The sequence below is a fragment of the Hordeum vulgare genome, chromosome 2H (genome assembly GCF_904849725.1).
Source record: "Hordeum vulgare subsp. vulgare chromosome 2H, MorexV3_pseudomolecules_assembly, whole genome shotgun sequence".
In the NCBI taxonomy this organism is placed as follows: Eukaryota; Viridiplantae; Streptophyta; class Magnoliopsida; order Poales; family Poaceae; genus Hordeum; species Hordeum vulgare.
Window position 1 is genome coordinate 566,142,493 of NC_058519.1, and position 72,089 is coordinate 566,214,581.

Genomic DNA, 72,089 nt, shown 5'->3' on the forward strand with positions numbered 1-72,089 from the left:
GGAGGGGGGAGGAGGAGGCAGACGGCAAAGAATAAGGGGGAGGCAGACGGCAAAGCCTCCGTTAATCCCTAACGGAGGCAACGCCTGTCGGCTGCTGTCTCGAGCACTTTGCCGACTGCTCCTAAGGAAAGCTGGCGGCAAAGAGCTTTGCCGTCCACTTTGGGGGACAGACGGCAAAGAAGGTCCAATGCCGTCGTAGGCTGACGCAGAAATTTTGCCGGCCGTGAGATTCTTTGCTGTCTGTTGTTTTGTCTTTGTCGTCCGGGATTTAGTCTTTGCCGTCTGTGATGGCAGACGGCAAAGAAGCTGATTCCTGTAGTGGTAGGTAGGTATGGTGGCTGTTTCGAGGAAGGCATATGGTGGGTTTGTGCACCGGCGAGAATTGCGCGGCACTAGAGAGGCTAGCAATGGTGGAAGGTGAAAGTGCATCTATACCATGGACTCACATTAGTCATGAAGAACTCACATACTTGTTGCGAAAGTTTTTATTAGTAATCGAAACAAAGTACTAAACGCATACTCCTAGGGGAAGGGTTGGTAGGTGTTAACCATCGCACGATCCCGACCTCAACACAAAGGATGACAATCAGTAGATCAATTATGCTCTGACTTCCTAACATAGCGGTTCACCATACGTGCATGCTACGGGAATCACTAACTTCAACACAAGTATTTCTAGATTCACAACACCCTACTAACATAGCTTTTAATATTACCAAATCCATGTCTCAAAACTAACTGAGAGGAATCAAAACTTCTCTTTCTACTCAATGCACATGAAGATGGAGGTTTTTGTATCCTCTTTGGGTTCCTATCACCTTTGGGACTACTTTCATAGCATAAGCCAACTAGCAAGTCATGCACCACCGTGCTCCAAAAAAATATAAGTGAAGCACATAGAGCAAAATTATCTAGCTCAAAAGATATAAGTGAAGCACTACGAGCATTCTAGCAAAATCACGATGAGTGCATGTCTCTCTCTCTCTCAAAAAGGTGTGAATCAAGGATGATTGTGACACAACAAAAAGAAAAGAATCCTACGATAAAAGACGCTCCAAGCAAAACACATATCATGTGGTGAATAAAAATATAGCTCCAAGTAATGTTACCGATGGATTGAAGATGAAAGAGGGGATGCCTTCCCGGGGCATCCCCTAGCTTAGGCCTTTTGGTGTCCTTGAATATGGCTTGGGATGCCTTGGGCATCCCCAAGCTTGAGCTCTTTCCACTCGTTATCTCTTTGACCATGACAACATCACCCAAAACTTGAAAACTTCACAACACAAAACTTAAACAGAAACTTGTGATAACATTAGCACAAGAAAACAAACTACCACTTCTTTTGGTACTGTAGCAAACTTGAATTCTATATATATTGGTGTTGGGCTACCATATTCTCACTTTTTCATGGCTAGTACCCCCCGATACTAACCATAGTTTCATCAAAACAAGCAACCAACTCAACAAAAACAGAATCTGTCAAAAACAGACCAGACAATAGCAATCCGTATACTTCGTATACTTCTCGTACCTCAAAAATTCTGAAAACTTACGACTGCCTGGTAAAAAGGCATATAAACCATGAGAAAAAAGAATCAACTCAAAAGCTCTTCCTTAATAAAAATGAAAAATCATCTCGTGAGCGAAAAGTTTCTGTCTTTTTCCAGCAGGATCAAACAACCATCACCAAGACTAGTCATAAAGGTTTTGCTTGGCTCAAACACAAAAAGAAACACAAAAAACACAATAGCAATAGAATTATGATGGTGTGGACGCAACAAAACAGAAAGAAAAAGATAAATTCATTGAGTTGCCTCCCAACAAGCGCTATTGTTTAACGCCCTTAGCTAGGCATAAAAGCGATAGAATCACGTATCGTCGTCTTTGGTGCTCAAACCATAAGTGGCCCTCATCATGGATTCATAAGGCAATCTTATTTTATTTCTAGGAAGGTGTTCCATGCCCTTATTTAAAGGAGATTGAAATCTAATATTCCCTTCCTTCATATCGATGATAGCACCGATAGTCCTTAGGAAAGGTCTACCAAGAATAATAGGGCATGTAGTATTGCAATCAATGTCAAGCACAATGAAATCCACGGGTACATAGTTCCTATTTGCGATAATAAGAACATCATTGATCCTTCCCATGGGTTTCTTGATAGTAGAACCCGCAAGATGCAAATTAAGAGAACACTCTTCAAACTCATTAAAACCGAGAACATCACATAAAGACTATGGAATCGCGGAAACACTAGCACCCAAATCACACAAAGCATTGCATTCATAGTTTTTGATGTTGATTTTGATGGTAGGTTCCCACTCATCATGAAGCTTTCTAGGGATAGAGACTTCCAATTCAAGTTTCTCTTCAAGAGATTTTATCATAGCTTCGACGATATGATCGGTAAAGGCCTTGTTTTGGCTATAAGCGTGTGGAGAGTTTAACATGGATTGCGTCAAGGAAATGCATTCAATCAAGGAGCAACTATCATAATTAAATTCCTTGAAATCCATGGTAGTAATTTCATTACTACTCAAAGTTTTAATATCTTCTACTCCACTTTCAATGCTTTTAGCATCAAGATAGATGGACTCCGAATCATTGGGGCACTTTTCAACCAAAGTGGATTCATATCCAGCCCCATAATCATTAGGTTTGTCACAAGAAAACAAAGATTCAATGGGAGTCACACCAAGCACTTAAAGATCTTCGTGATTCTTATCACGAGAACACGCCTTTTTAAGCCATTCATGTCTAGCACGAATTTGGGCGGTTCTTTCTTGGATCTCAATCATGGAAACACGCATAGCTTTCAAAGTTTCATCCATATTGATCTTGGGAGGAGAACATCTAACTTTCAAAGCATCAACATCACTAGACATTCTATCAACGCTCTTAGCCAAATCGTCAATTTTGAGTAGCTTTTCCTCTATGGACGCATTGAAAATCTTTTGTGAGTTGATGAACTCTTTGATATTACTCTCTAGATCAGAGGGTAATCTATTGTAATTTCCATGAGTATTGTTGTAGGAGTTGCCAAAGTTATTAGAGGAGTTACTAGGAAAAGGCCTAGGAACATAGTTTCCTCTAAAAGCATTGTTGTTGCCAAAATTATTCCTACCAACAAAATTAACGTCAAAGCTAGCGTTGCTACTCTCAATCAAAGAAGACAAGGGCATATCAATAGGATCTAAAGGAGCACTTCTACTAGCAAACAAATTCATTAACTCATCCATCTTAGCACTCAATGAGTTAATTTCTTCTATAGCGTGTACCTTCTTACTAGTAGGTGACCTTTCAGTGTGCCACTGAGAGTAGTTCGTCATGATGTTGTCTAGGAGCTTTGTGGCTTCCCCTAACGTGATTTCCATGAACGTTCCACCTGAGGCGGAGTCCATGATATTTCTAGAAGCGAAATTCAAGCCAGCTTAGAAGATTTGAACAGGGCAATTTCTAATCATCAATTTCATTCTCTCCCAAGATTGTGCAACATGTTCATGATCAAGTTGCTTGAAATTCATGATATCATTACGGAGAGAGATAATCTTAGCCGGCGGAAAATACTTGAATATATAAGCATCTTTGCACTTATCCCAAGAATCGATACTATTTTTGGGCAAAGACGAAAACCAAGTTTTTGCGCGATCTCGCGACGATAAAGGAAAAAAGCTTCAATTTAATCACATCATTATCCACATCTCTCTTCTTTTTCATATCGCAAAGCTCAATGAAGGTATTGAGATGGGATGCGGCATCTTCACTAGGAAGGCCGGAGAATTGCTCTTTCATAACAAGATTCAGCAAAGCGGCATTGATTTCGTATGACTCCACACTAGTGGCGGGAGCAATCGGAGTACTAATAAAATCATTATTATTAGTATTCGAGAAGTCACAAAGTTTGGTGTTTTCATTCATGGTGACTTCGGCAAGCAAGCAAACACACAAGCGAACAAAGAGCACGCGAGAAAAAGGGCGAACAAAAAGGCGAACGAAAAAGGCAAATTGTGAAGTGGGAGAGAGGAAAACGAGAGGCAACTCGCTAACAAAGTAAATGCAAGAGATGAGTCCGTGACACTTACTTGGATGAGTTCTTGACTTGATCCTCCCCGACAACGGTGCCAGAAATTCTTCTGCTACTTCTCAAACAACAGCGCCAGAAATTGACACGTTGACGGAGACTTGCTTGCGTTCGTTTTTCCCTTGAAGAGGAAAGGGTGATGCAGCACAGGAGCATTAAGTATTTTCCTCAGTTTGAGAACCAAGGTATCAATCCAGTAGGAGAATCTCGTCAAGTCCAGAGTACCTGCGCAAACACAAACGAGCTTGCACCCAATGCTATAAAGGGGTTGTCAATCCCTTCAAGATTGTTTGCAAAGTGAGATCTAAAGGCGGAAAGTGCAACGAAGTAAAAGAGTAAGGCTGAAAATATGGTATGGAGTAGACCCGGGGGCCATAGTGTTCACTAGAGGCTTCTCTCAAAATAGCAAGTATTACGGTGGGTGAACAAATTACTGTCGAGCAATTGATAGAACCGCGCAAAGTCATGACGATATCTAAGGCAATGATCATACATATAGGCATCACGTCCGAGACAAGTAGACCGATACTTTTTGCATCTACTACTATTACTCCATACATCGACCGCTATCCAGCATGCATCTAGTGTATTAAGTTCATGACGAACAGAGTAACGCCTTAAGCAAGATGACATGATGTAGAGGGATAATCTTAAACCAATGATGAAAACCCCATCATTTTACCCTTGATGGCAACAACATGATGTGTGCCTCGCTACCCCTTCTGTCACTGGGTGAGGTCACCGCACGGTATGAACCCAAAACCAAGCACTTCTCCCATTGCAAGAATCATAGATCTAGTTGCCCAAACAAAACCCACAACTCGAAGAGAATTACAAGGATATGAAATCATGCATAAGAGAGATCAGAAGAAACTCAAATAAGATTCATAGATAATCTGATCATAAATCCACAATTCATCGGATCTCGACAAACACACCACAAAAGAAGATTACATCGGATAGATCTCCATGAAGATCATGGAGAACTTTGTATTAAAGATCCAAGAGAGAGAAGAAGCCATCTAGTTACTAGCTATGGACCCGTAGGTCTATGGTGAACTACTCACGCATCATCGGAGAGGTCATGGTGTTGATGAAGAAGCCCTTCGTATCCGAATCCCCCGTCCGGCAGGGCACCAGAATGTGCCCCAGATGGGATCTTGTGGCGACAGAAGCTTGCGGCGGCGGAAAAGTACTTTCGATGATCTCCTGGTTTTTTGTGGAATTTTTGGGAATATATAGGCGCAAAACCTAGGGCAAAGGAGGCTCAGGGAGTCCACAAGCCAGGGGGCGCGGGCCCCCCTGGCCACGCCATGAGGGCTTGTGGGGTCCCTGTTGGCCTCCTGCCCTAATTCTCTGGCTTCCCGATCGGCTTCCCGATCTTTTTCTGTTCCGGAAAAAATCTTTTTGGCAGTTTTATTCCGTTTGGACTCCGTTCAAAATCCTCCTCTGAAAGGGGTCAAAAACATGGAAAAACAGGAACTGGCACTTGGCACTGAGTTAATAAGTTAGTCCCAAAAAATATATAAAAGGCATGCAAAACATGCAAAGTTTGACAAGATAATAGCATGAAACCATCAAAAATTATAGATACGTTGGAGACGTATCAGTTCGCCATGACTTTCTTGATAGAGATATAAATAGAAGGATGATTTATAACCTGGTATTTAGTCAGGGTACTCGTGAGACTATTACTTTGCCTGCTCCTTCTTTGTTCAATCTTCATGCAGGCAGGTACATTATTATGCCCTCGGACATCTATGCGTATTGGGGCATAGACCAACCACACGCACCCGTGCCCGAGCTACCAGTCGAGTACCAGACACCAGTTTATCAATGGGAGCCAGAGGAGCTCACATAGCAGTGGCATCCTCAGTCCACTCCGGAGTACCCCGGAGCTGGTTATTTCCCTCCTTGGGAGTAGACCAACTTAGGCCAAAAGCTTAAGCTTGGGGGAATACGTGTTTCTCACCGACTTTATATTCATGCTCACACTTTCACTTTGTTAGTCGGTGTTCACACTTTGCCACTGTATCATCCATGCTAGTTTATTTATTTTTCTCGCTTTCTTCTCGTGTGTTTGTCTAGTTTGAGAAAACCCAAAAAGATTTTATTGTTCTTATTTTGCTTGTTGGGAGCTTTCCCGTGTAGATAGTTTTATTTTTCTTTGGGTCAAGGTAGAAGACCATGGTTACAATGTTTAGTGGCTCTCGCATGCATAGTTGTTTATCTGTTAAAGAGCCATATTACTTTGTCTTCTCCTTTGTGTTTGCTTGCAGATTCCAGGTTAGTCCAATGCACGAGCACTCTTATTATTGTTCACATCATTCGGTCGTGCAAGTGAAAGGCAATAATGACGATATATGATGAAGTGACTGAGCCTGGAAAAGCTGGTATGAACTCGATCTATTTTGTTTTTGTAAATATGACTAGCTCATCGTTCCTACTTCAGCTTTGTTGTGAGAGAAACATGTTTGCAATGACAACTTAAAGATCATAGTTTTTGATGCCATGCTTAATTAGCTAGGAGCTTATAATGGTTTGTCTTGGATGCCAACATGAATCTCGAGATGCTTATGATGTAGTATGATAGGATGGTATCCTCCTTTGAATGATTCAAGTGGCTTGACTTGGCACATGTTTACGCATGTAGTTGAAACAAAATCAACATAGCCTCTATGATATTCATGTTCATGGTGATTTATGTCCTACTCATGCTTTGCACTCAATGTTGGTTAATCTCAATGCATTTTTATGACTTTTGTCGCTCTCTAGTTGGTCGCTTCCTAGTCTTTTGCTAGCCTTCACCTGTACTAAGCGGGAATATTGCTTGTGCATCCACTTCCATAAACCCAAAGTTGTTCCATATGAGTCCACCATACCTACCTATATGCGGTATCTACCTGTCGTTCCAAGTAAATTTGCATGTGCCACTCTCTAAACCTTCAAGAAATAATCTGTTTTGCATGCCCGAACCACTCATGTGGTGACAGGGGGCTATCAGTATCTTCCATGCTAGGCGTGTTATCCTCGATATGTGTTTATTCACTATCATTCACGAGAAAGGGGCCGGTAATTGGAATGCCTGGTTCCATGCTCAAATCGAAAAGATAATTGCAAACAAAACTCCCCATGGATTGATGTTGGTATGGATGGCACCCGAGTATTCGGCTAGTCGTGGAGTGTGATTGATCGGTGGTGGGGGAGTCAAAACTTTACTTTTCTGTTTGCGAACCGCCTATACTATGTGTAGCATGGAAGATGATGAAAAACTCTTGGTCATTGCGTTGACAATGAAAGCATGCCACCCAAAATTATTATCTCTGTTTTCAAAGCTTGAGCTCTGGCACCTCTGCAAATCAATGCTTCCCTTTGCGAAGGGCCTATCTATTTATGTTTCTGTTGAGTCATCCTCTTCGTATAAAATCACCAATTAGAGAGCACCTCTGTCATTTTTATGCTTTGCTTTTAACTGTGATTGAGTATGACTGTGACTGGATCTTCTTTGCCATGAATTACAATGTTTAGTCAGCCCTTGGTCTTTGAAGGTGATGTGCATTTATGTTTTGCGGTATCAGAAAGAGCTAGCGAGATACCATCTGTTTGTACTGCTTCGTGATTGTTTTGATTGAACTGTTGACGTTTGAAACTTATTATTATTGCTCGCTAGTTGATTATGCCATTGATATGAGTTTACTGTGAGACCTAGATGTCATTTGCTTATGTGGTTAGCTTGTGATCTTGCTGAAATTCTGGTTATGAGTTAGACATAGTTGCAACAACAAAATCAAACAGAGTTCGTAAAAGTTTTTCTTTTGTCTCTTTCAGTTTGTCAACTGAATTGCTTGAGGACAAGCAAGGCTTTAAGCTTGGTGAGTTGATACGTCTCCGTCGTATATACTTTTCCAAACTCTTTTGCCCTTGTTTTGGACTCTAATTTGCATGATTTGAATGGAACTAACCCGGACTAACGCGGTTTTCAACAGAATTGCCATGGTGTTGTTTTTGCGCAGAAATAAAAGTTCTCAGAATGACCTAGAATTTTACGGGGATTTTTTGTGGAATATATAAAAAATACTGGCGCAAGAATCAACCGGAGGGGTGGAGCTGAGAGCCCACAAGCCCACCAGGCGCGGGCCCACCTGGCCGCGCCTGGCAGGCTTGTGGGGCCCATGTTGCTCCACCGCCTCCAGATCCAGCTCTATTTAGTCCCTTTCGTCCGGAAAAAAATCAAGGAGAAGAATTCATCGCGTTTTACGATACGGAGACGCTGCCACCTCCTGTTCTTCCTCTGGAGGGGAGATCTGGAGTCTGTTCTCGGCTCCGGAGAGGGGAGATCGTCACCATCGTCATCACCAACCTTCCTTCCTCGCCAATTCCATGATGCTCTTCATCGTTCATGAGTAATCTCATTGTAGGCTTGCTGGACGGTGATGGGTTGGATGAGATCTATCATGTAATCGAGTTAGTTTTGACGGGGATTGATCCCTAGTATCCACTATGTTCTGAGATTGATGTTGCTACTACTTTGCCATGCTTAATGCTTGTCGCTAGGGCCCGAGTGCCATGATTTCAGATCTGAACCTATTATGTTGTCATCAACATATGTGTGTTCTTGATCCTATCTTGCAAGTTGTAGTCACCTACTATGTGTTATGACCCGGCAACCCCGGAGTGACAATAGCCGGAACCACTCCCGGAGATGACCATGGTATGAGGAGTTCATGTATTCACCAAGTGTTAATGCATTGGCCCGGTTCTTTATTAAAAGGAGAACCTTAATATCTCGTAGTTTCCATTAGGACCCCGCTGCCACGGGAGGGATGGACAATAGATGTCATACAAGTTCTTTTCCCTAAGCACGTATGACTATATACGGATTACATGCCTACATTACATTGACGAACTGGAGCTAGTTACATATCTCTCCGTGTTATAACTGTTGCATGATGAATAACATCCGGCATAATCATCCATCACCGATCCAATGCCTACGAGTCTTTTCCTACTGGTCCTTGCTACGTTACTTTGGTGTTGCTACTACTGTTACTCTGTCGCTACTTCTGTCACTGCTGCTACTGTTACTCTGCTGCTACTGCTGTTACTATTGCTACTGGTTACTGTTGCTACTGTTGCTATCACACAACTCTGCTACTGATACTCTGTTGCAGATACTAAATCTTTCAGGTGTGGTTGAATTTACAACTCAACTGCTAATACTTGAGAATATTCTTTGGCTTCCCCTTGTGTCGAATCAATAAATTTGGGTTGAACACTCTACCCTCGAAAACTGTTGCGATCCCCTATACTTGTGGGTTATCAGTCATCTTGAAGCTTTCCCTTTCCTTTGTGGTCTTGTGGTAGAAGGTCATCTTGTGAGCTTGTTCCTTCGGAAGGAGTGGACTTATACTCTTGGGTAACAAACTTGGGAGTGGGATATGGACCTTCTTCCCAAATATCTTCGTTGACGTTGAAGTAGCCTACACCTTGTTTCTTTCGATGTCCTCCTTGCTTGCGCACAATTTCCTCAGATTGCTTACTTCCGGCAAGACTCTTGAAGACACCTCTCTCTATAACCCCTTTCAATAGATCATTTTCTTTCTCAAGTGTAACTTGGCTAAGAGAAACGTAATTGGAATCAATAGAGTTACTAGCAACAACATTAAGTTAGCTTTAGCATTGTTGTTACTGGATGAAGAAACCTTCTTGCCTTTGTTACTAGTGTTCCTAGGCTTAACTTGTGGAACAAAGTTAGACAAGAGTAATCATTTGGCTAGATAAGAAGAACTCTTCTTTATAAGATCATTATTGATTGCTTTTAAGAGCTCATGCTCTTGCTCCAAGTTGAGGTTCTTGAAGCGTAGCTTCTCATTGGTTCTTGCAAGATCTCTATGATCTTCTAGAGTAGTCTCATCAGCTAACTTGAGAGTTTTTAATTCTTGAGTTAGTTGTTCAATCTATTTCTTCTCGTCATCATTCGATTTCTCTTGACTAGCATGATAAATAGCAAGTTCATCTTTAGTGCAATCACTAGTTTTATCTAGAAGCAAGTCATCTTCTCCTAACAAGTCATCCTCATCACTTTTGAAATCAACATACTCAGGATGTGATACCTTGGGGCCTTTAGCCATGAAGCAGTTTCTGACTCTCTCATTGGGTGAATCAAATAAGTCGTAGGAGTTTGTGGGAACAAGCGCAATCCCGACAACACCTTCATCTTGACTATAGTCAGAGTTGGAGTGATAGCTTCTCTCAGAGTGCTGATCAGATTCGTAGCCAGAAACCCATTCACCAACATGAGCTTTATGTCTTCTAATTGAACTGCTCTTGGTGTATTTGTCCTTCTTCTTTGATTCCTTGCCTCTCCGTGAGTGTCTTCGTTCATAGTGATCTTCTCTACTCCTTCTCTCTCTACGAGGCGACTCATCTATTGAGCTTCATCTTCAAGGTGAATCTTCTCTTCTTTTGTAGGGAGCCGAGCACTCATTTGAGTAGTGTCTCGGCTTCCCACAATTGTAGCAGTTTTGGTCACGACTGGACGAATGCTTCTCATCATGTCTTGAAATTGAGCTTCTATCTTTGCCTCTACTCTTGTAGAACTTGTTGATTTTTCTGACCATGAGGCTTATCTCTTCATCAGTGACAAGATTGTCTTTTGAAGTAGCAGGAGCATCACATGAAGCTTTATAAGCACTGCTTGACTTGTTGTGCATCTCATCTTTGTCTTTGAGTGACATCTCATGAGCAACAATCCTACCAATGACTTCAGTTGGCTTGAGATCTTTGTAATTTGGCATCGTTTGGATCAATGTGCACACTGTGTCATACTTGCCATCAAGATCTCTAAGTATCTTCTTGGTGATGAATTTGTTGGTCATCTCTTCGCTTCCTAAGCCGGCAATCTCATTGGTTATGAGAGCTAGCCTAGAGTACATTTCAGCGACTCCTTCACCATTCTTCATCTTGAACTTGTCAAATTAACTTTGAAGCACATCCAACTTAGATTCTATGACAAAATCAGTACCTTCGTGCATATCAACCAAAGTATCCCAAATCTCTTTTGCATTCTCAAGGCGACTGATTTTGTTCAATTCTTCGGGGCAAAGACAGTTGAAGATGATATCGCAGGCTTGAGCATTATGTTGTAGCACCTTGAGTTCATCAGCTATCGCATCTCGATCTGGTTCATGCCCTTCTCTAAAGAAATTACCGTGCACACCAACGTGAATAATAGCCCAAACATGAGGATTAAAGCCAAGTATGTGCATCTTCATTTTATGCTTCCAACTAGCAAAATTAGTGCCATCAAAGTAAGGACATCTACGATGATAATTTCCCTCACTAGATGCCATACTCTCCTAGGTTGCTAAACCATTGAAATGGAGACCAAAGCTCTGATACCACTTGCAGGATCGAAAGTATGTCTAGAGGGGGTGATTATACTACTTGACAAGTTTTTTTTTCCTTTTCCCAATTTTACTTGAGAGGCAACTACGATAGTTATAACAAGTCAAGTACACCCTACGCATGCAGTTCTAATAGTATAGCAGCGGAAAGTAAACATGCAAGTGTAAATAGAGGAGTAAGGAAGGGAGATAAAATGCATGAGGTTGACACGACAATTTTTGGCATGGTTTCGATAGGTGGCGCTATCGTACGTCCATGTTAGTGGAGACTTCAACCCACAGAGGGTAACCGCTCTGAGGGTCCACGGAGGGCTCCACCCATGGAGGGTCCACAAAGAAGCGGCCTTGTCTATTCCACCATGGCTTCCGTCCATGCAGGAATAGCCTTACTCACGGTAGATCTTCACGAAGTAGGCGATCTCCTTGCCCTTACGAACAACTTGGTTCAACTCCACAACACGAAGTAGGAGGCTCCCAAGCGACACCTAACCAATCTAGGAGGCGCCACCCTCCAAAAGGTAATAGATGGGGTAGATCAATGAACTCCTTGCTCTTGTGCTTCTAAAGATAGTCTCCTCAACTCAAATCGCTCTCTCACGGAATATGCATGGGTAGGAGAGGTTGATTTGGTGGAAAGCGGTTTGGGGAGGCTAGAGATCAAGTTTCAAATGATTGGATTGGAATATCTTGGTATCAACACATGAGTAGGTGGTTTTCTCTCAGAAAATGGATGTGGCAATGAAGTGTGTGTTCTGAGTGCTTCTCCCACGAATGAGAAGTGGGTGAAGGGGTATATATAGGCAGCAGCCAAAATCCAACTATTACACACAAAACAGCAAACTCGGTGACACCGAAGTGGACAACTCGGTGGTACCGATTAGCACTAAAGTGGTAAACTTTTGAATCTCGGTGAGACCGATATATAGAACTCGGTGGCACCGAAAAGGTGACTAACGGTCAGATGGCCAAACTCGGTGGCACCGATACTCAAACTCGGAGTTTCTGATTTTGTGTATCTTGGCAACAGAATGTTGGTCACCCAAACTCCGTAGCACTGATGCAGTTTCGGTTGCACCGATTTTTTGGGAACGGCTAGGGTTCTGTCTGAGGTTCAAACTCAGTGGGTTTGATGTGGCAATGTTGGTGACACCGAATTTGTGAATGTGGAACTTGACAGAGTGGATATGTGGGAAAATGATTCAGTGTTTTTGTGGCTAACTTTGAGCATTTGAGTAATCAGTTCATCTACTACCTCACCCCCTTCTAATAGTATTGGCTTTCCTATGGACTCAAAAGTGATTTCTAACAAATATAATATGAAGAGTCTTCTAGCTTGAAGCTTGATCCAATATTATTCCTTTCTTGCATCAAGGGGTATCTCCACATAAACCTTAAGCCATAACATCTTTTGAACTTTTTTGAAATATACTTGGAAAGCATATTAGTCCAATGATGCATATGTTGTGATCAATTATCAAAACCACCCTAGGGAGCAATTGTGCTTTCAGCTGCCTATCTAGATTCGGGTATAGTACTAATCCTCAAATACAAATAAAAAAGTATGCAACTACTACTACTAGCTTATTTTTTTAATTTATTTTGAGTCAACTGATAGCTAATTACTTCGCTAACTAATTAGGCCAGTCACAATTGAAATAACATAGGTAGTAACATATATGCCACATAAGAAAAAAGGATGATGTGGAATATATAAATGAAGAAAGATGCAAATAGAGTAACATATTATGTTACCATCACATAACGCTTCCCAATGCAAAATGAGTCTACAAAGCAATAAACGAAGATGCATATGTCACCATATATATGACACCACCCACTATAAAAGTAGTAACATGGAGTAGTAACATATGTATGTTACTAGCTAGTCTAAGTTACTCCCTGTAAGTGCATCTAGTGCCCCTTAGTGATTTTGGTGTATTGAAGACTTATAGGTTAAGGGACTAATACGTTTATGAGTATACACATGCTCTATAAGTCACTAAGGAGTTTGAGTTATTCAAAGAATATTGACCCCTAAAAATGAATGTCTTCATCTAAAGACTTTGATACTTTCCTGAAGATTTTAAAAGTGAGGAAATTGGTGTGTCCGTGAAGATATTGAAGTGATGACTTTGAAGTGCGAAGACTTTTGTTTTCGTAGTTTCATTTCCTTTCTTTTGAGTCATAGGAACATCATACTGTTAAAGGGGGTCGAGTAAAACTAAGGAAAAGTTTCCAAGTGATGCTCATCTCAAAGCCTACACATACCCAACCCTTTGAGTGAAGCCTTTGGAAATCTTTTATAGTTTACTAAATTTCTTTAGTGACAGAGACAAAGATCTTTTGGTCACTGAGGAAATTGCTCTAATTGAGGAGTTAGGATTTCGCTAGTGCGAATTTCCTACAAGTGAGGAATATGAGAGACATTAGGACGTTCACAGTTTAAAAGTTCTAACCGTTGTTGTGTCGCGCTCCAGCTGTCCCCAAACGTTATCCACATAACGGTCATATCATTGGGGGCATTTATGTCAAATCATGTCAGGATTGCTCCTCGGCTATAAATAGCCGCCCCCATAACCACTAGCTGGTTGGCTTCTCTGAGAGAGAACTTGACATTTGTCATTTGAGAGCATCCCATCCTCTGAAGACTTTGAAAGAAAATTATCAGTGAGGAAAAACCCAAACACCCAAACCAAAACCCAAAACCCCAAAGCTATTGAGCATCACTGAAGAGATTGTTCATGTGTGGAACCGGCGCTTGTTACCTTTGAAGAGTGTGCATCTTCCATACGGTTAGGCGTAACTAGTATAGAGCATCTAATAGTAAATTGTGGATTGCTAGGTGACCGAGTTTGTGAGGGTTTGGAAGTCCGCCCTAAAGACTTACCACGAGTGTTGGGCGAGGACTGCGTGTCCTTAGCTCAAGGAGAATATGGTAAGGACTTAGTGTCCTGTGATTGTGTGTCCTTTGGTTTAAATACCGAGCCGCTCCAAACTAGACATACGACTTTCACAACAGTTGGAACTGGATCATCAAATCACTGTCTTCATCGAGTACCTCGTTCTATTTCCTCAACCCCTCTATTTCCTCATTTAAGTGTTAATGAAATTTGTTGGGGAACGTTGCATGGGAAACAAAAAATTTCCCACGCACAAACACGATCTATCCATGGTGCTGACCATACACGAGAGGAGAAATTGAATCTACATACCCTTGTAAATCGTTAAGCGGAAGCGTTCAAGAACGCAGTTGATGTAGTGGTACGTCTTCGTGATCCAATCATGAACCGTCCAGTGATCTCCCGATCAAGTGCCGAACAGACAGCACCTCCGCGTTCAACACACGTACAACTTGGTGATGCCTTCACCTCCTCGATCCAGCGAGCGACGGTGAAGTAGCAACCCGAGTCCTCCGACAACACGGTGGCGTGGTGAGGTGTTGGTGGTGACAGCTCAGCAGGGCTTCGCCGTAGGGTATTTGGAGGAGAGAAACTACGAGGGAGAGGAGGTGCAGCGTCGTAGCAAGTTGTCGTGTGGCTGCCCTCTCTCTACCTCTCTATATATAGGGGGATGGGAGAGGGGAGGGTGCCCTAGGGTTTCCCCTAGGGGGCGGCGGCCAAGGGGGTGGCGGCTAGGGTTGGTGGCCCCTCCTCTTGGGCGCCTTGCCACCCAATTTTGGGCTGGCAGCGCCCTAGGAGGAGGCCTCCTCCCCTTCAGCCGAAATGGGTAGGGGTCAGGGGCTGCGCCCAGCCCCCTGGTGGGCTGCGCTTCCCCCTCTCCTTGGCCCATGCGCCCCCCAACAATTGTTGGGGCCTCCCGAAACCCCTTTAGGCACACCGTCATTCCCTCGTTACACCCCGGAACACTTCCGAACTCCGATAACCTTCATCCTATAAATCAATCTTCACCTCCGGACCATTCCGTAGTTCCTCGTCACGTCCGGGATCTCGTCTGGGACTCCGAACAACCTTCAGTTACCAACACAATGACTCCATTATGCTTATATCGTCACCGAACCTTAAGTGCGTAGACCCTGCAGGTTCGAGAACTATGCACACATGACCGAGACATTCTCCGGTCAATAACCAACACTGGGACCTGGATGACCATATTGGATCCTACATATTCTACGAAGATCTTTATCGGTCGAACCTCAATGTCAAGGATTCAATCAATCCCGTATGCTATTCCCTTTGTCCATCGATATGTTACTTGCCCGAGATTCGATCGTCAATATCTCCATACCTAGTTCAATATCGTTATCGGCAAGTCTCTTTACTCGTTCCATAATACATGATCCCGTGACTAACTCCTTAGTCACATTGCTTGCAAGCTCATTGTGATGTTGTATTAACGAGTGGGCCCAGAGATACCTCTCCGTCATACAGAGTGATAAATCCCAGTCTCGATTCACGCCAACCCAACAGACACCCTCAGAGGTACCTGTAGAGCACCTTTATAGTCACCCAGTTATGTTGTGACGTTTGATACACACAAGGAATTCCTCTGGTGTCCGGAAGTTGCGTGATCTCATGGTCATACGAATAGATACTTGACATGCAGAAAAACAGTAGCAGTAAACTCACATGATCATATGCTATGTTTATAGTTTGAGTCCCGTCCATCACATCATTCTCCTAATGATGTGATCCCGTTATCAAATGACAACTTATGTCTATGGCCAGGAAACCTAGACCATCTTTGATCAACGAGCTAGTCCGTTTAGAGGCTCACTAGGGACAGTGTGTTGTCTATGTATCCACACATGTATTTGAGTTTTTCAATCAATACAATTCTAGCATAGGTAATAAACAATTATCATGAATAAGGAAATATAATAATAATAACTTTATTATTGCCTCTAGGGCATATTTCCAATAAAATTGATCGTTACTGTTTGAAGAATTTGACTAAAGACTTTCTCAATTTCCTCATCTCCAATTCTTCACAACACTTGTTCTTCACGTGCGTATCCTGATCACGCTACTCGCATTAAGTGTTTGTTTCATTTCATCATTATGACCATGCTTTTGCCATGTTATACTTAACGCCTGAGTACTTATTCCGCTGCAAGCTGTTCATGACTTAGCAATTTCCTCACATGAAAATTCCTGAGTGACGAATTCATAAAAATCGCCTATTCACCCCCCTCTAGTCGATATAACGCACTTTCAATTGGTATAAGAGCAAGGTACTCCCTTGTTTTGTGTGATTTCGGTTTAACCACCTGGAGTTTTAGTTATGTCGACTGCACGTATGATCAAGGTCACCGCGGGTTGTCCTACCTTTGAAGGGACGGACTACCCCTACCAGAAGAACAAGATGCACATCCATCTTGAAGCAATTGACAATGATCTCTAGTATGTTGTGGAAAATGGTGTTCCCTATGTCACCCCAACTATCAACGGTGCTGATGTGAAGAGATTCAAACAACTCGACCCTCAAGCAAATAAAACCATATGTGGCCATATGAGCAAAGGTCAGTATAGCAGAGTGAGTGCTTTGGGATATGCAAAGCTCATCTAGGACAGGTTGTCCAAAGTCAGCAAAGGAGTCTCTACTCAACGTGTTCTCGGGTTTATGTTCTTCACAATCTCTTAAACCGCTTCAAAAGACTCGGTAATGGAAATTGTCAACAAACCTTCGATCGCCTCACTGATATATCCAATGAGCTACGAGCTCTTAGGGCCACTCACATCACCGACAATGAGGTGGTGAAGAAATTGCTAAGATCTCTTGATTCTTCATTTGATACACTGGTTCTGATGATTCAAGACCGTGGAGATTACAAGTCATTAGAGGGAGACCCAATTGCATGTCACATGTGTATTTGCAAAAGTAGGACAAAAAAGAGTGAGACCGTGAGTTGCGTGTAACTTGCAACTGGGACAACAAATGAGTCACCCCGGTTACATATTAAGGATGGACTTGTAGCTCGGACAAAAACTGGATCAAACCCAATTGCATATTAAAAGGTTGACTTGCAACTGAGAAAAAATAGATGGGCCTAGTTGCATGTCATGGGCTTGCAACTAGGAGAAAAAAGGTGGGCCCTCTTTATTGCGTGTCGAGGATGGACTTGCACTACTGCGGGAATGTCTAGCAATGGCAGGTGCCTGAATCCCAACAATGGAGGGTGAGCCTCTTTGGGCCGCCCGCCACTGACCTCCCGCCACTTCTATGGTGGCAACAGTGGCGGGCGTCCGCCCACCACTGGTAGGACCCTTATAGTGACGACGGGTTCGTTTGTCCGCCATGTTGTGCTCATAGTAGTGATAGGCGCCCCTATCTATGGCGAGCCCTGCACATCGCTCACCACTGATGTGTGAAGTATGTGCGGCAGACTCATATTAGTACTCCTCATTGGTTCCTCCATCAGGCTAGAATAAAATAGTTGCCATGGCAGCATATATTATGTTGCCACAACAACGTTAGGTGATGCAAAGAGGGGCCAGTTCTCAGTAAATGCGAGCAAATCAGGAATAAACCTAGCGGTAATAATTCAAATAAAGAACGAGAAGTACATTAATTTTAAATGAGTAGCACAAAATACATGGTCATCAAATATAGTATGTTGATCAAGTTGAACAACATAGTGCATAACGCCAAATATGTTTAGTCAATTTTTCAGTTGTGTCCACTGCAACAAGCTAGGCTAGATTCTTTTGTTGGTTCGATTCATCTTCTTTAGTGTAATTATAGAATAAGTTGGACGATGAGTGAACCTCCTTGTTTATGATAGTCTACCGTCATTCGCTTGATGCACCTCCACCTCGACCTCCACTTAAGGCATACCGAAATCGTCAAGGGGAGCACTCAAATCCATCGCATTCTCCTCCAACATTTTAGGATATATTGAGTGCCTGCTTTGTTTTCAAAATGCAATGGGGTAAAACATAGACAAGTGCTTCAGAGTCAAACCAAAGGCCACCGATGTGTTTCAAAGAAAATATTTTTTAGCTCCCTCACATTTCATCGAACATGTTATAGGTGTGGTCAGACAATGGTTGTGATCGGGAAGAACATGGCTGAACGGAGGTGGAGTATGAGCCTAACCTCTTGACGTGACCACCTTCTTCCTCGAGGGATTCGACGATTCACTTCCCAGGCCGATGGAGGTTATCTTCTTCCTTGCGTCGGCGGCCACGGCGGGAGGAACTGGAGCAGTGGCAAAAGGAAGTTCTACCATGCCAGGAACACCACCTTGCATCAGGTGATTCCCCTGCTGCTTCTGCTTGCCACAGACGAGGGAAGATGTTGGTGTGGCGCCAACATGCACGGTCAAGGGAGGCACGGGAGGGCAACACGACATGGTTGGTGGCGGCAATGCATGAAAAGTGACACTCGGTGGCTGCAAGTCTCCATAGGGCGGGTTGACGGTGCGGCGAGGCCGAACAACGAGGGGGCGGCGATTTCGGCTGCAGCGATGACGAGTGAGGCGAGATCAGAAGGGGCGGAAGTTCCTTGGCACCAAGACGCGGGAGGGATAGGCGAACCGGCAAAAAGAGGGAGGGATCCAATAGACATGGTGGAATCGGCCCGAACTTTGCAAGATCCTGCAAAAAAAAATAGCAGACACACGATTTTGGAGGGTTTTTTCTAGGCAAAAAATTGACCCCATCCATTATATCAGTGGTTATTATAGTGAATGGTTTGGTTTGCGCGATGTGCTAGAGATACTCTAAAGACCTTCATCCTCGGGTGTATCACATCTCTAGACAAACAAATGACAAGGCTTACAATGTTGCTCATCATATTCTAAATAATTATGCAAAACTTGCTTTTAACTGTTTCAATTCAGCTCATAGAGATAGGGCATGACGTGTAATCTCCTTGCTTTGTGTGCAAACTTCTAGGGATTTGTACTTCTTGTTGTAAACCCTATTTGAGCTAAATGAATTGGTGTATTGTGGGCCTTTTAATGTTCAAAAGTCTATGAGTAAGCAAGGGACATGTAAAATCTTAGTACAAACATCCAAATGTCTACCGCTCCCTCTCTTTCAAAGTAATTGAAATTCTAGGTTTTTCTTAAGTCAAACTTGTTTAAATTTGACCAGGTCCTCAAAAAAAGTTTAACACCTAGGAAACAAATTAGTCTCATGAGATTATTCATAAAATATATCCATGTACCATGTGTATTTTGTATTGTTGACATTAGCATATTATTGTGTAATAGTGGCCAGCTTAATCAACTTTGACTTAGGATAAATCTAGAATTTCAAATACTTTAAAACACAACAAATAACCTATCCCTTTGCAATTTTAGAATTCTAGACTCGTTTTTAGTGAATGACCACATTTTATAACCAAGTTAAACAAAGTGCATCGGATTATACAAGGACATCTTAGAACAATTTTGGAGTTTTTCTATTTTTTCTAGAATAGAACAATTGTTGACTTTTTTAGAAGGAACAACTAATGACTATGCACACAAATAAATAAATAATAATATAAATAATAACCAGAAGAAACGTAGAAAATGAGAAAAATAATCAATGCAAACCACTAAAATGAAAAAGATAAATCCAAGAAACTCGAAAGAAAAAATAAGAAAAGCAAAAGTGCAAAGATAAAAAAAGACGGAGAAGAAATGAGAAAAACAAAGAACGAAAACAAAACAAAAAATTGCGAATGAACACGTCAGCAAACAGATGGACAACCGAACGAGCGAGTGACACATTGTTGGGCCGGCTCATGCGCGCTGCAGGAAAGCTTCAGCCGAGATGGATGCCAGTGTCGTGTCGCCATAAGCGAGACATAGCATTCGGGCTCCACCTCTGCGTCCGCCCGCGGCTCCAGAAAAGATCCCCTCCGCCTCCGACCCTAGGCAACAAGGCAGCTCACATTTCGCTGCTCACCGAGCCCTCGAGGCGCGCTATCCATGGCCACCTACTACCCGTCCGGCGCTTCCGCGCTCCTGCTCCCCGTCCCGCGAACCCGCGCCGCCGTAATTTCCAGCGCCTAGCACAGAAACCCTCGACTGCTCAAGGCAGAGCCGCGCCGCGCCGCGCCGTACTGACGTGTTTTTTTCTAGTTTCCGCAGGGGTTTCCCGGCCCGGCTTCCGGGAGGAGCTCTCCCTGTGCGGTTGTTCGGCGGCAGCGGAGGGGAAGGGGAGCGGTGGTGGGTGTCGTGCGAGCATGCTTCAATCCTTTCGGGGACGAACGCATCCTCCGGGAGGCCCTGAAGGTAAATTCTGTGTGGAGCTGGCCTGGTATTGGGGTTGTTGAGTGAGAGTTGGTTCCTCGGCTTGACGTTTATGTTCAGCTGACTATACAGTTCCTTGATATGCTTGTTTGCTCTATTAGATTGTTAACACTGGCCATTGGATTTAGAACCATCACTTATGCTTAGGTAAATCTATCGTACTTGCAGATTTTATAGTCATCAAAGAGTCACTTTCTTGGCATCTGTATAGAGAAGAGAGAGTTCATCGTAATTGCTTACTTCACTTATCCAGAAATAATTGGCTACTTCGATGCTCATTCAGTGAAGGAGCACAAAAGAATTGATACATAGGGCTTTACTCTTAACTGCAGTTGTTATTCTTCTGGGTGAATGGGATAAAAAACGTAATAACTTCCCTTTATATGTGTGCGTGATTCTCTTGCTTGCTGCCATAGAATCTCCCAACTTCATAAAATTGGGGGGTAGAAGTTTTGGAGAAAGTGCAAACAAAAGACAGAGAAATTGGGATAACTAGTTAGAATGTTAGGGGTCATCACATTGACTATAATCTCTAGAATTTGCAGTTTGTTGTTTGATCAAGCAATAACATTTGTTGATGTTTTGCATGCCTTGTGTGTAGGAGCCAGTTGCATTCATGGGTGGTGTGTTTGCTGGTCTCTTAAGGCTTGACCTGAATGAGGATCCTCTCAAGGAGTGGGTAACTCGAACGGTAGAGGCTTCTGGAATAGCTGAGGAGAACAGTGCCGAGGAATCAAATGAGGGAGCTCAAAATGATGGACCCCAGCAAATTGAGATTGAGTGAGGTGCATTAGTTGCCTTTTGCCCTCCTTTACAGCCTTACTTGTAACTTATCCTGAATATTTGTAATATCTAAGCAGTAAAATGCTTGCCCATATTTTGGGTTCATAGTACAGGTTCAAGTCAAAACATTAGCACATTGTCATTATTTGCAAACTGTGCCTCTTCGTCGTGGGTATAACACTAATACTACCTCCGTCCGGGTTTATTAGTTCCCCTTGTATTCTGGGTCAAACTTTGACCGTAGATTTAACTAGTAAAATATAAGTTATATACCACAAAAAAAGTATAGTTGGAAACTTCTTTCGAATACAAATCCAATAATAATTTTTTTATCAAATCTGTTGTCAAAATTCGGCACAAAATATGGTGGGACCAATGAACCCGGACGGAAGAAGTAAGAAATTACTATGGGCAGAGTAAATTGAGGCGGTTGGAAAGGAAAAAATAAAACCTTCACCGATAGTCATGCATACTTCTATTTGTGAGTTGTGGTAAATATTAAATTCTAAGAAAGCCAGCTTTTAGCCTTCTGCTGAGACTTCACTACCCCTTTTTTAAGCCGGATGCCTTATTGAGTTTACTTTCAGAATATTTTCACTTATGGTGTTGAAGCAGTTGTATATGTTGACAATTAAGCGAGATAGCCAGAGAGTGATCTTTTCTTGGCCATTCAGTCTTCTTTTTGGTAGTTTAGCCTTACTTAGCTTCTTTTTGATGCTTTTGTATCTTTTCTTCTCTTTGTGTATGTGTTTGTGTTGTCTCTTTTTCAGTTTCATTGTAGTTGTACTTTGCTTCACGAAAAGTGTTAGATTGAGTCTAACCATCAAGTTGACATGGGATAAGTATTCTGTATTGGGTTTGACATGGATATTATTTAATGATTATCACTTTAGAGTTTAGACATGGTACACTAGTTCAGAGTTAAAATTATGGCATTGTGCATGACAGCCATGACTTACTAGAAATAGTAGTTATTGCATGGATTTATGATGTGCATTTTGCAGAATCATTTCTATGGGGGTTAAAAACTGCATATGGAAATGTAGTTCTCTGTCATATTAACACCCCTTACAAAGGGAAATTTTCAACTCGCCAAACTGCTTTTCAGGAGCATTATTGTTGGGCATTGTTTTACTGTGCACTCAATAAGATTTGTAGTTCATTTCTGATTTTCGAAGTTGGCTTTAGGTAAAGGCCTTAAGACTCGATAAGGCCGTTCTTGATTTGAATGTAGTGTGGACATTGGTTGACCAATGGTTTCTTTGCCAGATTCTTGCTGAAATAATTCTTCCCAAAATATGTTGCATGTGCGTTGTGCTATTTCAAAATAAGTCGTGGACATAGGTCGATGAACTGTTCTGTTTTTTGCAGGGAAGAACATGCGTTTTAGTTTAATGATACTCCAAAACAATATTAGGTCAATGAACATGCAAGGAAGTTACTACTGATCATTGGTGTAGTAACTTTTTACTAGGTTGCTGTTGCTGTGGGCATATATACTCTTGGTTTAATCTAGGATGGCGCTATTTATGTAAATTATTTCTATGCTTCACAAAGATTTTTTCAATGATCAGTTGTTCTCTGTTTTTTTTTTCTTTTTTTTTTTAAGAAGGAGGTTAAACCCCCGGCCTTCAAAATGGGAGAGATTTTCACTTCCCGGCCACTGCACCAACAAGGGATGCATACGGCCATTTTTAGTATGAGTACCAAGATAAACATGGTCCTCAGATTTTTTTTTAAATGAGTATCAAGATTTTTTTGATGAGTGGTTTTACCACACGCCAAACTTGATCTTCAATAAATGGGAGAAAACTCCCTGTGCATCAACCATTGAGCCAAGGCTCTCTTTGCAATGTTCTCTGTTCATCACCTGTTAGGAATTGTTCTCTGTTTAACCTTTCGGAAATAATATTGTTACCTGAGGTGGTGTGTTTTTCTGTGTGTCATGGAATATTGTTACCAGGAGAAAGTTATGGACACTGCCATTTTGCTAGGTCAATGAACAATGAAATCTTGCGACCAATATTTTTAATCTGGGAGAAATATAGGATTGCGTCTTGACATGATAGAGCAAACCATGGTGTTATTTTGCAAGCCTTGACAATTCATGTTTCTTCGGCACTGTACCTTTATCGAGATTATCTTCAGCACTGTACATATTTCACTGTTTTACTCCAGTTTCCTCAGTTGGTTCGGTTACTAAATTTATCCAGGCACTCATGCTGTGGTCAAGTGGCCGTAACACTAATGTTAATGCACCAAATATTGGAGATTTCTGGAGTTAGGAGCCTACCTTCTCGATTTCTTGGGCCCTAAAAAGAGGTTCGCCAATTAGGAAGACTTGTCCAAAACGATTATCTTTGGTTCCCATCTTTTATGAGCAACTAATGTGTCGTTCCGTATAAAGTTCTGCCTTTCATGTTTTTAGTATAGGGTTTATCTCCTTTCTCCTCTTTTTTCAAATTGTGTGCATATCTGGACTGGAAAGTAGGCGATCATATTTGCCTTCATAACATGCTGTTTGGCTTTTCTTGTCACCGGTCTTGTCACTTGTACAGGAACACTTCTGTATTTGCATCATTCTGCATTGACTAATACTCCTAATCAGCTCTGGTACGGTAGCGATTGTTCTGAGTTTGTTGGGAGATTTGTGGCCTCTAACTAAATGTGCCATGGCTTACCAACTGACAATTTACACGAGGGTTAGGCCGGTTGCTTTTAATGCACAAATGACCCACGCGTATGTATCTATATGACGAACAAATTGTGTGTTTAATTAGAGCCAGTAGACTTCCCTTTCCATTTGGAGGCCTCTGTTTCAGGCCCAAACTTTTCTTAGTTCGACTTGGACGTAATCGGATCGCGGGTTTTTTCAGTGTCTCTGGCTGATCATTCGGTTTAGCTGTGCAGGGCCTAGCAGGTTGTTGGGCGGCGCTTTCCAACTAATCGAATGGTGGACAAGGATGTAGCTGCACTGGCCTGAAGGGCATCCTTCGCCTGTAAGTTTCCGGCTGCAACCTGCTTGCGAGCCGTGTTATTATGGTGGTGTGGAATGGTCGGCATTCCAGTGCCAGTAGCTGTTTTGACCAATGACGTGAACACAAGTGATGAATCATTGCAACTGCTATCTGCCTGACGGTGACTTCATTTCCTCCCTAGTCTGTTATGCTTCTTGTTGAGAAAAGGATCGCCTTTGAAACGCTGTGAATTCACTTCCAGAAAATTTCCTCGAAATAGATACATGAATTTCAACTTCAGTTTGTAGTAGAGTAGTAATCAGTTAGGAGAATCATATTCATATAGACTGAAGTGTTGCAAACATGAGTATTATGCCGTACATGTAGCTTTAGAGCACAGCACGCACATTGTTTTCATGGGTCACCGCAAATTTAGATCGGTTTTGCTAAAAACACATCTAGATGTGAGATAAGTATTGCACATCTAAGTCATATATCATTGATCTTTTGTTGAGATTCATGTGGGTTTTTTTTTTCCTTTTTCTTTTTCATTTTATGCTTGATTTAGTCACTCAGATGTGCAATAATTATGTCACATCTAGATGTGGCCTAAACACACCTTTAGATATAATCGCATCGTTTTCGTTTGCAAAGTTTTCCCTCTCCGAGGAAGAGTTTCCTTCTAGAGTTGGGCTCTTCATGTACCAACTTTGTAAAGATTTAAGTTGCAATTATACCCCTTCACCAGTGAAGGAAACTCTTCGACACCAAGTATGAGTGAAAGCTCTTCGACGCCGGCCGGGGTAATGGAATACTGTTCAATGTCGTCCTAATAAATGACAATGATGTAATCTTGTGAGTCAGCCAATCAATCAATCAATCAATCAAATATTTTATTTATCGTCTTCATAGTGTAGTTTCCCTCGAGCTTAAGCGACTGTATGACAGACACCTCGCTCTGGATAGAAACAAGTCCTTGCAATCAAACTATGCAGACACAATCAGAGCGGCGTCCTGAGATGCCACTGTCACTACACCTGTCTTTGGGTGCTGTGGAAGAATAGCTACTGCCGCTACTGCTCATGCAAGTGACCTGACCTGACCATGGTGACCCATCTTTTCGTTTGCCCAACTGAAGCACCATCAAGCACCCATCCCTGAAAATTTGCAAGGAAGGATTCCATCTGAAACCCACAAATCATGACACCCCCTTGGCTGTTCCGTCCACGGCTCCTCACACAGTCACGCTTCACGTACGTCCATCGCCACGCATTTGATGTTCACCGCGGTTAGGTAGCCCATGCAGATGGCTTCCATTTCCATGCCATGCCCCCATGCATCCTTGCTGATGGTGACTCGATCGCCTATATAAGAGAAGGACAGTGTTACCGTGGCCTCACCTGCACCGGTAAGTAACTGGTGGCAAGTGACAGTGTAACATCACATCACGCAGTGACAGTATTTGCCAGAGCATGAAGACGTCCTGCTTCCTGGTCGTGCTTCTGCTCGCCGTCGCCACGGGGAGCAGGCTCTCGCTGGCCGCCCGCGAGGACGGCACCCTGGGCGGCGAGCTCATCGCCAAGGCCGGCAACTTCCTCACCTCGGCGGGCCGCCCGGGCGCGGACGGCTGGCACTCCGCCGCGGCCGCGGAGGTGGACGCGTCGGCGAAGAAGGCGCACGGTCATCCGGCGGGGGCGAGGAAGCGGCTTAAGAAGGCGTCCGTGAGCTGCATCCCCGCCGACATGTGCCGGAGGAAGAAGGTGCTGTGCGGCAAGCGGTGCTACAAGACGGCGCACGCCGCCGCCGCCGCCGGCGGCCTCACCCACGTCCCCTCCAACCGGTGCGTCGTGAGGTGCAAGAAGTGCGTGCCCACCTGCTAGACGCGTGCACGCACGCTCCTTCCCTTGCCGTTCCGCGTTCCGTGCCGTGCCGTGTCGTGGTAGATCCATGCATGTTACTCCTACGTAGCTACATTTGCACCAGTTGAATAAGCAGGCTGGCTTCCCGCCATCATGCATGCATGCACCATGCAGTATAGGTAGTGAACGGGTTCTACTCTAAAGGAAACGCGCCACAATTGTTTGCCAAGACTGGACGATGTGATCCCATCTCATCCCATCTTCTCCACTGGCGATGAACAGTTTCCTGCACGTGACAGTGCCGATCGATCCCACGTAGGTAGAGAAACGAAACCGTCAAGCTTTGGCGATCGTACGTTCAGCGCAGCTTTCCGAGACGCAAAAGTCATGTGGTCATGCGGTTGTAGGGCATGGCGATTCCGGCATCATGACGACGACTGTGGCCTGTGTGGGGATGAGGGAGACCTCAACCTGAACGAACCAACTGTTGTAGTGTACCAGCACGATATTATCGTCACGTGTTGTGGATGGATGGCGCCACTACTCCTCCTTTCCAGCTCGATCCGTTTTGCTATTCTGGCACCGTTTTCCTCGCTGGATGCCCGAAAATGCTAGACGTATTAAATTCTACTTACGTTTACTAAGCCTTCCAACTAATCTAAAAATGCCCCCTGATTTTCATGGATGAATGGGCCTCACCCTCCTCTTCATCCAATCAATGATTGCCAAATCAGACTATCCCATAAACGTACGTTAACATTTACGTAGATGCCACTGTACCGGCAGCTCGCTCGGCCCATGACCGTACGTGCATGCATGATTCATGAACGGGAAAACCTTCGTGGCTCCAAGACAAAGGGCCTTTTGCTGTTACCGTCGTTGTACGTACCACAATAACTGTACGTGTCCGTTTCCCGTCAAAAAATAGTATGAACGGTGCGTGCCTGCTTGCAGTTGCAGTTGAGGGTTTGAGCTTTGAATGCCGTTCGTTTTCCAAGTGGCACGCAGGCCGCAGACGGCCTAAATCGATGGAGTACCATGAAACTTCCTTCTTTCGTCCCTGATCAGAACCTCCATGTGAACGCCTCTCGCCCTGAAGTCTGAGCCATGCACATCAGAAATGTCGTTCAAATCATCCTACTAGGAGTAGCTATACTTAGCTATAGTAGCTAGCTATCGTGCATTTACTCAGCGCCCCGTGCGGCTCCGGTGATGTCCACTCGGTTGATCGCGTGGACTAACCATTTCACGAATATGGCCGATATCTTGTCTCTCGATGGGAACATACGGTAGTGCAATGTTTACACGCTCGAGTGCAAGTCAAGTCGGTGAACTATACCGGACGCTCTAGATGGATCGCGCAACTGTTAGCAGCAGAGTACAGATTGACAGATGCTATCTATCGTGGACCCTTTCACCAAGGATTTCTTCGTTTCCTCTTCTGCTCAAGGCACTGTATGTTATTCAGTCAAATCATACGGCTGGGGACTGGGCTATCTACTACAGTAGTAAGTTATGGTGGTAAGTGGCCGGCCCGGAGAGTGGCGATCGAGGAGACAGGAACCCGCAACCACAGAGCAGAAACACGAGTCAGTGGAGTGCGGTGCGGGCCTGGCGTTTTACGCGTCGCCGTCGGCGTAGCCGTCGCGCGGTTGCGCACGGGGATGCCAGGGGCGGAGGCGATGGCGCATCGTGGTCAGGATGGGTGCGTGCGGTTGGGGGGCGCGGTTGGAGCTGCACCGGGGCGGACCTCATTTACGGCAGGAATGGACGTCCAACTGCACGGCCGGGGCGACATCACGGCGGTGTATCCAGGCCGGCTAGCTAGCTTCGATACGGTGCATGTAGTGTACTCACGCCGTGGCTGGCCGGCCGTACGTGGGAGACTTCCTTAAGGTCAAACCTGGACGCTAGCTAGGAGTAGCTCGATCGATCGATCGTCCGTCTTGTTGGGGCGATGGTGGTTGAGGACCTGAGGTCTACGTCCACGTTCCTTCATTCCGTCAGATACTTTCATTTATGTCCCTTTTCGAAGAGAAAAACAAGGGGTGCTGAACACTGAACAGAGACGAGATACTAGTACATATGGGCTCGGTGTGGTGGCGCCGAGTGGCCACGCACGCGCGCGTTCCCTTGTCGCGGCCGGGTAATCTGAACGGAGTTTCGGCGGCAGCCGCCGGCGCCGGCCGTGACGCTTTTGCATTCAAGCCGTTGGCAACTTTCTTCTTCTTCTTCTTTGTTTTCGGGGAGAAGGCGAAGCAACTGGACTAGCTAGCTGGAGCTATGGGGAGAGTCAAACAACTTGACTCTATCTGGACGACTGGACACCAAGTAGCAGACGCTTTTTTTTCTTTCTGTTTTGCGAGAGAGTAGTATCTGGGCTGGCTAGCTAGCTGGCTAGCCGGCGGCTACCGACTACGAATTTGGCAACCTGTAGGGAGCATACTCACTGATCATTGTTCAGTCAACCTGGCACCCATCGATAACCATCTCCGTTGGTTTGCTAGTGGCAGGTAGCAGCACCGCCGGGAGTTTTAATTCCCTAATTTGACATCTCTAAAGCTGCCGCTCCGCCTGTGTGCCCGCCCGGCCGTGTCCTTCTCATCACGACTCACAAAACAAACGTTGACCCATTGCTCTAGTATTATTAGCACACTACAGTACTCTTCCAGGAATCATGCATGCAGCATGAAACAGAGAGACTGCATTCGTGTATTGCAGTTGACATATCGGCGATCTGTGCCTGCAGTGAGAGCATATGCTTCATGGCCTGGGTCTGTCTGTCTCCTTGAAAGAAAGAAAAGAGAGTTGGTTCGTTGCACCGATCGCGCGCCCGTCCGGCCGGATGGCTCTGGATATCCACTGGTCCACAGAAAGCAAGCTTAAAGACGGGACGATCGAGCGAATAAAAGAATCGATAACTGTATATAAATGGAGATAAAGGGCGTGATGGCCGGACGGGCGGGCGGGGGCAGGCGAAGATAATAAAGCTCCAGCACCAACGTCTACCAGTACGCCCTCTGTGAAATTGAATGCGCCCGCATCTCGTCTCCGGGCTCCGGCTCCCTCCCTCTCCGTCCGTTCCTCTCCTCTCCTCTCCGTCTTCATGGCGTCTGCGCTGGCTGCGGCACGCCGTACGCACGCAACGTAACGTGTTTGCTCTAGGCCGCGTCAACGTACCACACTGGAAACACACGCACGGCTTTTGTGCTACGGCACATGTATGACTCGTGATTTGGCACGCCTTGCGTCCACGGCGACCACTGGGAATACCGGTATTCGGGTTCGACCGTTCGTACCACTTTGCGGTGCTAAAGTCACAAGGTTGGAGCTGGGAAGGGGGGGGGGGGGGGGGGACAGACTCCGAGTCCCACCCACAAACATGAATGTGTTTGTGTCTGGGGCTGTGAAAAACTGAAAACTGATTGAAAATGTTGGTAATGCTTACACGGATACACTCCCTGCGTTTATGGAACATATATGCTCGACCAGGACGTATTTTTGGTTCACAGGTGTAGCTCATGATTTATAGTGTCTAGACAACACTTTATCCAGGAATAATTAAAATGGGTCATGCCTAGTCGAACTTCCACGGTGTTTGGACTATGTGGATGCGCTTCAGCAAAAATATGCTTGCCTAATTTGGAGCCCACTCAAAAATAGTGAAGAGAAATGCATAAATAACCCCGCATTTTTTTTTGCATTTTGTTGTCAACATGGTTTGCTTCTCAAGATTGTTTGTTCGACATTTCATCCCTACACTCCCAAAGGAATCAACGAGACTCATGTATCATCGTAAAAAAAGCTCATGTCCCCGCGAGGTGCGTTGGATGCTTTGCGCTTCTTCTTCGACAGGCTAGACCAAGATTTGTAGTCTTGCCAACACCGGTTTGTGTCACTCAGGTGTGTTGGCAACTTGGGTGAAAACTCTACCTCGGTCTATGGCTTATGATCAGTGATGGCTATGCCTATGGGCATCGTTTACCTTTTTGAAGGCATCACTGCTTTGTTGCCTCACCCTCACACCCTAACCCGACCACTGCAGCTCTGGGAAATCCCTAGATCCGTGTGATGGGACGAATGTGGTGCCTTGGCATCGTAATCCTCTTAAGGGATTTGTCTTCGAACGGGGCATTGGCACGAGGGACCGATTGAAGGTGGTGGTGTTGGCATTAGGACTAATGCGCTAACGATGATGTGAGTGAGTGTTGTCGAAGGTGCGACAATGCTTGCGGTAGCCGACTTTTCTTCAGCGTGTCCGTGGGACTACCTCTGGTTGTTTTGTTGCCGAGAAATTGGAGTTGCACACGGTTGTAGGATAGAAAGTATGTCTAGAGGTGGGGGAGGGGTGATTAGACTATTTGACCAAATAAAACTTATCATTTTCCCAATTTTAGTCGTAGGTAAGTTGTAGCATTTTTATCAGCTCAAGCAACATCCTGTTGACAGTCAAGTCTGTCAGCGAGAGGCACGAGGCCAGGTTTGCTGAGGTGCAGCAAGAGCTCAAGGACGCTGTCACTAAAAATGAGGTCCTTCAGCACGAAAATAAAGAAAAATATATCGAGCTGTCCTTGGCAACTACCACACTCCAAGATGCGCGGAAGGAGGCACATAGTCATCGGAAGGAGATCCATCAAATCAAGAAAATTGCAGATGGTAAGAGATATCTACTGGAGTGTATTTTTGGCAGAAAAAGGTTTGCATTGCTTACTCGAGTGTGCCATTCTCCACGCGCGTTTGCGGATCTCTCAAAGAGTGCGGCTAATGCTTCGATGCATTATGCATCCCAAGAGGATGAAGCCGAGCAAAGGTTATTCTGGGCGCAGTTTCAAGCCCCCGAGCAACCCCTTCTTGTCTTCGATCAGCTGAAACAACTAACGGAGCTACACAAGATGGCAGAGCCGGCAATGAAGGATCTTTGCATGAGGCTTTGGCCGCTAGAGCCGCTGCCGAGCAACTATTTTGGCGGTGCGGAAGTTGATTGCTACTACGCCCTAGACTGACATCATGAAGCACCGTGTCTGCATCGAGGGAGCTCGGATGGCCTTTGCAAGAACCATGATGCATTGGCCAAAAGTGGAACCCTATAAGATGGCCACCGCACCTCCACCGTGTGGAAAAGAACATAGACGCCCCGAGCTATACTTCTCCATTATACTGGAAGGTTCTCGGGCTATGGAAGCGCAGTGCTCCAAAGATGTAATCTTGAATGAAAAACCTTATCATGTATAGTGTTTGAATTTTCTATGATACAATGCTATTTAATTTTGCATGGTATACCATATCTGTATCTTGTTTATAATTTTAACTCTTGTGTGGTCACTTTAAACCTGAAAGTTTCTAGTCGTTGGCTTCAGCCCCCTAACAGATGCTATCAGGGGTGTTTTTGGCTTCCACATTGTTACCATGGTCAACGTATTGGTGCCCTAGGGCGGTAGTGCGGGAGAAAACAAGGCAATCAGACTATGTGGCTTTAAGTCTTTCACTTAACCATAGGAGCTTGACTGCGGGGGACAATTAGAGCCGTGTTGTAAATCGTGATGTTCGGCTATACCACGGTGTAAAAAACCATTATCACTTGGTTTGTATGACTTCAAACCTTTCGCATAACGTGATGAACCCCCAGCGGCTCTTTAATTTAATATTTGTCTTCAGATCATAGACCAGTTGTGGCTTATTATGACAATCAGTTTTGACTTTCTCCGCTGAGGTACTTAACCAGACCAGTTGGAAGTACAATCATAGCAGTTCCTCCTTTGCGCTTGTTGTCGAATGAGCGGAACATAAAGGGGTAAGCATAGGAGCGGGGCAACCCAAGTATTGACCCGAGACATAATTAGGAACCAATGCATATAACGCAAATCCAAGATTCTGCACACATGTAATGCCAAATAGTATCAGAATGATCCAGTAGCATGTGACATGTGTATAAAAACATGCTTGTGTTGGTGTTTGAGAAACAATTTGGAAAAAGGAGGAAAAAATATGTAGCAAGGCTAATCAACCATAAAGAGCGTTCCTTATTTCCGATTAACTTGTATCCATAAAATCTGGATTCATCAAGCAACTGTTTATAAATAGGGAAAAAGGAACAAGTTTATAGGGTAAAGGTTCACACAGGTTTTTTATAGCTGGCTTGATGTCCCTTATGATGTCATGCTACACGTCTGCACCTTCACTCTTCGAGAAGTGCTCCATGAAAGGGGGAACGTCGGTGAGCGGTCCTTCAATAAAGGTGATCTTGAGAATCTGCCGAGGTGTGAGTAGCTTGACGCAAAGGTGGTCCTTTACGGTACATGTATGTGTCCGAGGACGTTCATGACCATAGTTTGGTTTAGCCGAACACAAGGTCTCATGTAGATAGTCCCCACAGCCTCCCATGGTATTTTAAGCGCATAATTGTGCCTTCAAGGCACATATTTTGCTGGAGGTGAGGTGCTACTTTGGGGAGCGTATCCCCCTTTGGTTTGATCATGTGAGGTGGTCGGGAACTACATTGGAGCGCGAGCTCGTTTGTGCTCCTTAGCGGTTAGTTGCGACTTTAAAGTCGTGTCTCCAGCGTGTACTTTGGCTGCTAGAGCCGCAATGTGTTCCTCAGTTCGAAGGGATCGCTTTGTGTTACCATTGATAGTAATGACACCCTTAAGCCTTGGCATCTTCAACTTGAGGTATGCATAATTGGGAACAACATTAAAGCGAGTGAACGTTGTTCGACCGAGGAGTGCATGGTACCCGCTGCGGAAGGGACAATGTCAAAGATCAAGTCTTCGCTGCGAAAGTTATCACGCGAACCGAACACCACTTCTAGAGTTATGGTGCCCGAATAGCGGGCCTCGACACCAGGAATTATTCCTTTGAAAGTGGTGTTGCTGGGTTTGATTCTTGACGGATCAATACCTTTTTTTCTCACTATGTCTGTATAAATTAGATTGAGGTTGTTGCCTCCATCCATGAGGACTCGAGTGAGATGATACCCATCAACGATGGGGTCGAGCACCAAGGCCACTCAACCCCCATGTCGAATACTGGTTGGGTGACCGTTGCGGTCGTAAGCGATCGGACATGCCGACCATGGGTTGTACTTCGGGGCCACTGGCTCTATGGCGTACACATCCCGAAGTGCCCGCTTCCTCTCTTTTTTTGGTATGTGTGTGCGATATAGATCACATTTCACGGTTTTCACTTTAGGGGGAAACTGCTTTTGGCCCCCATTGTTCGGCCGATGAGGTTCCTCATCGTCCTTGCTGCGGGGGCTCTTGCACTGGTCCTCTGCTATGTTCTTGCCCGTCTGCTTGATCACCCAACAGTTACGGTTGGTGTGGGTGGCGGGCTTGTTTTGGGTGCCGTGGATCTAGCAGGGTCTATCAAGTATTTTGTCCACCATTGTCGGGCCATCCTTATTTCCTCTCGAGGATTTCCTCCTTGGTCCACCCATGGAGTTGCTGAATCCGGCATTAATTATTGTGGCATCGGTTTCACCACCGTTATGCCGATGCTTGTTCTTGTTGCATCGTGGCTTTATACTGCCACCCCGGACCGTAGAAATGCGTGGGTTTGCATGAGGGTTTTTCCGACGGGCTAGCCAAGTATCCTCGCCCTCACAAAAGTGAGTCATGAGCGAGGTAAGGGCATCCATTGTCCTCGGCCTCTCCTGTCCGAGCGTCCGGGCTACCCATGTCGGGGAACGTTGCAAGGGAAAAAAATTCGACGCTCACCAAGATCAATCTATGGACATCAACATCTACGAGAGGGTAGGTACATCTACATACCCTTTTAGATCACTAAATGAAAGCGTCGAGAAACACATTTGATGCAGTCGAACGTCTCCGCGATCCAATCACGATCCGGCTCGCGATCTGATCACGAACTTCCTGATCAAGTGCCAAATGGACGACACATCCACGTTCAACACACGTGCAACTCGATGACGCCTTCACCTCCTTCATCGAGCAAGTGACGGTGAAGTAGAGGTTGAGTTCTCCGGCAGCACGACAGCATGGCCGCGGTGGTGGTGGAGCGATCTTGACAGGGCTTCGCCAAGCACTACTGCGATCACGACGGCGGAGAAATACTACGAGAGAGAGAGAGGAGGGCAACACCGTGGCTTTTTCAGGTGTGGCGACTCTACCTCTTATCTAGTATATATAGGAGGGAGGGAGGAGGGGCTTGGCCACCAAGAAAGGTGGCTTGTTCACCAAGAAAGGTGGCTTGGCCACCAAGAAAAGTGGCTTTGCCACCAAGAAAGGTGGCGCCACCCTTGGGCCAGCCCTCCACCATCCCTTGGCCGCATGGTCCTAGGTGGGGAGGAGCTCCCAGCCCACCACGGGCTGGAGCGCACCCAACTCAGTCCATGTAGCCCCTTCGAGGGTGGTGGACCCTTTTTGGTGCACTCTGGAACCCTTTTGGCATTCCCGGTACATTACCCGTGAAGCCCAAAACTTTTTCGGTGACCAAAACGGAACTTTATATATATCAATATTTACCTCTCGACCACTCCGAAGGTCCTCATCATGTACAAGATATCGTCCAGGACTCCGAACAACCTTCGGTCACCAACACAATAACTCAATTATGTCTATATCGTCATCGAGCATTAAGTGTGCAGACCGTGCAGGTTCGAGAACTATACATACATGATTGAGACACCTCTACGGTCAATAACCAATAGTGGGACCTGGATGCCCATATTGGATCCTACATATTCTATGAAGATATACATTGGTCGAACCACGATGTCAATGATTCAGTCAATCTCGTATGCAGTTCCCTTTGTCCAGTGGTATGTTACTTGCCCGAGACCTGATCGTCGGTATCTCCATACCTAGTTCTCGTCACTGGCAAGTCTCTTTACTTGTTTCATAATACAACTTCTCGTGACAAACTCCTTAGTCACATTCCTTGCAAGTTTCTTGTGATGTTGTATTGCCGAGTGGGGCCAGAGATACCTCTCCATCATACGGAGTGATAAATCTCAGTCTCGATCGATGCAAACCCAATAGACACCCTCAGAAATACCTGTAGAGCATCTTTATAATCACCCATTTACGTTGTGATGTTTTATACACACAAGGCATTCCTCCGGTGTCAGGGAGTTGCATGATCTCATGGTCAAAGGAACACATACATTGACATGCAGAAAGCAATAGCAATAAATTTAGTCATATGATCAAATGCCATGCTTACGGTTTGGGTCTTGTCTATCACATCATTCTCCTAATGATGTGATCCCGTTATCAAATGACAACTCACGTCTATGGCTATGAAGCCTTAACCATCTTTGATCAACGAGCTAGTCTAGTAGAGGCTTACTTGGGACACTTTGTTGTCTATGTATCCACGCATGTATTTGAGTTTCCAATCAATACAATTATAGCATGGATAATAAAGGATTATCATGAATAAGGAAATATGATAATAACCAATTTATTATTGCCTCTAGGGCATATTTCCAACAAACCATTCGTCTCGTATATTCTTTGGAAGGAAGCCAATGCCTCAGCATGTGAACAATCAACAATTTGATTAGGAATCGATTCCAGAATTGCTGGGAGATTCATTGGCTTGTTGAATGATGTGGCTCAAGTCATCGGACATAGGCGGCCGGATATAAGTGCCTTGAAAGTTGTCTCGGAAAGCATCTTTGAGTTGTTCCCAGCTCCGAGTGGAGTTTTCAGGGAGGTTGTTCAACCAATGCCTTGCTAGCCCTTTGAGCTTTAACGGTGGATACTTTATGGGGTGAAGGTCGTCCTCACGAGCCATGTGAATGTGCGGGAGGAAATCCTCAATCCATAGGCTGGGTCCATTTTCACATCATATTGCTCTACATTTACGGGTTTAAACCCTTTGGGGAACTCAGTTGCATCAACTCATCTGTGAAGCACATTGGGTGAGTGACACCCCTTATACGAGCTATATCATGTTGGAGGTCGGATGAAATCCTGCCTCGCAGCTCTTTGTGAACTCCATCGTTTTGATGAGGCCGAGCTTGGCACCCATCCCATCTAGGAGGAGTCTAACCTATGGATCTGTAAGTAGACCTTGAATGTCCTTCTCTAGCATTAATATTATGTCATGGGTCAAATGGGTCTCCGGGCTGAGCCGGTTCTCTTCTTCTGCGTGGGTGTTCATGGTGGTCTCCGTGCTCTCTAGCTTTCATGTCCTGTCCTCAAGGGGGCAGACCGGTTGGTCGTCTTGTGCAAATCTGGGCGATGCGGGCTCCAAGGTCTCGTCTTCAAACTCTGGGAGCAACCGACGATGTGGGTAGCTTTTATTTTGTCCCCGTCGTTCCTAGTTGTACCCTTCTTTGGTGGCTAGGAATTTCGTCCATTTTTAATTTATGGAGTCCTGTTTGGCTTTAATTTGCCTCTGTTTTTTTACTTTAGGCTCCAAGAAGTGGTTGTGAGTTGCCGCTTGAATACCTCTTGATCCAATGGGTCTTCGGTGACGATCAAATCCTCATCTCCCAAGGTCTCCTCCTCTCCGACCAGGGAAGGTAGTTGATGTCTTTGAAATCATCGAGATCCTAGGGTTCATCCGGATCCATGTGATCCAGGAGGTCATCGGGATTGTTTTCGGGGTTCGCGGGTTTGACGGGATTCTCCGTATTACCTTGGGTGGGGTTATCTCCGGTCCCCTCGTGATACTTGTGATCTACGTTGGGTTTCCAGTGAAAAGCAATGGGTTATCGCAGCATAATGTGGGTAAGTATTTCCCTGAGTTATGAAACCAAGCTTTATCGAACCAATAGGAATATCAACCACAATTGTCTTCAGTGGATGCACACAAAAGAACAAACAACTTGCACCCAACGCGAGCAAGAGGGTTGTCAATCCTCTTCCTCTTATTATTTGCAAGCGAGTGAGGTGTGTAGATAATTGTAGATAGCAAGATAAAATAAAATAAGTAAATGGCAACAAGGTATTGAAGGTTTTATCAATATGTTGTGAATAGACCCGAGGGACCATAGTTTTCCCTAATGGCATCTCTCATGAAAAATATCATACGGTGGTTAAACAAATTACTGTTGGGCAATTGACAGAAAAGCGGATAGTTATGTCGTATTCACGGCAATGATCATGTGTATATAAGCATCATTTCCATAAACAAATAGGCCGACTCCTGGCTGCACCTATTAATATTACTCCACTCATTGACCCCTATCCAGCATGCATCTAGAGTATTAAGTAAAACAGAGTAACGCGTGGAGGACAATGACATGATGTAGACAAAGTAAACTCAAGCAATATGAATAAACCCCATACTTTTATCCTTAGTAGCAGCAACACAAAGACGCATATTGTCCCCTTCTATCACTTGGTTATATAAATTCACCAGGTTGAGCCTACTACAACGCACCTCTCTCACCGAAGAAATGTCGATCTAGTTGGCTAAACTATTTCAATAGATCGGAGAGAGTTACGACGCTATCATAATCATACACATAAGAATCATATAAGTATTCAGAGGAGACTCGAATATTTATCATGAATAATCTGAACATAAACCCACAATTCATTGGATCCCAACAAATGCACTGCACAAAAGGAATTACATCATGTGGATCAAAGCGAAGATGCGATGATCATTGTATTGAAGATCAAAGAGAGAGATTGCCATCTAGGTAGTGGCGATGGACCCGTAGGTCTGTGGTGAACTACTCATACATCATCATGACGGCAGCAAGGTTGATGAAGAGGCCCTCCGTGATTGATCCCCCTCCAGCAGGGTGCCGGAACGGAGCTCCAGATGGCCTCCAGTTGGAACAATGACTTGCGGTGGCGTAAAAAGTGTTTTGGCCCTCCTTTCCGTGCTTCTAGGGTATAAGAGAATTGATAAGCCAGAGAATAGAGTCGGGAGGGCCACGAGGGAGGCACAAGCTATCAAGGCACTGTCGGTGTCAAAACCGACAAATCTCGGGTATGGGGTCCCGAACTGTGGACCTTGGATCGAAGGGTTGCAGGAAGAGGGGGGAGGCAACGGTTTACCCAGGTTCGGGCCCTCCTATGGAGGTAATACCCTATGTCCTGATTGATTGCATTGATGAAGATGATTACAAAGTAGATCTACCTCGAGATCGTGTATGCTAAACCCTAGATGATTCAGCTTCCTCTACACGGATAGGGGTCTCTAGTTTGTATAGACACTAGGGACCCTAGGGTATACAAGATACCGACTATGATCGAGAATAGATGAGCCGACCTAGTCTTTCTAAGCTTGGAGTACATGCCAATCCTCGGCGCCTTCCTTCTTTCATACAAAGTCATCAACTATCCGGACCTTGCCGATCCGGTCCATGGGCTGGCGCCCTGAGGACCCCTTAATCTAGGACTCCCTCAGTAGCCCCCGAACTAACCTTCCACGCCCTTGTGTGTAGTCTTCGGAAACTTTCACACGTCTGGTGGTCGGCTTGAAAGGCGAGTTCCTCCTACGATTTTCAACATTACAAACTAGTGTTCGGCGAATCCACGAATATCGAAGCATCGCGGGACCCATAACTTTCAACCCCGCACTTAAATTTTAATAACCTGTTGAGCACCGCGTATCTTAAAGTTGGAACGTGTCCCAACGATTCAACGGAACCGTCTCTTACGGACATGGGGGGAGGTGACTTTTCTTTATAAATAAGTAGGGGCCCAGGTCCAAGGCCATATCACATTCCCTCCCCCACAAGCGCAACCAAGGAAACCCTAGAATCCTAGCACTTAGGTCCATGGTGAGTTCCTGCTCTTGTCCCTTCGTCCCTCAGCCGAGCGACTAGGCCAGTTGCTTCGTCCCTCAGCTTCGGTTGCGGGACCTTGAAGTCGAAGGGAACCTTCCCTCTTATGATCTTGCACCCATGCATGCCAGCCTAACCGCCTACAATGGCGAGGCCCTCGCAGAAAAATCCCCCACTCCGCAAAAAGGTGAAATGGTTTGTTTTACTTCCTTCCTACTGCGTGGGCTAGGATTTCCCATCCATCCTTTTTTGAGAGGCCTGTTGGAGTTTTACGGGCTGCAGCTCCACAATCTATCCTGGGGTTCCATCCTACACATCTCAGGCTTCGTAGCCCCCTGTGAGATGTTCCTAGGCTGCGAACCTCATTCCGATTTATGGAGAAAGTACTTCTGCATTGTTCCCCGGACCGATGGAATCTCCATCCGGGAAGCAGGCGGAGCCGAAGTGTGGCGTATAGCAGCCACCGGATACCCAGTCGGTACACCAAATGAAGAAACCGATGAATGGTCTTCGGAGTGGTTCTACATCGACGACGTTCCTCTATTCAAGCCAGTTCGGCGAGGCCTTCCCGAGTACTCAGCAGCTCCTTTGAAGAAGCGATTCTGCTGGCATCCAAAGAGTAAGCCTCAAGAAGAGAGCTCGAAAGTGCGGCGCCTAGCCGCCAAGGTAAAAATGACCTCTCTAATGATGCGTGAGTAGTTCACCATAGACCTACGGGTCCATAGCTAGTAACTAGATGGCTTATTCTCTCTCTTGGATCTTCAATACAAATTTCTCCATGATCTTAATGGGGATCTATCCGATGTAATCTTCTTTTGTGGTGTGTTTGTCGAGATCCGATGAATTGTGGATTTATGATCAGATTATCTATGAATCTTGTCTGAGTTTCTTCTGATCTCTCTTATGCATGATTTCATATCCTTGTAATTCTCTTCGAGTGGTGGGTTTTGTTTGGCCAACTAGATCTATGATTCTTGCCATGGGAGAAGTGCTTGGTTTTGGGTTCATACCGTGCGGTGACCTCACCCAGTGACAAAAGGGGTAGCGAGGCACGTATCGTGTTGTTGCCATCAAGGGTAAAAAGATGGGGTTTTTATCATTGGTTTGAGATTATCCCTCTACATCATGTCATCTTGCTTAAGGCGTTACTCTGTTCGTCATGAACTCAATACACTAGATGCATGCTGGATAGCGGTCGATGTGTGGAGTATTAGTAGTAGATGCAGAAAGTATCGGTCTACTTGTCTCGGACGTGATGCCTATATGTATGATCATTGCCTTAGATATCGTCATGACTTTCCGCGGTTCTATCATTTGCTCGACAGTAATTTGTTCAACCACCGTAATACTTGCTATTTTGAGAGATGCCTCTAGTGAACACTATGGCCCCCAGGGTCTACTCCACACCATATTTTCAGCCTTACACTTTTTACTTCGTTGCACTTTCCGCCTTCAGATCTCACTTTGCAAACAATCTTGAAGGGATTGACAACCCCTTTGAAGCATTGGGTGCAAACTTGTTTGTGTTTGCGCAGGTACTCTGGACTTGACGAGACCCTCCTTCTGGATCGATACCTTGGTTCTCAAACTAAGGGAAATACTTACTGCTCCTGTGCTGCATCACCCTTTCCTCTTCAAGGGAAAAACCAACGCAAGCCCAGTCTCCGTCAACGTGTCAATTTCTGGCGCTGTTGTTTGAGAAGTAGCAGGGTTACATTGACTGAGGAACAAGTTCCCGCACACGAGGCACCACGCAATACTGTGTCCGTACCTTTAACCAGGTACTTATATCCACCAATTGTTTTTACAATAACGGTAGCTTCCTTGGTGTACTTACAATCCCTTTTGACGATGATTGTATAAAACGAGCGCGAACCTCCTCGCTCGGAAATGGGGCCGAGGAATTGGAAAGCCAGCCAAACCCACAACATTCGGCCAATGCGGGGGCTCCGAACACTTACCCGGCGCCCGGTCCTGCCGATGATGTTTCAACGACGAACTCTGAAATTGATAGTGCTATGAATCACCGACATCGCAAGGAGTTATTAAGACACCCTATCTTCTCCGAGAAGTAGTTTAATGCGCTGAATTCGGTACGTGTCTATATTGGCGCTACGTGGAACAACCTCAAAGAAGTAGCTTTGCACATGTTGGCCCAACTACAGGTATTTATCGCTCCTTTGGTAATTTGAACCGAAGTTCAGGTCTAGTAGCCCTCGATCCTTAATTTGGTCGGAACGACCGAGTTAAGGCCCGACCTGACCATTGATTTTGTTTATCCAGCCTTTGAAGCAGGAAAATAACGAGCTGTCCAAAGGTATACAACGAATGAAAACCGAACTTCAAGCTAGTAGGGAAGCTCATGGTAAGGGTAATTTGGTTGATGGTGTGGTGAATTGCATAAGACCAGTTACTCATCACATGATTTATTGATATAGCAGGCGAATCCATAAACCATATGCAGGGGGATCTAGAGTTAGCTCGTGATTCTCGAAGGTATGCTGAATCCTAGCTTGAAGTCGGTCATCGTGTATTAACAAGATGCCGCGAAGAAAACAACCAGCTCAGGGAGGAGAAGAAAAATCTAGCCAAGGAGATTGAAGCATTAAAAGCTGAAATGGCACAGAGCAATCAAGAGAAGCAACACTTAAATAGCGGTTTATTTTGTAAGTAAAAAATCCCTCACCTGTTTGTTTGATAAATCACTATATGATGACGGTATACTAAAAGCTTTCCGTCGTTTATTTTTCCTTAAAAGGTCTCTTGACCGGGCATCCCATGACAGAAGTTGATTCCTTCGGGGAGAATATTCTACAAGAGCTTTCCGCTTTTCACGAGCGGGCTCGAAAAGCCATGCGGCATATGATCCGAGCTCTATGGCCAGATCAGACTCCATCGCAAGGGATGGCTGAACTGTCCGAACTCTTCAAAAGAGCCCTGAGCCGTTTCGAGCTATGGAAGATTTCAGCCTGTTGAGAAGGAGCTACGGAAGTGAGGGCCATGGTGAAGACCCGCTTCATGCGTCTCGATCCCGAGCACATGGCCCAAGTTGGTACGGCACACCCTGATGGCACGGAGATTCCTCTACATCTGGTGTACGACCAAGTGATGCCAACTGCCCGCCTATCGCAGGAAGACTGCGCTCTGGACACTCTAATAGATGATCTTGACCAACCAAGGGTGTAACCATGTGTATTTTTTATATATTTTGTGTGCCAAGACACTTCCCATCAAATTTGTAACGTTTTTCATAACCGGCCATCGACTTCTACCTCGCGTGTTATAAAGAACCCGGGAGTGTTCCGTCCTTTATACCCAATGGTATTGGGAATCAATTTCCGAGAACAAGGCAATCCGGCCATATGGTACGAACAAACAAAGACGGTATGAGGGGATTATGTTATATCACGATGAAGCGCAAGAAACATCTTCCGGAAAAATAGTTCCTTTATGGGTTCCTTTTTCCGGGTTGCTACATAGTCTGTAGGTGTTTAGTATGTTTTTCCGATTGAATCGGGTGTGCGATGGCAAGTACTGCCGATTGTTTGATCCCGTTTGCTACCGACCAATTTGTATATTAAGAACACTAGCTTTCGGCTTCACCCGTCTGAGGTACGAATCCAGGTGAACTCGTTGTATCAATCACAGAGGTGCTCCCTTACGAATAGATCGGGAACGTCGAGAGTAAGCACAGGAGCGAGGTAACCCTGCTTTGCAAAGATCTTAAGTCCAATTGATGCATACCATGGCGTGAATTTACTTTAAGTCGAGGTTTATACCTGACAGATATCTTTAAACATATTCGCGTGCTTCTATACGGAGCCCCGAGGTGTTGTGCTAGGATATATGAATTTACACGAGTATTCGGAAAAAAAACACAGTGTTTGGTTAAGCCGAACTCACCTAGGGGTAATCTAGGAAGATCCTACAAAGAAAGAAGAAACAGAAATGTTCGAAAAAAGGGAAAGGAAGAGAATAGATGCTAGCCTAGCTGTAGAAACACCGAAGGCGAGCCGCGTTCCATGGGTTTGGCTCCAGGCAATTGTCTCCTGGATTGCACACACGATAAGCTCCTCCTGTTAGCACTGCGTCGATTATGAAGGGGCCTTCCCATTTTGGGTGAAGTTTATGCTTCTGTTTTTCTGGGAGGCGAAGCACTAGTTCGCTCGGATTGTACACCTTGGCCCGAACTTTATGCTTTGATAGCGCCAAGCTTGTTGCTGGAAAAATGCTGATCGGGCCCGAGTTGTGTCACGCTCGCCTTCTAGGGCGTCCAAATCGTCCTGCCGATCTAGCTCGGCTTACTTTTCCCCGTACATACGCACACGGGGCGCGTCGTGGATGATATCATAGAGAAGGGCCGCTTTGGCCCCATATACCACAAAAAATGTCGTGTATCCAGTGGAACGGTTCGGGGTGGTACGCACGCCCCACAGTACGGAATCGAGTTCCTCCACCCAATGTCAGCCGGATTCTGTAAGAGAGCGTACCAGACGTGGTTTAATACCACTCATGATGAGTCTGTTAGCTCGTTCGACCTGGCCATTGGTTTGTGGGTGGTATACTGAGGTGTAATCGAGCTTGATGACCAGATTTGCACACCAATCCTTCACATCCCGGGCGGTGAAATTGGATCCATTGTCCGTTATTATGCTGTGCGGGACACCATAATAGTGCACAACGCAAATATAAAATCGACGAGTGGTTTGGCCTTGGCGGAACTGACCTGCTTTGCCTTGATCCACTTGGTGAATTTATCGACCATTACTAGGAGATATTTCTTTTTCTTGGTCCCCCCTTTAAGTCGACCGACCATGTCTAGATCCCAGACCGCAAAGGGCTAGGTGATCTGAATCGTCCGGAGGGTCGTGGGAGGCATATGGCTTTGATTTGTGAATAGTTGGCAACCCGTGCATCGTTGAACAAGTGTGTGGGCATATTCTCGAGCTGTAGGCCAGAAGAAACCAGCTCGGAAAGCCTTGCTGACCAAGGCCCGAGCTACTGCATGATGGCCGCCCATGCCGGAGTGTAACTGAGCCAACAATTCTTTCCCTTATTCTTTGGATATGCATCGTTGAAGTATTTCGGTGGTGTTCTTTTTATACAGCTCGCTCTCATGGACCTTATAGGCTTTAGATCGGCGAATAATGCAGCGTGCCTCAGTTTGGTCCTCGGGAGCTCCTTGTATAATAGGTAGGCAAGGAATGGTTCAGTCCATGTACTGATTACTGCCATGACCTCATGTGGTTAGGGTGCTTCCTCAATAGAAGGCCCACCGATGACTTCATCGTCTTGATGGGCTATGGCGGGGGGATGGTTGGCTCAACAATTCAGCTGTTTTGCTCCCCGACTCATCCTTCCACACCACGGATGACTTAAAGAGCCTTTCCAGGTATATGTTATTGGATACGGGGTCGGGTGCCGCGCCTAAATGGCCGAGAGCGTCCGTGGCTTGATTATTATCCCCTGAGACGTAATGGAATTCCAACCCCTCGAATCGTTCTGATATCTTGAGGATGACGTCTCTATATGCTGCCATCTTCAGGTTTTTGGCATCAAATTCGCCGTTAATTTGTGATATGACGAGGTTGGAGTCTCCTCGTACATCAAGCTATTGTATGCCCATTGATACCGCCATCCGAAGACCATGCAACAAGGCTTCGTATTTGATTGCATTGTTGGAGTCGGCGTACATAATCTGTAGCGCGTATCACACGTCTCCGATAGGAGATGTGAGGATTCCGGCTCCTAGACCGTAAAGGGTTTTGGATCTATCAAAGTACATGATTGAATGAGCGTAGGTGTTGTATTCTTTGGGGAGTTCGTCCTCCGTCCATTCCGCAACAAAGTCGGCGAGCACTTGAGATTTGATAGATCTCTGCTACGGCAACAGACAACAGCGCCAGAAATTGACACGTTGACGGACACTGGGCTTGCGTTGGTTTTTCCCTTGAAGAGGAAAGGGTGATGCAACACAGAAGCAGTAAGTATTTCCCTCAGTTTGAGAACCAAGGTATCGATCCAGAAGGAGGGTCTCGTCAAGTCCAGAGTACCTGCGCAAACACAAACAAGCTTGCACCCAACGCTTCAAAGGGGTTGTAAATCCCTTCAAGATTGTTTGCAAAGTGAGATCTGAAGGCGGAAAGTGCAACGAAGTAAAAAGTGTAAGGCTGAAAATATGGCGTGGAGTAGACCCTGGGGGCCATAGTGTTCACTAGAGGCTTCTCTCAAAATAGCAAGTATTACGCTGGGTGAACAAATTATCGTCGAGCAATTGATAGAACCGCGGAAAGTCATGACGATATCTAAGGCAATGATCATACATATAGGCATCACGTCCGAGACAAGTAGACCGATACTTTCTGCATCTACTACTATTAATCCACACATCGACCGCTATCCAGCATGCATCTAGTGTATTGAGTTCATGACGAACAGAGAACGCCTTAAGCAAGATGACATGATGTAGAGGGATAATCTCAAACCAATGATGAAAACCCCATCTTTTTACCCTTGACGGCAACAACACGATACGTGCCTCGCTACCCCTTCTGTCACTGGGTGAGGTCACCGCACGGTATGAACCCAAAACCAAGCACTTCTTCCATTGCAAGAATCATAGATCTAGTTGGCCAAATAAAACCCACAACTCGAAGATAATTACAAGGATATGAAATCATGCATGAGAGAGATCAGAAGAAACTCAAATAAGATTCATAGATAATCTGATCATAAATCCACAATTCATCGGATCTCGACAAACACACCGCCAAAGAAGATTACATCGGATAGATCTCCATGAAGATCATGGAGAACTTTGTATTGAAGATCCAAGAGAGAGAAGAAGCCATGTAGTTACTAGCTATGGATCCGGAGGTCTATGGTGAACTACTCACGCATCATCGAAGAGGTCATGGTATTGATGAAGAAGCCCTCCGTGTCCGAATCCCCCCTTCAGCAGGGCACCAGAACGTGCCCCAGATGGGATCTTGCGGAGACAGAAGCTTGCGGCGGCGGAAAAGTACTTTCGATGTTCTCCTGATTTTTTGTGGAATTTTTGGGAATATATAGGCGCAAAACCTAGGGCAGAGGTGTCCCAGGGAGCCCACAAGCCTGGACGGCGCGGGCTCCCCCCTGGCTGCGGTGTGAGGGCTTGTGGGGTCCCTGAGGACCCCCTGTCTTGGTTCTCAAGTCTCCCGATCTTCTTCCGTTCCGGAAAAAATCTTTTTGGAAGTTTTATTCCGTTTGGACTCCGTTCAAAATCCTCCTCTGAAAGGGGTCAAAAGCATGGAAAAAACGGAAACTGGCACTTGGCACTGAGTTAATAAGTTAGTCTCAAAAAATATATAAAAGGCATGCAAAACATCCAAAGTTTGACAAGATAATAGCATGAAACCATCAAAAATTATAGATACGTTCGAGACGTATCAATCTGCATGGCTTATACGTGATCTCGAACGGCAAGACCTCGATGACCCACTTGGCAATCCTTCCAGTGGCATCCTTGTTGTCGATTATATCGTTCAGGGGCACTTCCAATGTCACCGTGATTGTGCACTCCTGAAAGTAGTGTCTGAGTTTGCTCGACGTCATGAACACCGTGTAAGCGATTTTCTGGTAGTGTGGGTATCTCGTCTTGCATGGGGTGAGCACCTCAGATATGTAGTAGATAGGTCTTTGTACCCGTAAGTGGTGACCCTCAGCTTCTCATTCTACGACGAGGAACGCGCTAACCACCTAGTTAGTGGCTGCAATGTATAGCAACATTGGTTCCCCTTAGTAAGGCGCATTGAGTATAGGGTTACTGGCCAGCAGCGTTTGATTTCCTCCAAGGCCGTCATGGCCTCCTCGATCCATTAGAAGTTTTTAGTCTTCTTCAGCAACCTATAGAGCGGGAGGGCCTTCTCGTCGAGGCGAGAGATGAACCGGCTTAAAGCCGCCATGCACCCTACCAATTTTTGGACGTGCGGTAGCTCTGTTAGGATAGATAGTTCAGACAATGCTTAGATTTTGGCCGGGTTGGCCTTGATTCCGTGCTGCGACACAATAAACCCAAGGAGTTTGTCGGTTGGGACCTGAAGACGCATTTGTTCGGATTAAGCCTTATGTCGTATGCCCGTAGGCTGGTAAACGTTTCTCTTAGATCGTCTACCAGTTGGCTAACGTGGCGGGTCTTGACGACTACATCGTCCACGTATGCCTCCACGGTTTTGCCAATTTGTTTTCCCTTACATGTCTGGATCATGCGGTGGTAAGTGGCACTTGCATTTTTTAACCCGAAGGGCATTGTGTTGAAGAAGAATGGCCCGTATGGGGTTATGCAGGCAGTTGCCGCCTGGTCGGATTCCTTCATTTTGATATGATGGTATTCGGAGTAGGCATCAAGGAAGCACAAGGAGTCATGTCCGGCTGTTGCATCGATGATCTGATCTATTCGGGGTAACGGAAAGGGGTCCTTTGGGCATGCTTTGCTAAGGTCTTTAAAATCGACGCATAGCCGTTAGGATTTATCCTTCGTTGGTACCATGACCAAATTTGCCAGCCTGTGAGGGTGTTTGATGTCCATGATGAATCCGGCCTCCAATAACTTGGCTAGGTTCAGAAAATCATCGCAGGGTTTGCTTGACCGGCTTAAAGCCTAATATTATGTACAAGCTATGTTCGGCCAGCCCCTTGGGGATCCCTGGCATATCTGAAGGATGCCACGAAAATATGTCCCAGTTCTCGCATAGGAAGGCTCAGCGCGTCGTCTACTGCGGGTTCGAAGTGGGCTCCAATGGACGGGGTTTTATTGGTGTCCGCTGGATGTACCTGGAATTTGATAGTTTCGTCCGTCGGCTTAATAGACGTAGATTTTGGGTGCTTGTCGAGCATTACATCATCTTTGTTCACCACGTCCTGCAGGTCTGTTAGTTCTTTTGGGGCCAGGGTTTCAGCCAATACCTCCAAGGCTAGGGATGCCGTCTTATTTTTGGCCCGGAGCGTCGTGTGAGGATCACTTTCTATCGCGATTATACCATTTGGCCCTGGCATTTTTAGCTTCATATACCCATAGTGTGGTATGGCTTGGAATCTTGTGAAGGCCTCCCATCCTAGCAGGGCGTGGTAGCCGCTGTGGAATGGCACGATGTGGAACAGGATCTCCTCGGATCGGTAGTTATCAGGGGTACCAAATACAACGTCGAGTGTAATGCATTCTATGCAGCGTACTTCTTTGCCCGGGATTATGCCTCGGAAGGTGGTTGACCTTTGCCTGATCCGAGATCGGTCGAACTGTATTTTATCTAGCGCGTCCTCATAAATGAGGTTAAGGCCGCTGCCTCCATCCCGAGTACTTTGCTCAATCTAAAGCCGTCTACGATGGGGTTCAGAACTAGGGCGACACGTGCTCGGCCAGTATTCGTTACCGGCTCATCATCTTGGTCGAAGGTGATAGACATGTTTGACGAGGGGTTTGTCTCCACTATATGGTTGATTTGATTGAACTCTCGAAAGGCTCTCTTTTGTCGATTTGCCGAGGAGAATGTTTCGTAGATCGTTACGATCTCCGCACTGTTGCTCGGTAGTGCCCCAGGCTCTTTGTGTCTTGATGTCTCGAGGATTACTTCCCCACTTTTCGCGACTTGCTGGACAACCCAACAAGCTCGAAGGTTGTGTGTGGAAAGTGTGCCCGACGAGACAAAGTGTATAGGGCATGGCTTGTCTTGTAGTGTGCCGAGGATTGACTTGTCCCTTGATTTTGACTTATTTCTCCTTTCCGCATGCTCGGAGGTAGCTTGTCCCGTAAATGAAGGTGATTGTCTCATCCGAATTCGCCTACCATGCTTGGTGTGATTGGGCTCGATGCACATCTTTTGCATTTGTCGGGTGCTCTCCATGGCACAGTATTTGAGTACCAAGTTCGATAGCTCCACGAAGGTTTGAACCCAGCGACGGGCTAGGGTGTTGAGAATGCCCTCGTCCCGACAATGTGTCCGGAAGGTACTTATTATCTCATGGTTGGGGCTTCCTTCCTTATTTTCAAGGAGGAGGAACCTCGCCCAAAAGTGGTGCACTGACTCGCCCGGTCTTTGAGTGATCGTGGACGGGTTGGAGTCAGACCATGCTTTCAACGGATGTTGAGGTTGGGTGGCGAGTAGGCTTAAATTTTGGATTCCCGTTGACTATGCCCTTGAGGGTTCAGTTGTCGCGTCCTTGACAGGGCTGCATACCGAACCAGCCACTGGCCTTGAGTTGTTCTTGGAGCTGGATGGAAGCTCCATGTTGTCGAGTTTGTCCGGGTGATCGGTGACTGGGATGACTACTATTCTTAGTTTCAATGATCGGTATGAGGAGCCCTCGACTGGGCATTCGACAATAATGACCAGATGTGTCATGGGCGGGGTGTGGATTTCCCTGTTGTCGGGTTTGATCCCGATCCGATCATAGCTCATGCCCTGATTGTTAGTCATGCCCAAGACTTGGATCTGGTCGAGGAATCTGTCAAGTGTTGAGGTTTTGGTGGCGGTTGCGCCTCCTGTATGCTCGGGGCGACTGGTATCCCTAATCCCTCGGATGTACATGAGATCGCCTTTGGGGAAAGATCGACTCAAGCGAATTTGGACGGCCCGAGCGTGTCAGGATTCAAGGCCGGATCAAGGATGAGTTTTGTCTTCATGATTGGATTCACGGCCTCGGAGGACAAAACGTTGAGGTCCATGCGCTCCTTCAGTGGAGCGGAAAGCCGTGTTAATACGAGGTCTCCCCGGGGGTTAGTGGTGAACCTAGGCTCCCGAACCCGACTTCCTGACTAGGGGGAAGTTTCCGATCTAAACGAGGTGGCCGGCCAGATCGACGTGCAGAATGATCCTTCCGAACACGAAGATTTGTTCGGGGACGAACAAGTCCTTATTACGGACCTCCTCACTGATCACCAGACGTTCTATCGAACCTTTTGGCAATCCTGCAGTGGAACTCTCAATGAAAGCCCCAATGTCGGTGTCAAAATCGCAGATCTCGGGTAGGGGTTCCCGAATTGTGGACCTTGGAGTGATGGGTTGCAGGAAGAGGGGGGAGATAGCGTTTTACCCAGGTTTGGGCCCTGCTATGGATATGAAGATGATTGCGGAGTAGATCTACCTCAAGATCGTATATGTTAAACCCTAGATTATTCAACTTCCTCTACACGGATAGGGGTCTCTGGTTTGCATAGACACCAGGGACCCCAGGGTTTACAAGATACCGACTATAATCAAGAATAGATGAGCTGACCTAGTCCTTCGAAGCTTGGAGTACACACCATTCCTCGACGCCTTCCTTCTTTCATACGAATTCATCAACTATCCGGACTGTGACGATCCGGTCCATGGGATGGCGCCCCGAGGACTCCTTAATCCAGGACTCCCTCACGCACTCCCCCACGTCGCGCCCTGTTGGCTTATGGGACCCTTGTGTGGCCTCCGTCCTTCTTCCCACACTCGTCGGTCTTCTTTTGGTCCATAAACAATCAGCAAAAAGTTTCAGGTCAATTGGACTTCGTTGGGTATGGAAAACCTAAAAAGTGAAACCTGCAAAAAACAACAACTAGGACTAGGTACTAGGTCAATAGGTTAGTGCTAAAAATAATATAAATTGGTAAATAAAGACACCAAAAGTATTCTAAAATGATAATATATCAACATGGAACAATAAAAAATTATAGATACGTTGAATACGTATCACAACGTTACTTTCCTTGCCCTTACGAGTTTTGGGATTTTTAAGTTGGTGATCGCGCATGCCGGGTTCGTCGAGAATGTTTTTGACCGTTGTGTCATCATCGCTCTTCCCTGTGACACCATCGTTTTTGGGGGTGTCCACCATGTACAAGTCGTACATGGAAGTGGCAGTCCATCGTCCAGTTGCGGGATGAATGGGTGTATTGGCAGCCGTGTCAATATCTTCGGCTTCCTGTGAGGAGAAGTCTAACAGATCGGTTAGGTCTTTGATAGTGGATATCAAGTGGGTGGTGGGTGGGGAATAATGTTCCCTCGCTGGTGCAACAATGTGCTATACAAACGGTTTTTAGCTCCTTTCCATGACGGAATTTCCAACCGCTGCCTAGTTAGTATGGGCGATAGGGGGGTCCTTCCCACACGACCCAGAAACCGTCAAGGATAGGTCCTCCGGTCACACATTATGCACAAAATGATCTCGTGTGCGATCGGGATAGCCATTGCATACAATTATACAAACCCAATCCTTTCCGTTTGTATGTACATCCCACAGAGCCAATCCAAGAAGAATGTTTCCGTTCGTATGTACATCCCACATGATGAATCCGAGACAAACGTTTCCGTTCGCACGTACATCACACACAATTTTCCCGATCAAATCATTTGTGATAGCTCTTTCATTGCACACTATATTAACAATTTTATCGTTTGCGTTCTTGCATGCATCGCGCATGGTGCGTAGAAGAAATTGTGTGGCATAGGTTGTCCATCAAGTACACTTTTTATGTGGAAAACGTTTGCGCAAGGAGGCCTAACGCAAACAATTTTCAAAAGGAAGTCATGTGTGATCGTTCATTAATCCAACACGTCTTTGTTCGAGAAACTGTGTGCATTGTCTTAGGCCATCGCCCACGGTGTTTTCCCAATAACCGTTTGCAATAGAGAAGCCCAATTAGAGGCTAATTGGACTATTATTAATAATTCATTTATTAATAAAATTGGCATTTCATATTAAGCACACAATATATTTCATCGTATTATGGAACTAGGATTTCGTAATTGAAATACATCAGAGTACAACATCATGTAGCTTCAGCACTCAGTTACACCATATAGGCATATTGCTAGCTACCTCATTACATAACTGCACCAACACCAAGTTTCACATGCAACATATATAACCTTTGGAAATTAGCATCAGAGATGGTAGATAGACATATGAATCTCATCTGGAAAAATGTTGAAGCAGAAGGAAAATATTGAGCCTTCATTGATGTTGAAGGTCTTTGCAACTTTAGGCCAGTGCGTTTGGATGATTGGCCGTCCATCCTTCGTCCTCTCCAGGAAGACTTCAAGATTGTATCATGGGTGTTCTTTGAATACCTTCCTCGCCTCCTGACCATACAGGTGGTTAGAGAGGTAATCATGAGTGAAGTGCTTTAGAAAGGCCTAAAAACCAGGATATGCATAAATACCTTCTCTAGATTTAAAATGGCGCAAAGGAATAAAAAATACAAGGTATAATAGTTAAGACCATCATGTAGTGCACTGATGTCTTCTTCATTGTGCACATAAAGATCTTCTTGTTTTTTGTCGCTAGTTTCTTTATCCTAACAATCTTTCTGAGTTTCTTGACTTGATTGATGTTCATGGACAACTCATTTCCCCATATGCAAAAAGGGTCAAACAGTGGGTCAAAACTTGTGACGGGAGACCTACATGTGCAAGACCAAATTGTTAAAAACCTAAACATTAGAATGGTTCCTGCAATTACACAATAATGTGCTACTATTAGACAAAGGACCATGCATGTGCAAATCTCGTTGTAAACCTGAGTGCTTCCCATTGTTTCCCTTTCAACACATATAAGGTAGTTATTGATCATGTTAAGTCAGGGTTGGCATGCTATGAGTAAAATATGTTACTGAAAAATAAACACGTTGCAGATTCAACACATTAATTGAGCACCACAACAAATGAACCAAACATTAACTAAGCACCACATTGCATAATATAACATAATCCTAATAGAAGATCAGACAGTTAACCAAACCTAGCATGCTTAACAACTTGGAAATATAGCAATTGTATTTGTTTCTCATGTATTTAGTACATCCAAATTTGATTTATTTCTCACATGGTAGACAATAAGAAAATGCAACAACAACAATTGAACATCGCATTGAATAATTGAACCAAACAATTAACTAAACATCACAACCAATGAATCAAACATTAACTGAGCACCACATTGCACAATATATAATATACTAGAAGATCATATAGTTAACCAAACCAGGCATGCTTAACAACTTGGAAATATAGCAATTGTATTTGTTTTGCATGTATTTACTATAGAAAAATTCAATTTATTTCTCACATGGTAGAGAATTAAAAAATGCACCAACAACAATTGAGCATCACATTGAAGAATTGAACCAAACAGTTAACTAAACAACATAACAAATGAATCAAACATTAACTCAGCACCACATTACACAATATATAACATACTAGAAGATAATCAGTTAAGCAAACCAAGCATGCTTAACAACTTGGAAATATAGCAATTTTATTTGTTTCTCATATATTTAGTACAACCAAATTCGATTTATTTCTCACATGGTAGACAATTAAAAAATGCACGAACAACAATTTAGCATTGCATTGAAGAATTGAAACAATCAGTTAACTAAACAACACAACAAATGAATCAAACATTAAGTGAGCACCACATTGCATAATATATGACATACTAGAAGATGAGACAGTTAACCAAACCGAGCATGATTGGTAACTTGGAAATATAGCAATTTTAGTTGTTTCTCATGTATTTTTTAGAGCCAAATTCGATTTATTTCTCACATGGAAGACAAAACAAAATTTCTCCTAGAAGAATTGAATATCACATAGCAGAATTGAACCAAAGAATTAACTGAACATGACAACAAATTAACCAAACAGTTAATAAGTGAGCACCACATTTCACGACATACAGAGCATATACACTAGAGGATCATATTGCATGGTAAAAGTACATAGGACAATTTACTATAATTTGTTAAGGAAAGGTAAGAGCAACACATGCAATGGGTAAACCGAACATGATTAACCGGTGTAGCTAGCTAACAAAACATAGGTCGTTATAGTGAGCTAATAAAACAAGATACTCCTCATCGTTAGAGATATCGATGATGATTGGCTCCTTGGACATGGAATAGGGCGAGGCCTCCACATCGTGGGTGCCCTCCTCGTAGTGGTCAGTTGCCTGAGCCGCTCCGGGAACCAACCTTCTAGCTCTCGAGTTGAGGTAAGCACGAGCACGCTGAGAAAACACCTTGTAGTCTTCATCAAAGGAACCGATGGTGGCCTCGAGAAAATGCCAGATGCTATCGTTTAAACCAGCCAACTGCGTCGCGGCGTCATTGCGCGAGGCCTCAATAGTGGCCTTGACGACAAGGTGCTCCTCCAAGATCTGGGGGTCGGCACAAATGGCAGCCATCGCGACCTCATTCGCACGTGCAGCTGCGATTTGCTTCTGCGCTGCCAAATGCTCTGTCACATCCCTGACACTTTAAGCAAGTTAGCTTTGTGCTCATGTTTTCTTTGCATTGCATCTAGGAAATTTTCAACAAGAATAAAGTAAGTGGTGAAGGAAAACTCAAAACCCTAGCCACTTCTTTAAATAAAGGAAATCTCAAACTAGTTAAAATCAATGAACCCAAAATGGCCTCAAGAAAAGTTCAAACTTTCTGATATATCATGAAAGTATATAAGCAATGAAGAAAACCTTTTTCTTGACACTTTAAGCATTTTAAATAAATGCAAAAAGCTACTGGTTTCAAGTTTTAAATTTGAAATCAGAAACTTTAAACTTTCAAAAATGTTGAAAACTTTAGGAATGATTGGAAATATTCCAACAAATATTCTAAGGTGCTCAACATAGTTTTTACAAACTATTTGGGAGCTCAAATAAATAGCAAATCAATTTCAGTATTTAAAACAGAAACAAAACAGAAAGAAAATGAGAAAACCTTACCTCACGCTCACCTGGCCCGGCTCATCTTCTTCTGTCGTCTTCCTCCCCCGCCAGTGGACAGCAGGAGGTGGCCGCCGCGTACTCCGGCGTGGCCACACACCTGTGCGCCTGCCTGGCCGCCGCTTCGCGCTGGCAAGCACGGGGATAAGCTCCCCGAGCTCGTAGCTATCCATTCCCGTGCTCATTCTTCCCCTTCTCCTCTCGGTTCCCTCGATCCCCTCTACCGCCATTGACAGGAGCTCGAGCTCGAGCTGCCCGTGCCCCTAGCCATAGGATCCTCATTCTGAGTGTGCCGTTAGCTCCGCCTCGTCGATCTGGTCCTCCCTGCAGAAGCCGAAGCCTTCCTGAGCCCTGCAACGCCCTCGGCACCGTCGTCTTCAACCTTCGGCCGCCGGCGACCTCTGCTCGATTCGTCGCCCTCGGTGCTTCCCCGAGCCGTCTAAGCCCTTCTCTGCACTCCTCGTGAGCTTGCGCATCTTTTCCCTAAGCTCTCCCCGTCGATCCCCTCCTTTAGGCTTAGTTCCATCGGAGCCCGACGAGGACCGCCGCTGCAGCTCATCGCCGGTAGCCCTCCGGTGAAGGGTTGGTCCGTCTGAGGCCACCAGCAGCCTCAAGACATCACATAGATGCTTTAGGTGCCCAACCCCGCGCGTTTTGACCCTGTATTCGATGGCTTCGACGATGGCCGAACTTGGTCGCCGCCAAGCTCGTCGCCGGCGTTGATTCCGGCCACCCCAACCCCTGGGGCTTGTCCCATCGTGCGCGCCATTGAGTGGCCGTTCTCCCCGTGGTCTCTGCCGTGAGTTTGGCCGTCGGAGGCGAGTTTCCGATGCCCTCCACCGTACTGGTGGTCGCCGGAGGCTCCCCGCCGGCGAGGACAACCTCGCCGCCGGTGGATCTCAGCTGGCCTGAGCCACTGACGTGTGGGGCCAGCCTCTGGGAGATTAAGAATAATAAAAATAAAATCAAATAAGTTTATAAGACACTGACATGTGGGTCCAGTAAGATTAATCAGCAAATTAAGTTTAATTTTAATCTAAAACTGACTAGAGACACTAACCAGTGGGTCCCACTGGTCAGGTTTGACTTTCAGCGGCCAGTTGGACCTGCTGATGTCATGCTGATGCAGTAAAGGGATTTTCTAGTATAAAAATAATTCCAGAAATGTTTAAAACTTCAAAAATTCATAGAAATTAATCTGTAACTCCAATGAAAATAATTTATATATGAAAAAGTATCAGAAAAATTCAAGGAATCTGAATATGTCATTTTCAAACATGTTTGAAAATGTTACAGAACCCAAACATGTAGATTAATGAATAAGTCAATTCTTATAAATACTTTATAAATGGAATATGGAAAATATTTGATTTTCACTATGATTGACATGATCAAATACTGTCCTAATTACAAACCAGCAACTTAACATGTCATCCCATGCATGTTAACATCAAGTTGATTTGAGCATCAGGTCGAATCAATTAAAATGGTATCCGAGAATACCTCGTTTGAAGTGATATTTGAATGTGATTCAAATCAACTTCAAACCTAATGCATGTTAGTTATAATAGTATATCACCTTGCATTCTCATGCCATGATCATGCATCATCTTGATTGCATATGCTTGATATTGATTGTTGTCATTCCTTCCGGTAGGCTCCGCTCCCCCGGATTCCACCGAATATCCGTCTCACGGATATTGTCACTCCTCTGAGCAACAAGGCAAGCAACCATTTTGATCATCCTGATAAATCCCATGTTCTTGCTCCTGCACTTAGTTATTGCATTAGGATCAAATGCTTCAACTGCTTTTGCCACGTTAGTTGAACCCACTTCCTTTGCATGACCTATCCTTGTCACAGTAAATAGCCGAACCTTGCAACCTAGCATACCTGGTAGTTGCTTGAGCCATGATGTGCCTTATCCTGCTATGCATGCTATGCTTAGAGTTGTGTATGGTCTGTCATCTGGGAGATGAACAGAATTGTGTGAATGTGTTCAGTAAGCAAAGTTGTGTGTCGAACCTGATTTGGTAAAGGTACCGGTGAAAGGCTGTGTAGGAGTACATGGCGGGTTGTTTCATTGGAACTGTCCTTAGGAACTGAGTTCCGTGTATGTAATCCAAGACTAGATACTACCACACGTTGGGATACTTAATTGACCCTCTCGACTTATTAATCGCTTAGTGCTTGGTCCAGGAGTTGCAAGTAGTTTCTGGTGTTTATAGTCATGCTGGAGGCCGCGCATAGCGCTGACCTGAGAGGTGGGCTGTGATGCGGTAGGCAGTGGCATGGTGTACCAAGTGGCACCCGGATGGTGGGCTTGGGAACCCTGCGCACATCGTTTGGGGCCGTGGCGGAAACCTCGGCCGGACTTCCGTGCGGGTTACCTTCAGATAGGCGACAAACCTGGACTAGGTACTAGTGTGGTTAACGGTCGTGGCCGACTCCCTCGCTGGGCTTCCGCTTGAAGGTTGCCGAGGTGCATGACGTGCACATGGCGATAAGTGGCGAGAGCGTGTGTGATGAAGTACCCCCTGCAGGGTTATGATCTATTCGAATAGCCGCGTCCACGGATATGGACTACTTGGAGACATATGTTGTTCATAGATAACTTCAATGGCTACTCATAAAATTGTCAAGATAAGCGTGAGTGTCGTGGACAGCATTTCTGTATGGAGACGGAATGATTCCACGGTGGTGTATTGTTGTGTTGTTAGTGGACTCGTGTGCGAGAAATCAAGTTGTCAAAATTATTTAAAAATGCAAGTTGTCTAGCCACGAGTCAAATGCTGGCTTTCCGCATGAAACCCCACAATACGTTATTGATACTTTGCATGAGTAGTTAGTTATCCAAAAGTCTTGCTGAGTACCTTCGTACTCATGTTTGTTTAATAAATGTTGCAGAGGTTGCTAATGACTCTAATGGAGGGTTCTTCGTAGACATCGACAACGACGAGTAGCTGGTGTCCCAGCTACGATCTGGCCCTACGTTGGGTCTGTAGTGTAGTCAGGCCATGTGCCTTCTAGTTGCACCTGTCTGTACTCAGACAGTTTTAAACTCTTCCGCTGGCTTGTAACTGAATGACTGCTATTATGGGTCGTGAGACCCTTAATGTTTAATATTATGTGTGTGGCTCTTCCGAGCCTCTTAAATAAAGTTTGTATGTTTATGGTTATGTTGTGATGCCATCGATGTATCTATACATATCGGTATGCCATGCGTACGTGTGTCGTACTTGATATGTATGGGGTTCGATTACCTAGTCGTGAACTTTAGTAGAACTCCTTACAAGGAAATGCCCCTTTGTGATCCAACGAGCCTTGGTAGTTCGCCACTGCTCCGGACACATTGGTTGACCGGCATGTGTCCTTCTTAGCTGCTGTGTCTGTCCCCTTTGGGGAAATGTCACGTGATGTAATGGAGTCCTTGTAGCTTGCTACGACTCGTCTACACTCGCTGATGACCGACACCTGCTCTCTTGGGTCATGTATGCCTGTCCTTGTGCGGTACTGCCTCTTCGGTTTATGACTAGACTTTTCGATCCGGGTTCTTTGACATCGGAATGCTAGCGACACTATTGCATACGTGAGTCAAAAGACGCAAACGGTCCCGGCTAAGGTAAGGCTGCAGCCGTGGAGTTAACCGTGCGTGAGACCGCAAAGGGATGCGATGTGTTACAGGCTGGATTCCTATGGCTTAGGATCGGGGTCCCGACAGCGTTGGTATCAGAGCCTGACTGACTGTAGGATTACTAAGCCAAACTGGTCGAAATTGAGTCTAGAATTGCTTTAGTTATATATAAGGGAATTGTTTGTGGAAGGGAACGTAAGACTCTTGTTCTCTCCTCAAGTTATTATATTCTGATCATCCTCGTCTTTTCTGCGGGAATTAAGGACTAGGTTACTCATCTTCTTCTAGGCTCGTGTTTCTGATCGGTAGATTATAGGACTACGAGTCAAGAGTTATTTGGGTTTCTTTCATTCCTAGGAAAAAGGAAGTAAGTTCGATGATCAGAGAATTGAACTTGATAGTTGAGTGGTTACGCTATTCCATTTTTGGGTTGTCTCAAAATTTGTTTTTGAGCATTTACAGCCGTTATGCTGCCCAATTTTGCATTCGGAGCTCTATTGCTTTTGCATTACTCTCTATTTACAGATGCCTGGCCGTCCTTCTCGTCAGGTGGTACGTCTGACCAGGTGCATTGATGTACCGGGTCATACGGCCATGCTGGTCAGGGTGATGTCGGTGTGCGGTTACCGCTGGTACCCCGAGTACACAGTGGAGGAACAGTACCGAGACTTCAACCAGAGCCAGTATATCTGCACTGTTAGGGTATTTCCAGACTACCGTGGAGCTGAGGGGCCAATCCATTGGTCCTATGGATTGGGAGTCACTGTTGACATGGCACTACAAGATGCTGCCTATTCAATGCTGACCATTATGAGAGCGAGACATGCACTGCTGCAGAATTCAGAGTTCTGCTATGTTCCGGCCTCTCAGCCTGGTGAAGAGGGATACCTCAGTGGAGTCTATTTTGATTCTTCTATGGAGGATCCACTACTGCAGTCCACTGTTGAGATGCTAGAGAACAGAGACAGGGATGCTCGTGCTCTCCGCATGGAGCTTTATGCTACCCGTGCCCGTCTGTGGACGGCTTTGACGCAGCTGGCACCGGTAGTCCAGACAGGGTACGGAGATATGGAGATGCTGAACCCTGTTAGGACCCATCTTCCGGCCCACGTTGACTGGCCAGCTATAGGAGGAGTCACCCCTCTTCGGGGATCCCTCTTACCACCAGTCAGGGGACCAAGGCCACATCCGTGTCCTTATGGATCCCAAGGATCTCAGGCTAGAGTGTTTCCTGATCCGCAGGTTGAGCTTCCAGGTCATGGAAGTAATCTCTATGAGATGTTCTATGCGGATGCCTGAGCTGTGAGCGGAAGGATAGTATGGTAGTAGCCGTACGTTCACAGTCCTGCGTGACTTGTGAAGTATGCCTGTGATGTGAAATGAATTCCGGAGGCCTAGATAAATAATGTATAGGAAGCTTGTAAGCCTGTGATGAGTAGTTTCATAATTTCAGTAGTTTGCTCTTCGGTTAAGGTTGTACTGAACTATGTAAGGGTGTGTATGAACCATGGTGTATATATAGCAGTTGCTTGTTACCATGCTGTTCGGATATTCATTTCCGCATTCCGTGTGTTCAGTGCATTCTTAATCCATAGCTAGTATTGATATGATATTGGTCTAAGCTGTGAGTTTGTTTGTGAGGATGGTGTTCACCAGGTTGAACCGTGCCCCTGGTCATGAGCAAGGCGAGGGTAGTCAACATCGCAGGAAGACCTGCCTCACCCGCCCTCTCTGGCGGAAGTTATGCTCGAGGCAGAGAGAAACAAAAGGGAGACCAACCGACTGTTAGAGCGTATTGAGAAGAATACAGCTCGTCAGCCTAGGAATGATGTAGTGTCCCTCAACGACTTTGTGAAGCTGAATCCTCCAAAGTTTCATCATTCCGTCGATCCCCTCGACGCTGATGACTCGCTGTGCAGCATCTCATGCAAGATTCGCTCTGCGAATGTGTCTGAGGCCGACAAGGTGACCTTTGCGGCGTATTTCCTGGAAGGACCCGCCAATCTATGGTGGGAGAACTTTGAAGCTATGCGTCCTGCTGAACCAATAGCCACATGGGCGGACTTCAGTGCAGCTTTTCGTGTGCACCATATTCCCGAGGGCCTGATGGACAGAAAGAGAGAGGAGTTATGTGCCTTCACTCAGGGCAAGTTGACCGTGGATCCCTATAGCCGCGAGTTCGGTAACCTCGCCCGCTATGCAACAGAGGAGGTGTCTACTGACGCCAAGAAGCAAGAAAGGTTTCATAAGGGTCTGAGCCCTGAGCTTCGTCGTGATCTGCGCCTCCACGAGTGTGCAAGCTTTCAAGCCCTGGTCAACAAGGCGATCAGTGCTGAGACTGTCCATACTGACATTGAAGCCACAAGGAAGCACTCCCGTGACTTTGGCTCGTCTTCTGGTTCCACGTTTCCAAAACGCAGACTGTGGGTTCCGAACAGTTATCTGCCGCCAAGATACACTCCGAGGCCATCCTATGTGGCGCCTCATACGAATTAGACCAACCCTCCAGCAAAAACTTATGGTGGTCCAGCTAGCAATGCCGCACCACGTGCCAACCAAGTGATATGCTACAAGTGTGGAGAACTAGGGCACTACTCCCGTGAGTGTCCTCAAAATGTGGGTGCCAAGCAACCCGGAAAGTCCGTCGGGCAAGGCAAGTCGGGCAAAGCTTACTATGTGAAGCCAACTCCTGCACGTGGCCGTGTGAACTATGTGTCAGCAGAAGAAGCTGCAGAGGATCCCGACGTCATGCTGAGTACGCTTCTTGTTAATCATCACCCAGCGTCTGTTCTCTTTGACACTGGGTCTTCTCATTCCTTCATTTCAGAAAGTTATGCACAGTTGCATAACATGTCTTTTTGTGATATGCCAATTCCATTGGTTGTCCAAACTCCTGGTAGTAAATGGCAAACCTCTAGGATAACCTATGACAATGAAATTCTAGTAGACAGGCTAGTTTTTCTAGCCTCATTGATAGCATTGAAATCTTCGGATATTAATATCATCTTGGGCACGGACTGGATGTCAGCTCACTATGCCAAGATTGATACTCATTCTAGAAATGTCCAGCTTACCCATCCCTCGGGTGAGATAGTAAATGTCCCTACTCGAGTTGCCAAATGCCAACTCTATTCCTTAAATGCCAACCCTCTTCCGGAACTTGAAGACATTCCGGTAGTCCGTGACTTCCCCGATGTTTTTCCAGAGGAACTGCCAGGAATTCCACCTGACAGAGATGTAGAGTTTGTGATAGATCTTGTTCCGGGAACTGTCCCAATAGCCAGAAGACCATATAAGATGGCACCCCTGGAGCTAGCCGAACTTAAGAAGCAACTAGGTGAGGCCTTGAATAAAGGTTTCATCCGTCCTAGCTCTTCCCCTTGGGCTTGCCCCGTCCTCTTCGTCAAGAAGAAAGACGGAACAGATCGGATGGTTGTAGATTACCGACCAGTCAATCTGGTCACCATAAAGAACAAGTATCCGCTCCCGAGGATCAACGACCTGTACGATCAGCTCGCTGGGTCCTCAGTCTTCTCCAAAATGGATTTGAGGTTGGGATACCATCAAATCAAGATCAAGAACGGGGACATTCCAAAACGGCTTTTGTTACTCGTTATGGCCAATACGAGTACACTGTCATGTCCTTCGGTTTAACCAATGCCCCAGCCACCTTCTCTCGTCTGATGAATTCAATCTTCATGGAGTATTTGGATAAATTCGTCGTGGTATACCTCGATGATATTCTCATCTACTCGAAGAACGAACAAGAACATGCCGAGCATCTAAGGCTGGTATTGAAGAAACTTCGAGAGCATCGCCTTTATGCCAAGTTTTCAAAATGTGAATTTTGGTTACCAGAAGTGACCTATCTAGGTCACGTAATCTCTGGTAAGGGTATTGCTATCAATACCAAGAGAGTTCAAGCTGTCCTTGATTGGACTCAACCTGAATCGGTTAAGCAAGTTAGGAGTTTTCTTGGTCTAGCGAGCTATTGTCGCCGCTTTGTCGAGAATTTCTCCAAGGTTGCAAAGCCTATAACTAAACTCCTCAAGAAGGATAAAAAGTTCGAGTGGACACCACAGTGTGAGCATAGTTTTTAGGAACTGAAAAGACGCCTGACTTCCGCACGTGTGTTGCTACCACCAGATTTTTCTAAGGACTTTGTTATCTATTGCGACGCCTCGCGACAAGGATTAGGTTGCATTCTCATGCAAGATCGTCATGTGATCGCATACGCATCTCGACAGTTGCGTCCACATGAGGATAATTATCCCACACATGACCTTGAGCTTGCATCTGTGGTCCATGCACTAAAAACTTGGCGACATTACCTTCTGGGTAATCGTTGCGAAATATTCACTGATCACCAAAGTCTGAAATATATCTTCACCCAGCCGGATTTGAATCTCAGGCAAAGACGGTGGGTTGAGTTGATCTTGGATTACGACTTAGGGATAACTTACACCACGGGGAAGGCCAATGTTATGGCCGATGCACTAAGTCGTAAATCTTATTGTAACAATTTGATGCTACAACAAGGTCAACCACATCTCTATGAGGAATTTCGGAAGATGAATCTTCATATTGTTCCTCAAGGATTCCTTTCTACCCTGGTGGCGAAGCCTACTCTTAAGGATCAAATCATAGCCGTGCAGGCTTATGATAAGGGTATATCCCGGATCAAGGAGAATATTGCTAGCGGTAACGCTAGGGATTTCTCCATCAATGAGCAAGGTGTTGTGTTCTTTCAGAACCGTTTAGTGGTTCCTAAGAGCAAACGTCTGCGGCAATTGATCCTTAAGGAGGCTCATGATTCTCCTCTCACCATTCATCTCGGTAGTACTAAGATGTATCAGGACCTACGCCAGAGGTTCTGGTGGACTAGGATGAAGAGAGAAATTGCTGAGTTCGTTGCTAACTGCGACGTTTGTCGTCGAGTTAAGGCAGAACATCAAAGGCCTGCTGGCACCCTTCAACCTCTAGCTATTCCTGAATGGAAATGGGATAAAGTTAGTATGGATTTCATTACCGGATTTCCCAAGACCAAGAAAGGAAATAATGCTATCTTTGTGGTCATTGACCGTCTTTCCAAAGTGGCTCATTTTCTTCCCGTTCGTGAGAGTATCACAGCTAGCCAGCTAGCAGAGTTATATGTCTCTCGAATAGTGTCTCTTCATGGTGTTCCCTTGGAGATTAACTCGGACCATGGGAGTGTCTTTACTTCTCACTTCTGGGAAAGTTTTCAGAATGCCATGGGGACTCACTTATCTTTTAGCACTGCTTTCCATCCCCAATCAAGTGGTCAAGTAGAAAGAGTGAATCAAATCCTAGAAGATATGCTCCGAGCTTGTGTTATATCGTTCGGTATGAATTGGGAGAAGTGCCTTCCATTCGCCGAATTTTCTTATAACAATAGTTATCAATCAAGCTTGGGCAAAGCTCCTTTTGAAGTTCTCTATGGACGAAGATGTCGAACACCTCTTAATTGGTCAGAAACCGGGGAGAGGCAACTCTTTGGCCCGGATATGATCCAGGATGCAGAAGAGCAGGTTCGCATTATTCGTGAAAAGTTGAAAACAGCCCAGTCTCGTCAAAAGAGCCAATATGGTCGTCATCATAAGGCTGTGACCTTTGAAGTTGACGAGAAGGCTTACCTTCGGGTTACAACTTTGAAGGGTACCCATCGATTCGGTATCAAGGGCAAGTTGGCTCCTCGTTACATTGGTCCTTTGTGCATTCTTGCCAAACGAGGAGAAGTTGCCTACCAGTTGGAACTTCCTCCGCATCTTTCCAAGGTTCATGATGTCTTCCACGTCTCGCAACTCAGGCATTGCTTTTCGGATCCTATCCGTGAAGTGGACCATGAAACGCTTGATCTCCAAGATAACCTTTCATACCGAGAATACCCCGTGTGTATTCTTGATCAAGCTGAGCGTACCACTCGATGTCGAAACCTCAAGTTTCTCAAAGTTCAATGGTCAAATCATTCTAAAAAGGTGGCAACTTTGGAAAGAGAGGATCGTCTCCGACTTGAGTATCCTGCGTTATTCCCGACGACTTCCAAATCTTGGGACGAGATTCTTTTGAGTGGGGGTGAGTTGTCACATCCCTGACACTTTAAGCAAGTTAGCTTTGTGCTCATGTTTTCTTTGCATTGCATCTAGGAAATTTTCAACAAGAATAAAGTAAGTGGTGAAGGAAAACTCAAAACCCTAGCCACTTCTTTAAATAAAGGAAATCTCAAACTAGTTAAAATCAATGAACCCAAAATGGCCTCAAGAAAAGTTCAAACTTTCTGATAAATCATGAAAGTATATAAGCAATGAAGAAAACCTTTTTCTTGACACTTTAAGCATTTTAAATAAATGCAAAAAGCTACTGGTTTCAAGTTTTAAATTTGAAATCAGAAACTTTAAGCTTTCAAAAATGTTGAAAACTTTAGGAATGATTGGAAATATTCCAACAAATATTCTAAGGTGCTCAACATAGTTTTTACAAACTATTTAGGAGCTGAAATAAATAGCAAATCAATTTCAGTATTTAAAACAGAAACAAAACAGAAAGAAAATGAGAAAACCTTACCTAACGCTCACCTGGCCTGGCCCATCTTCTTCTGTCGTCTTCCTCCCCCGCCAGTGGATAGCAGGAGGTGGCCGCCGCGTACTCCGGCGCGGCCATGCACCTGTGCGCCTGCATGGCCGCCGCTTCGCGCTGGCAAGCATGGGGATAAGCTCCCCGAGCTCGTAGCTATCCATTCTCGTGCTCATTCTTCCCCCTCCCCTCTCGGTTCCCTCGATCCCCTCTTCCGCCATTGACAGGAGCTCGAGCTCGAGCTGCCCGTGCCCCTAGCCATAGGATCCTCATTCTGAGTGTGCCGTTAGCTCCGCCTCATCGATCTGTTCCTCCCTGCAGAAGCCGAAGCCTTCCCGAGCCCTGAAACGCCCTCGGCACCATCGTCTTCAACCTTCGGCCGCCGGCGAGCTCTGCTCGATTCGTCGCCCTCGGTGCTTCCCCGAGCCGTCTAAGCCCTTCTCTGCACTCCTCGTGAGCTTGCGCATCTTTTCCCTAAGCTCTCCCCGTCGATCCCCTCCTCTAGGCTTAGTTCCATCGGAGCCCGACGAGGACCGCCGCTGCAGCTCGTCGCCGGTAGCCCTCCGGTGAAGGGTTGGTCCGTCTGAGGCCACCAGCAGCCTCAGGTCATCACGTAGATGCTTTAGGTGCCCAGCCCCGCGCGTTTTGACCCTGTATTCGATGGCTTCGACGATGGCCGAACTTGGTCGCCGCCAAGCTCGTCGCCGGCGTTGATTCCGGCCACCCCAGCCCCTGGGGCTTGTCCCATCGTGCGCGCCGTCGAGTGGCCGTTCTCCCCGTGGTCTCTGGCGTGAGTTTGGCCGTCGGAGGCGAGTTTCCGATGCCCTTCACCGTACTGGTGGTCGCCGGAGGCTCCCCGCCGGCGAGGACGACCTCGCGGCCGGTGGATCTCAGCTGGCCTGAGCCACTGACATGTGGGGCCAACCTCTGGGAGATTAAGAATAATAAAAATAAAATCAAATAAGTTTATAAGACACTAACATGTGGGTCCAGTAAGATTAATCAGCAAATTAAGTTTAATTTTAATCTAAAACTGACCAGAGACACTGACCAGTGGGTTCCACTGGTCAGGTTTGACTTTCAACGGCCAGTTGGACCTGCTGATGTCATGCTGATGCAGTAAAGGGATTTTCTAGTATAAAAAAATTCCAGAAATGTTTAAAACTTCAAAAATTCATAGAAATTAATCTGTAACTCCAATGAAAATAATTTATATATGAAAAAGTATTAGAAAAATTCAAGGAGTCTGAATATGTCATTTTCAAACATGTTTGAAAATGCTACAGAACCCAAACTTGTAGATTAATGAATAAGTCAATTCTTATAAATACTTTGTAAATGGAATATGGAAAATATTTGATTTTCACTATGATTGACATGATCAAATACTGTCCTAATTACAAACCAGCAACTTAACATGTCATCCCATGCCTGTTAACATCTAGTTGATCTGAGCATCAGGTCGAATCAATTAAAATGGTATCCGAGAATACCTCGTTTGAAGTGATATTTGAATGTGATTCAAATCAACTTCAAACCTAATGCATGTTAGTTATAATAGTATATCACCTTGCATTCTCATGCCATGATCATGCATCATCTTGATTGCATATGCTTGATATTGATTGTTGTCATTCCTTCCGGTAGGCTCCGCTCCCCCGGATTCCACCGAATATCCGTCTCACGGATATTGTCACTCCTCTGAGCAACAAGGCAAGCAACCATTTTGATCATCCTGATAAATCCCATGTTCTTGCTCCTGCACTTAGTTATTGCATTAGGATCAAATGCTTCAACTGCTTTTGCCACGTTAGTTGAACCCACTTCCTTTGCATGACCTATCCTTGTCACAGTAAATAGCCGAACCTTGCAACCTAGCATACCTGGTAGTTGCTTGAGCCATGATGTGCCTTATCCTGCTATGCATGCTATGCTTAGAGTTGTGTATGGTCTGTCATCTGGGAGATGAACAGAATTGTGTGAATGTGTTCGGTAAGCAAAGGTTGTGTGTCGAACCTGATTTGGTAAAGGTACAAGTGAAAGGCTGTGTAGGAGTACATGGCGGGTTGTTTCATTGGAACCGTCCTTAGGAACTGAGTTCCGTGTATGTAATCCAAGACTAGATACTAACACACGTTGGGATACTTAATTGACCCTCTTGACTTATTAATCGCTTAGTGCTCGGTCTAGGAGTTGCAAGTAGTTTCTGGTGTTTATAGTCATGTTGGAGGCCGTGCATAGCGCTGACCTGAGAGGTGGGCTGTGATGCGGTAGGCAGTGGCACGGTGTACCAAGTGGCACCCGGATGGTGGGCTTGGGAACCCTGCGCACATCGTTTGGGGCCGTGGCGGAAACCTCGGCCGGACTTCCGTGCGGGTTACCCTCAGATAGGCGACAAACCTGGACTAGGTACTAGTGTGGTTAACGGTCGTGGCCGACTCCCTCGCTGGGCTTCCGCTTGAAGGTTGCCGAGGTGCATGACGTGCACATGGCGATAAGTGGCGAGAGCGTGTGTGACGAAGTACCCCCCCTGCAGGGTTATGGTCTATTCGAATAGCCGCGTCCGCGGATATGGACTACTTGGAGACATATGTTGTTCATAGATAACTTCAATGGCTACTCATAAAATTGTCAAGATAAGCATGAGTGTCGTGGACGGCATTTCCGTATGGAGACGGAATGATTCCACGATGGTGTATTGTTGTGGTGTTAGCGGACTCGTGTGCGAGAAATCAAGTTGTCAAAATTATTTAAAAATGCAATTTGTCTAGCCACGAGTCAAATGCTGGCTTTCCACATGAAACCCCACAATACCTTATTGATACTTTGCATGAGTAGTTAGTTATCCTAAAGTCTTGCTGAGTATCTTCGTACTCATGTTTGTTTAATAAATGTTGCAGAGGTTGCTAATGACCCTAATGGAGGGTTCTTCGTAGACATCGACGACGACGAGTAACTGGTGTCCCAGCTACGATCTGGCCCTACGTTGGGTCTGTAGTATAGTCAGGCCATGTGCCTTCTAGTTGCACGTGTCTGTACTCAGACAGTTTTAAACTCTTCCGCTGGCTTGTAACTGAATGACTGCTATTATGGGTCGTGAGACCCTTAATGTGTAATATTATGTGTGTGGCTCTTCCGAGCCTCTTAAATAAAGTTTGTATGTTTATGGTTATGTTGTGATGCCATCGATGTATCTATACATATCGGTATGCCATGCGTACGTGTGTCGTACTTGATATGTATGGGGTTCGATTACCTAGTCGTGAACTTTAGTAGCACTCTTACAAGGAAATGCCCCTTTGTGATCCAACGAGCCTTGGTAGCTCGCTACTGCTCCGGACACATTGGTTGACCGGCATGTGTCCTTCTTAGCTGATGTGTCTGTCCCCTTTGGGGAAATGTCACGCGATGTAACGGAGCCCTTGTAGCTTGCTACGACTCGTCTACACTCGCTGATGACCGACACCTGCTTTGTTGGGTCATGTATGCCTGTCCTTGTGCGGTACTGCCTCTTCGGTTTATGACTAGACTTGTCGATCCGGGTTCTTTGACATCGGAATGCTAGCGACACTATTGCATACGTGAGTCAAAAGACGCAAACGGTCCCGGCTAAGGTAAGGCTGCAGCCGCGGAGTTAACCGTGCGTGAGACCGCAAAGGGATGCGATGTGTTACAGGCTGGATTCCTATGGCTTAGGATCGGGGTCCCGACATGGTCCTTGAGCTCCTAGCTATACTGCGTGCACCATGGCTTAGGGCAGTGCTTATTTGGAGTAGGGGTTTGTGATTTGGGTGGAAGGTGTCGCGCCGGCGGTAGGGGCATGTGGGATGTAGAAGGAGGAGGGAATGGGGTCGGTTTGGATTACCTGTGTCGATTGACGAGGCCGAGCAGCGTGAAGGAGTGTTGCCGACGAGGAGGTGGCGCTACAAGCAAGGAGTGAACATTTAAACTTGTAAAGGAAGGTGGAAATAGGGGAAATGTGGCTTTTCGTAAGGGGGATGGGGCGGGTAGGTAGATATTTTCGTGGAAGCCAAATTTTTTGGCTCGGTGAAGCGAAAGAACTAGTGCGCAACATCACAAATGATTCCTATAGCTTACCCCATGTGTGATGACTTTCAACGTGCAAATTTTGGTCCGAATTTTCCTTGTTACAGTGGTCATCCTCGTCATTGCATAATTTGGGTACACAAAAGAGCGTACAACATGCCCACACTTCTTAATCGAGCAAGTTCATCAATTAAATAGAGCTAGCTAACCTAAACAATGGAATTATACATGGTTCGTTTGGACATTTTTATACATTAACTTGGTTTTTTAGGCATTTCAATTGACAATTAAAAATTAAACTACATGCACATGCTCCGGTGCACCAAAATGGTTTGTAAAAACATATATGTGTCCAAAGGTTAATGCTTATGTCCCATGCAAGAAATGGGGATGAATTTCAAAAACATCGACACTATGGCTCGCTCGTAAACATTGAGATGCATGGTTTTGAAATTCTAGTAAATCCAAAACTCGTCTGAAATTCATGAACCTTGGCATGCTATCATGGAATGGCATCAACATCTATGGTAAAAAAAATTATTCCATTTGGGGCAGCTTTTGGTATAAGCTTCTAACATACTAGAGCTTCTCACAAGAAGCCTCATGGTTCCGGTAGGGAACGTGTCACATTTGTGGACAAGACGATATTCGTTGCCTCTTCTTGCTATCAAATTTTTCCTCGTGTCAACATAGAACAACATGAGTGTCGTGTTTAATTTTGGAATTTTTCAGGGTTCATTTCGACATTTTATACATTAACTTAGTTTCTAGTCATTTATGTGCATAATTCAAAATTGAACTATAGGCACATGCTCTTATGCATAAAAATGGGTTGAAAAATCAAATGTGTTTCCTTGGTTGCGTGCTTAGGTCCCATGCAAGAAATGAGAATGAGTGTCAAATACCTCGGCACCGTCGCTTGGCCGCAAACATTGAGATACATGGTTTTAAAATTCAATACATGGTTGCCTCTTCTCGCTTTCAATTTTTTTAGTAGGAACATAGAGCAACATGAGTGTCTTGTTAAAATTTGGAATGTTTTGGGGTTCATTTGGACATTTTTGTACAATAACTGAGTTTTCTAGGCATTTTAGGTGCATAATTCATATTTGAACTATATGCACATGCTCGAGTGCAGAAAAAAGGGTTGAAAAATCAAATGTGTGTCCTTGCGTGCATGTTGATACGTCCCAAACGTGTCTATAATTTCCGCTTGTTCCATGATATTTTGGGTGACATTGTTATATGTTTTGCTACACTGTTATATCATTTTACACATATTTGGACAAACCTACTAACTCAGTGCACCCACTCCTAGTTTCTGTCTCCTCATGTCTATTTTGCAGGGGCTTTTACCCAATTTTCCGAAGCCCGAAAAATTCCAGAAAAAATATATAGAAAATCAGCGAAACAGAAGCTTCCGGATAACCGAAGATGGGCCACGCGGGGGCCAGGGGCCTCCCAGGCTACCTGTTGGCGCGGCCAGGCCCTAGGTCGCGCCTGGAGGCTGCCTGGGTGGGTCCCGCCTCCTCCGATGCCCTCCTTTGGCCTATATTTAGAGTCCCGAGAGGAAACCCTTCCACAACTTCCAGAATCGCGAATTTCTCCGTCGTTCTGCCGCTGCAGCGCTTCCAAGATCGGGAGCGTCAGGAGACCTCTTCCCGGCACCCTGCCGGAGGGAGGATTGACCTCCGGGAGCTTCTCCACTGCCATGGATGCTTCCTGGACATGCCGTGAGTAGTCCTCCTTGGACCTTGAGTCCAAAAGTGGCTATGTGATGTATTCTCTCCAATCTTGTGCTTCAACGGTTAGACCTTGTGAGCTGCCGTGCATGATCAAGGCATCTATGTAAAACTCTTGCTATTTCTATGCTCGGTTTGTTGGGATCCAATGGATTATGAGATTATGTTCAGATTGTTATGAGTTATATATTTGATTATCCTTTTAAATTATGTTCCTTAGTGATTCATGCATGTTCTCCGTTGCTATTTATTGCTTTGGCCGAGTAGTAGATTGTAACTCCAAGAGGGAGCGTTATGCATGATTGTGGGTTCATGCCCCTCGATGTCTAGCTTGAGTGAGAGAAACATGAGACTAGGGGATGTGCTTGTTGCCATCAGGGAGAAAACAAGAGTGCTTGTGACCATAGTTGCAAGGATTGTTTACCTTACGCATAGTTCGTTAATGCAGTTGTCCGTTGCTTTGAGTTTACACTTTGGGTGGGGCTCGCAACTTAATACCAACGAGATGTTCTAGTTAGATATCTCAAGGTGGATGATTAGTAAGTAGATGCTGATGAATAAACGGTCTACTTGTCTTGGCGTACTCCCCATTACTATTGAACTTCTAACTATCAAGTAGCATAATTAGCATTGCGGTGCGATCATAATTCTGTCGATTGCCCAACTGTGATTTGTTTACCCAAGCATATTTGTTTATCGTCTTTTGGGAGAGAGACATCACTAGTGAACATCATGTGATCCCGGTCCATATCACCATCATTGTTTACACCTCCATCATTTACCATTTCATTTACTTTTCCGTTGCAATCACTATTACTTTCCCGCTTGTGTTTTCATCCTTTGCAAACTACAAGGCCGAAGAGATTGACAACCTCTGTGTACTCGATGGGAGCAAAGTTATTTGTTGTGTGTGCAGGTCCACGTCTTTTGATAGCCACAGGGTGGAAGACACCTACTTGTTGAGCCTAGGAGTCCACCTGGTTCGATAAACCTTACAGTCTCTATGTGAGGGAAAACTTGCTGTTGACTACATCTCAACCTTCCACTTGGGGTAACCAACGGGGTGCGAGAAGTATATACATTATCTCTTCATCAAGCACATGCTTAGGTCACATGTAAGAAATGTGAATGCAGTTCAAACACCTCGGCATCCTGCCTCGGCCACAAACATTAAGTTACATGGTTTTAAAATTCAAGTAAATCCAAAACTCGTTTGAAATTCATGAAACTCGACATGCTATCACCGAAAGGCATCAACATGATGTGGTAAAAAGTTTGTCCCATTTGGGGAAGGTTTGCGTATTAGCTTATCATAACAAGCCTCATGGTTCCGGTAG

The 72,089-nt window shown here is 45.2% G+C and overlaps 2 protein-coding genes across 3 annotated transcripts; both read left to right on the forward strand.

Moving 5' to 3' along the window:
* Positions 1-20,271: 20,271 nt before the first annotated feature.
* On the forward strand, positions 20,272-24,812 carry LOC123427307 (UPF0426 protein At1g28150, chloroplastic). Of its 2 annotated transcripts, XM_045111314.1 has the most exons (4): positions 20,272-20,434; positions 20,522-20,674; positions 21,294-21,477; positions 24,378-24,812. In XM_045111314.1, the coding sequence occupies exons 1-3, from the start codon at positions 20,369-20,371 to the stop codon at positions 21,474-21,476; spliced, it is 402 nt and encodes a 133-aa protein (XP_044967249.1). In that variant the 5' UTR covers positions 20,272-20,368; the 3' UTR covers position 21,477; positions 24,378-24,812. The 2 variants fall into 2 exon arrangements, with proteins under 2 accessions (XP_044967249.1, XP_044967250.1); XM_045111315.1 differs by lacking the exon at positions 24,378-24,812 and having other exon boundaries at positions 20,277-20,434; positions 20,531-20,674; positions 21,294-21,628.
* A 107-nt stretch (positions 24,813-24,919) lies between these two features.
* LOC123427306 lies at positions 24,920-26,819 on the forward strand. Its single transcript, XM_045111313.1, has one exon. It carries the CDS (start codon positions 25,905-25,907, stop codon positions 26,310-26,312), a length of 408 nt encoding a protein of 135 aa, XP_044967248.1. The 5' UTR covers positions 24,920-25,904; the 3' UTR covers positions 26,313-26,819.
* Positions 26,820-72,089: the final 45,270 nt, after the last annotated feature.

What these genes read in the sequence shown, in the direction of transcription:
- LOC123427306 (XM_045111313.1), top strand. Translation starts at nt 25,905, where the DNA reads ATGAAGACGTCCTGCTTCCTGGTCGTGCTTCTGCTCGCCGTCGCCACG.
- LOC123427307 (XM_045111314.1), top strand. Translation starts at nt 20,369, where the DNA reads ATGGCCACCTACTACCCGTCCGGCGCTTCCGCGCTCCTGCTCCCCGTC. An exon ending in TCCCGCGAACCCGCGCCGCC is followed by an intron (nt 20,435 to 20,521) that starts GTAATTTCCAGC and finishes GTTTTTTTCTAG; the next exon opens with TTTCCGCAGGGGTTTCCCGG. An exon ending in TCCTCCGGGAGGCCCTGAAG is followed by an intron (nt 20,675 to 21,293) that starts GTAAATTCTGTG and finishes CCTTGTGTGTAG; the next exon opens with GAGCCAGTTGCATTCATGGG.